The sequence below is a fragment of the Nicotiana tabacum genome, chromosome 23 (assembly GCF_000715075.1).
Source record: "Nicotiana tabacum cultivar K326 chromosome 23, ASM71507v2, whole genome shotgun sequence".
Lineage (NCBI taxonomy): Eukaryota > Viridiplantae > Streptophyta > Magnoliopsida > Solanales > Solanaceae > Nicotiana > Nicotiana tabacum.
In genome coordinates, this window is record NC_134102.1 from 138,507,567 (window position 1) to 138,579,655 (window position 72,089).

General features: G+C 38.4%; 2 protein-coding genes and 1 pseudogene across 3 annotated transcripts; 1 reads left to right on the plus strand and 2 right to left on the minus strand.

Annotated features, from left to right (window-relative positions):
• LOC107767972 (pre-mRNA-splicing factor clf1-like) overlaps positions 1-1,351 on the minus strand; it is a 1,514-nt pseudogene extending 163 nt beyond the window's left edge.
• A 26,303-nt stretch (positions 1,352-27,654) lies between these two features.
• LOC107767970 (uncharacterized) lies at positions 27,655-36,029 on the plus strand. Its single transcript, XM_016587073.2, has 3 exons — positions 27,655-27,866; positions 30,999-31,188; positions 31,670-36,029. The coding sequence occupies exons 2-3, from the start codon at positions 31,089-31,091 to the stop codon at positions 35,749-35,751; spliced, it is 4,182 nt and encodes a 1,393-aa protein (XP_016442559.1). The 5' UTR covers positions 27,655-27,866; positions 30,999-31,088; the 3' UTR covers positions 35,752-36,029.
• Positions 36,030-36,801: 772 nt separating this feature from the next.
• LOC107767971 (mitochondrial adenine nucleotide transporter ADNT1) lies at positions 36,802-45,749 on the minus strand. Of its 2 annotated transcripts, none has more exons than XM_016587074.2 (8): positions 45,413-45,749; positions 42,326-42,374; positions 41,543-41,706; positions 40,067-40,104; positions 39,650-39,762; positions 39,424-39,537; positions 37,468-37,806; positions 36,802-37,197 (listed from the first exon to the last, which is right to left on the minus strand). In XM_016587074.2, the coding sequence occupies exons 1-8, from the start codon at positions 45,577-45,579 to the stop codon at positions 37,114-37,116; spliced, it is 1,068 nt and encodes a 355-aa protein (XP_016442560.1). In that variant the 5' UTR covers positions 45,580-45,749; the 3' UTR covers positions 36,802-37,113. The 2 variants fall into 2 exon arrangements, with proteins under 2 accessions (XP_016442560.1, XP_075102446.1); XM_075246345.1 differs by having other exon boundaries at positions 37,346-37,806.
• Between the last annotated feature and the right edge of the window lie 26,340 nt (positions 45,750-72,089).

Sequence of the window (72,089 nt, forward strand, 5' to 3'; positions counted from 1 at the left end):
CTAAGTACTTCTCATATAGCTTTCGACAACGTTCTATATTGCCAAGTTGAAGTTTCATTTCAATATAATTCTTAAAAATCTTGTCTTTAGGAGCTTTTCCAATAGCTTGTCCAAGTATTAATCTTGCTTCCCTTTAGTCTTAATTGCCTAATTTCAAACTCTACAGCTAACAATCAGATTTTCGCGAACGAACATTTCTTATGTGGAATCAATTTAAGACATTCCCTGTAAATTTCTCTGGTCCTTTCTATGTCTAATGCCTCAATCTCTTCATATAATGCATAATTAATCCATAAGTAAATGTATCTCTTCCAATAATATTTCTCTTCAATTTTTTCTCACTTCATCTTCATATTCAAACCTCCTTTTCCAATTATAGCATCTTCAATACTTTCCCTATCACCATACCGCTTCTCAAAAGCAACAAATTTCTCGTACAAATCTTCACCTCGATCTTTATCTATATGATCAAGTGCAAATTTATAAATATACCTTGCCCTCCCAATTGTTGAGGTTTTATTTTTTAAGATAAAATAGTCTTAAAATGAGAGTGAATGGGAAATGGAGGGAAAATGAAATTTTTGAATAAAATTTTAAATTTTTCCCTCTTGACAATGAGACATTGTCCCATATTGGAAGAGGAAGAGATTTAACGTTACAATAACACTCTACCAATCTCTCGAAAATAGCACGTGCTCTTTCTACTTCATTGTACCTTAATTCGAACTTAATGTATGAAAACCAACTTTTTTCATCAGGCTGCCACGCCATCCATCATTCAAAAATTTCACGGCAGAGATTAACATTCCCTAGCATCTCTTCCATGTGAATGTATTTGTACCATAATTGATTAACTTTGGGCAATAGGGTTACTGCCCTGTCCCATATTGTATGGTCACGATAATTCAGTTCTATGGCACGTTCGTAAATTGAACGTGTTCGTTTGAAATCCTTTTGAGTTTCTTCCCATTTTGCGTATTTGACCAACGATTTTTTGTTGTTAATTTGGCCTTCGAATTCCTTGCGCTTGCGATTGCGGTAATCGGCGAGTTCAGTTGAGTCGGCGATTTTTTGCTTCGGCGGTGGTTGGATTTGTGATTTGTGAGTATCCCTTGCCTCGCGGAGGATTTGCTCGGCGGTGATTTGAATTGGTGCCGGAAATCTTACCTTTACTTTTATAGGTCTCGGGAATTTGACTCGGGTCGGGTCTGATTTGACTCTCATTGGAGAAATTACAATGGATATGGAAGCTCAAAAGCAGAGAAGAGAAATATAAAGCACAAGGGACAGGGAGTGGGATGGGTTTTATAGAGGTGAATTCACAATCCGAATGGAACTCGGATTTTTTATTCTTTTTTGGTTATTATAGTTTGAGTAGGATTTGGGATTAATTTCACATATATTCACTAAACTTAACCTATTATGACACTAAAGTTATCAATTTACTTTTTTAATACCAAAATGAGTAAACTGTACCCTATAAATCACAAAATTATTTTTTACATAAAAGAAACAATATTTTAACTACTACTATTAAAAAGGGTGCGATAGCACCCCACACCTGCTAATGTAAGATTCTAAAAATAAAAGACAGAGTTACAAAAAAATACACGTGACTTCACATCATAATAAAAGATGATCCATATTTTTAAGTTTTACCCGGCTTAGCCCATATTGTATATATTTTGAAAGTACTAGCAAAAGTATCAGATGATAACCCCTATTTCAAAATCTGTTTTCTTACATCGACTGTTTCTAAAAGCTATGGAGTTAAATGTAGGTGGTCAAGGTACCCATTTCGTTTGATGTTACGACAAGAAAAATTTACTGTAAAAACTAAGAATATTTTTGTTCTAGAGCCTCATGATTTTTTAGACCCTTCACGATTTAGTTTTTTAATTTCTCTTTTTTAATCTTTGAGTTAAATTTTAGATATGGGTTATTAGAGTTTGTTAGTTGTTTGGATTGGATGTCGCTCCAATTCATTGAAAATATCAAGAGGAGTTTAAAACTTAAATGTGAAGTGATTTGCAGTAGATTTAAGCTAGATTTGAATTAAATTTCAGAAGAGGCTCAAGGAAGAAGACGAAGTCGTTTTTGTATAATGGTGTATAATATTGTATGATAGTGTATAAACACCTCTTATACACTCTTATATACTTTTATACACCTTTATACAAACATGTGTAGAGGAACTTCTTTCATGATTTTCAGTTGCAATTCTTGTTCAAAACCAGTCCAAATCTCCATTAAATGACTTCAAATTTTATATACAACCTCCTTATACTATTTCTAACAAGTCTAACTAACACCAAACTCCAAATTTCTCACAAGACCAGATTCAAAATTTAAATCCATTTATTTAAGTTTGTTCAACAATGATGGACCAGTCTAAATCTTCATTAAATAACTTCAAATTTTGTATACAACCTCCTTATTATAATAGCCCATAAATTTCAAACAAGGACATATTGGTCATTTAACAAACTAAAAAAAAGGGATACACAAAAAAGGCCGAAGCCCACCAGATTTCAATTTGGCAAAAAGGAAAAACAAAGAAAGGGATTAAGGGAAGGGGGAAGAACTAACGGCAAACAATAAAAGAAAAAACAAAAGAGGGCTATGAGTAGTAGAAAAATTCAACACAGGGAAAACTCACAGACACCAATAAGTTAAGGAAAAATCTGGTGAAAAGCTTGATAGCCACTTTTGAGAATAAAAGAAAACGTTAGATTTGCACTTTTTCTTCCATTGAAAAGCACCAGAAAAATTCAACACAGAGAAACTAATTAAACAAAGGAGGAGGAGGAGGAGGAGGAGGAGAAGGAGGTAAATTTTTGGACTTAATTCATAGATTTGATTCATAAATTCCATGGCTATGGAGTCCATGAAATTTTTCATGAATTGGTGAATATACTATAGGTTTGGGGTTATAAATTTATATATTTCTGTATATATACCAATAAAAAAAGGATATTCCTTCAAAAACTTTTCCGTTTCGTTAGCAATTAGTAATCAAATATGATTGCTATTAATATTGGTGATATTGAAAAAAATTACAATGAAATTTTGATAGCAGCAAGTTGGGATACTGAAATGGATCTTGATATTTCAAGTAGAATAAGATGAATTTGTTGGGTTATTATAATTCGACGAATTAAGAGCCAAATATGAAACTCTGAGGGTTGGGCATTCTAAATTAGCTATGAATTAGCCTAAACAAGAAAATTAACATGAGATCGATATTGATGTGATTATAGATTGATTGAAGAAAGCCATACGGATCACTCGAGGTGACGTGTTTGGTATTTCGGCACGAGTACTGTGAGTAGTAACCCTTACGCAATTTGTGTTTTCATAATCTACATGGTTTATATATGATTTTGAAAATAAATGTGTTACTGATGCTTTGAAATTGCATGTGGGACAAGTCCTTTACTCGATATGATATCGGAATGGGACACTCAAGGCATTACGTGCTCTAAGATGTTCTAGTGAGAGGGCCGTGGAGCTCACATCATACAAACAAGAGGATATGGCCAATACATGGTAAGAAACTGTATTTCTAGGAAGGCCAGCAGGAGCAACACCACTGACATGGAACGAGTTCAGTAAGTTGTTCATGGATCATTTTCTTCCAGACAGCCTGAGGCAAAAATATGCTAGAGACTTTGAGATATTGATTCAGACTCCAGATATGGATGTGTCAACATATAACACCAAGTTTTGTAGTCTGTCTAGATATGTTCCTTACTTAGTGCCTACCCAAGAAGCTCGAGTTCAGAGGTTTGTTGATGGGCTGGTTGGTCATCTATACACTGCAGTAGACCCACAGATGAAGACTTTGTCCTGCTCTGATGCAGTCGATCTCGCTAGTAAGATTGAAAACAAGGGACATGATGAGCGTGCAACCACGTAAGAAGACCAAGACACAGGATCTTTCAGTGGCAGTTTTAGTGAAAATCGTATAGTAGAAAGTCAGGGACAACATCAACAGGGTTCTCAAACAGGGACACACTTGTCTTCACGGTCCGCATACAGACCACATTACAGACAGGGTACTAGGGGACCACCATCATCATCTGGACATCACAATTCTGGGAAGATATATACCACTACTCCAGTCTGCCAGACATGTGGTAGATCGCATTTGGGCCAGTGTCGTGTTCTGACTGGAGAGCTTTCGATGTGGCCAGTTGTGACATCACTTGAAGGATTGCCCTCGGTCTTCGAGGAATTTCAACCAAGCTTCTATTCAGTCAGCTACACCTACTCAGACTACTTGTAATACTTCAGGTGCTGCAGGTACAGGAAATAGAGGTCGAGGTGTCGAAGATCGTGCTACTGTGAATCAAGGGCAAGGAATGTTGGTAGAGGTCAGGCAAGAGTTTTTGCATTTACTATACAAGATGCTCAAGTCTTGAATGTTGTAGTTATAGGTATTCTTTCTGTCTGTACATTTGAAGCACTTGCATTGATTGATCCGAGATCTACCCACTCCTATGTGTCCTCGTACTTTGCTTTGAGGTTTAGTAGATAGCATGAGCTATTGAATGATCCTTTTCTAGTTGCTACTCCTCTTGGAGAGTCTCTATTAGCTGAATACGTGTATTGTGCTTATCAGATTCGGGTTGAGGGTAGAGATACTCTAGCTGACCTTATTGTACTCGTTATTATTGACTTTGACATGTTGATGGGAATGGATTAGTTATCTTCTTGCTATGCTATCATCGATTTCCATGCAAAGATAGTTAAATTTGAGATACCAAACGAGCCTAGCTTTGCCCTAAAAAGGGGTCAGGTTCTAGAGATTTGCAAAATTGTATCTTTTATGAAGGCTCAATAGCTTCTGAAGAAAGGTTGCTTGGGTCTCTTAGCTATTATAAATGACACAAGAAAGGAAATAACTAGTATAGAAAATAAACCAGTAGTAAGAGAATTTTCTAATGTATTTCCTGAGGATTACCAGGATTACCTCCAGTACGAGAAATAGACTTTGATATTGATTTGCCACCTAACACACAGCCCATATCGATACCCCCATATCGGATGGCACCAGCAGAGTTGAAGGAGCTAAAGCAACAATTGCAGGATTTGTTAGATAAGGGTTTTATCAGATCGAGTATATCTCTATGAGGTGTACCAATATTGTTCGTAAAGAAGAAAAACGGATCTCTGAGAATGTGCATTGACTACATGCAGTTGAACAAGATAACAATATGCAATAAATATCCTTTGCCTTGTATATATGACATGTTTGATCAGTTACAAGGAGCTGCTCACTTTTTAAAGATAGACCTTCTTATCATCAGCTTAGAATAAAAAAATGAAGATATTTCTAAAACTGCTTTAAGATCTCGATACGGGCATTATGAGTTTATTGTGATGCCTTTCGTACTGACTAATGCTCCAGCTGCATTCATGGATTTAATGAATAGAGTGTTCAAGCTGTTTCTGAATAGATTTTGTAATAGTATTTATTGATGATATCCTGATATATTCTTGTAGCCGGAAAGAACATGAGAATCATTTGAGGACTGTGTTACAGACATTGCGAGAACATCAGTTTTATGCTAAGTTCTCAAAGTGCGAATTTTGGCTAGACTCAGTAGGATTTCTGGGGCATGTTGTATCCAAATATGGAATTATGGTAGACCCTAAGAAGACTGAAGTTGTGCATAAATGGCCCAGACCTACTTCTCCTACAGAGATTCACAGCGTTTTAGGCTTAGCAGGCTATTACATGTATTTTGTGCAGGATTTCACCAGAATAACAGCTCCACTGTCTAAGCTAACACAGAAAAATGCAAAGTTTCAGTGGACGGAAGAATATGAGCAGAGCTTTCAAAAACTCAAAACGTGTCTAACAACCATACCCATATTAGCCTTACCATCGGGTTCTGGAGGATTTACGGTGTTCTGTGATGCATCAAGGGTGGGATTAAGATGTGTTCTCATGCAAAATAATCGCGTTATAGCTTATGCTTCGAGACAATTGAAAAAGCACGAGCAAAACTATCCTACACATGATTTGGAGATGGCTGCAGTGGTTTTTGCTTTAAAAATTTGGAGACATTACCTATACGGTGAAACTTGTAAGATTTATACTGACCATAAGAGTTTGAAGTATATTTTTTAGCAGAGAGATCTGAATCTTCGGTATCGGTGGATGGAACTACTCAAGGACTATGATTATTCTATTTTGTATCATCCTGGAAATGCCAATGTGGTGGCTGACGCATTGAGCAAACAATCTATGGGAAATTTGGCACATATAGTTCCTGCAAGAAGACCTTTTGTTGAAGATATGCATAAATTAGAGGGTACATGTGTCAGATTTAGTGTCGGAAATTCAGAGGCATTGTTGGCTTGTGTTCAAGCTAAGTCTTCATTAATTGAGCACATTAAGGTCACCCAATATGAAGATGAGCAGTTATGCAAATACAGAGATGAGGCCTTAGCTGGTAAAAGCAAGGATATGAGTGTTGGAAGTGATGGTTTTCTTCGAATGGATGACAAGCTATGTGTAGAAGACGTAGATGGGTTGAGACGGACTATTCTTGAAGAAGCCCACAACTCTAGATACACTATACATCCTGGATCCACAAAAATGTATCATGACCTAAAGCAATCTGATTCGTGGGAAGGTATGAAGAAAGATGTTGCTAACTTTGTGTCTAGTTTTTTGACTTGTCTGCAGGTCAAGGCTGAGCATCAGTGACCCGCAGGACTGTTACAACAAATTGAGATTCTAGAGTGGAAATGGGAAAGAATTACTATGGATTTTGTCACTGGGCTACCACGAACCCTTAGAGGTTATGACTCTGTATGGGTGATTGTAGATCGACTGACGAAATCAGCACACCTTTTGCCAGTGAATACTACATATGGTGGAGTAAGATATGCACATATATTTATGAATGAAATTGTCTGACTTCACAGAGTTTCAGTATCCATCATATCTGATAGAGGATCACAATTTACTTCACGCTTTTGGAAATCTTTTCAAGAAGCATTGGGTACACGAGTAAATCTTAGTACTGCACTTCATCCACAGACAGACGGGTAGTCTGAACATACTATACAGATCTTGGAGGATATGTTGAGAGCTTGCATTCTTGAGTTTGGAGGTAGTTGGGACGCTTATCTACCTTTAGCTGAATTTTCTTACAATAATAGCTTCTAGTCCATTATTCAAATGGCATCGTATGAAGCATTGTATGGTAGAAGAAGTTGTTCTCCTATCGGATGGTTTGAAGCTGGTGAGACTAACTTATTGGGACTTGACTTAGTACAAGAAGCTATTGACAAGATCCAATTAATTAGGCAGAGATTGCTCACAGCTCAAAGCAGACAAAAGTCTTATGCAGATAAGAGAAGAAGAGATTTAGTGTTCACAATTGGTGACAAAGTATTCCTATGAGTTTCCCCTATGAAAGGTGTGATGCGATTTGGGAAAAGAGGCATGTTAAGCCCCAGGTTTGTATGACCATATGAGATACTAGACCGAGTGAGAGTTGAGACTTATTGTTTGGCACTTCCTCCTGAGTTATCTTTTATTCATCCAGTGTTTCATGTCTCAATGCTAAGGAAATGTATATCAGACTCATCTCAGGTGCTTGAAGCACCTACTATACTATTTGATGAGAAGTTGTCTTATGAAGAGGAGACGATGGCTATTGTTGATAGACAAGTAAGAAAGCTACGGTCAAAAAGAATTGTGATCGTTAAAGTCTATGGAGAAATAATACCGTTGAAGAAGTTACTTGGGAAATAGAAAATGATATGCGCGTCAAATATCCTCATTTATTTCAATCTAAGGTACGTGCTTGAGTTAAATTTGGGGACCAAATTTTATAAGGTGCAAAGGATGTAATAGCCCATAAATTTTAAATAAGGACATATTGGTCATTTAACAAACTAAAAAAATAAAAGGGATACACCAAAAAGGGTCGAAACCCACCAGGTTTCAATCCGGCAAAAAGGAAAAACAAATAAAGGGATTAAGGGAAGGGGGAAGAACTCACGGCAAACAACAAAAGAAAAAAACAAAAGAGGGCTTTGGGTAGTAGAAGAATTCTAACACGGGGAAAACTCATAGGCAATAATAAGTTAAGGGAAAATCTGGTAAAAAGCTTGGCAGCCACTTTTGAGAACAAAAGAAAACGTGAGATTTGCACTTTTTCTTTCATTGAAAAGCACCAGGAAAATTCAACACAGAGAAACTAATTAAACAGAAGAATTAATATTAATGAAATAACGGAGTCCATAGAATTTTTCATGAATTGGTGAATATAATATAGGTTTGGGGTTATAAACTTATATATTTCTCTATATATACCAATAAAAAAAGGATATTCCTTCAAAAACTTTTCTGTTTCGTTAGCGATTGGTAATCAAATATGATTGCTATTAATATTGGTGATATTGGAAAAAATTACAATGGAATTTTGATAGCAGCGAGTTGGGATACTGAAATGGGTTTTGATATTTCAAGTAGAATAAGAGCGATTTATTGGGTTATTATAATTCGACGAATTAAGAGCCAAATATGAAACTATGAGGGTTGGGCATTCTAAACTAGTTATGAATTAGCTTAAACAAGAAAATTAACATGAAATTAATATTTATGTGATTATAGATTGATTGAAGAAAGTCGTACGGATCACTGGAGGTGATGTTTTTGGTATTTCGGCACGAGTACTGTGAGTAGTAACCCTTCCGCAATTTGTGTTTTCATAACCTGCATAGTTTATATATGATTTTGAAAATAAATGTGTTACCGATGCTTTGAAATTGCATGCGGGACAAGTCCTTTACTCGATATGATACCAGAATGATTATTTGATATGATTATTGTTGTTTTAAATATTCTCGTTGTTACTAAATATTTTTACAGTTACCGAAATAAAATTACATGATTTGATAAGAAATGATATGCCCTTTATTATTTTTAAAATGCTTTCTTACTAGTATTGACTATTACAAGAAAGAGTATTAATAGGAGGAGACTTTGAAGAATCCCGTAGCTACGTCAGGTTCGTTAGACCTGGTGCACCTTGTATTTACAGATTATCGATTACAGTTATAGCCCTCACTAGTGGGAAGGTAGAACTAGTATACAGTTACAGTTTTCCCTCGAGTAGGGACCTACAGTTATATTTTGACTCCTTTTACGAATGGGTCCACACAGTGATACAGATTACATGATCAACAACAACAACAACAATAACCCAGTATAATCCCACTAGTGAAATCTGGGAAGGGTAATGTGTACGCAGACCTTACCCCTACCCTGGGGTAGAGAGGCTGTTTCCAAATGACCCTCGGCATCCTTCTCTCCAAGTACTCCCCACCTTGCTCTTGGGGTGACTCGAACTCACAACCTCTTGGTTGGAAGTGGTGATCCTTTCTTGAAAATCTCCCAAACATAAAGATTTGCTATGAGACAGTGGTTACCAAGTTTATTACCGATTTGTTAAATTGATTTATGTCACATGAAGCACATGAATAAACTGATTATATTTACCGTTTTTGAGAGGGCATTTTATTTTTATGATAGTTCTGATTATTATTATACAAGCATATTTTGTGACTTGTCCCAATTAAAAACGGTTGTGGTTAAGTGTTATTACTCATTGAACTAGCGACTCACTCCCCGCTATTTATTTTTTCAGAGACAGCAGTTGACGCATGCAAGGATTTTGTTAATTAGAGCTGTAACACCCCAAAGTTTTAACTAATATTTGCATTTTCGATTGAGCATCTTTATAATGAAGATAGATTTTACGTCATACTTCCTAAACGTGAATTTGACAATATATAAAAATTTCTTACTTTAGGTTGTGTTAATATTGACAAAAAGTTCCATGGTGTTGCTATGTGTAACACTTTATATTATTTTGATGAATTGATATTAAATACATTAGATATTTAAGTTTTTGGGCTGGCACTCTTTTATATTTATCTAAAGATATTTAGTAGTTTGGGTAGCCAATTTTATTTCATACTCATCCGAAGTTCATAAATATTACTTATTTGACTTGCTTTTCCATAACCTCCTCTCATATTTCATTCTTTCATGTCAAAGAAAATCCCCACTCTCTCTACTTCTTATCACCTGAAATACATCACGATAACCATCAGAAATTTTCACTAAACCAACCAACAAAACTCGTTCTTGGTGAAGCTCAAGTTGCTCCTCTCTTTTGTGGTAAGTTACTAAACTCGTTTTTACACTAGACATCTATTAGTGTTTTCTTTGTATCTTCTTGTATAGGGATCTGTTTTAAGTGATCCAAGCTTTTCTAAAAAGATATTTCATAGATTTATAACTCTTATTCAGGCACCAAAACCTGGTTTGTCTTGTATTTACCCGAAAATAGGTGATGAAGTACAGGGCAGGTGCTATTGTTAATAATATTACAAACCTTCCCTATACTATTGTTAGCAATTTTAGCATAACTTTTTGTACAAAACTGATATGGGGTGATTCAAGATTTTCTGAAATGGTAAGACATATATCTACAGCTGTAATGAAGACCACACAATCTAGTTTATCCATTTTCATCTTCAAAACTGAGTCACAACACAAGACAATGATACTATCCAGAATTTCTGTTTAAAATGTTTTGGGTAATTTGCATCAATATCATGTTTAGTTTGACATGTTAAATCACTGAACTCTTTCTTCTTCGAAGGCAGCCAGACTGACGAACCGGTCCTCCCAGACCTCTTTCTTCTTCGACCTCTCAAGGCCGGCAACTGTAGTGTCTCCCCCTCGACCATCATCTGGAATGTCATCCACTATAGTCACTGGTGCCTCAGGGACAGGTGTAAAGGAGGGCTCGGAAGCCTGACTGGCACTCTCCGAACCCTCGGAGGTGCTATGTGATGTGGAAGGCTCGTCCCCGAGTTGATACCTTCCCGGTGGCTTTGATTGTACAACCTGCTGTTCTTGAACTAAGTTGCCCTCCGATGCTTCCCTAGATGGGGCATAAGAACTGGATTCGAAGGGCTCTACATTTCTTCCTCGGTCGGCTGTAGCCTTCTTTGTGATTATCTTTTGGAGGGCGAGGGGTAAAGTACTTTTTCCTCGGCCCCTGGAAGGTTCACCCCTCCTCTTTGAAGTATCATCTCTGCCTCGTGATCTAACCATTGTCTGTAACAAGCAAAAGTAAGTGTAAGTTGTAAGTCAAGTACAAACTTGCAAGAACACACCAATGAAACAGTGAACAACCTAGTGTAAAACATGCTTGCAGGATAAGGGAGTGCGGTCCGGAGAATAATCAGTGCGGCTGCAAGTTGGGCATTGTGGCCGCAGAGTTGAAAGTGCGGTCCGCATAATTGACAGTGCGGCCGCATAATTGGAGTGCGGTCTGCACATTTTCTATTGCGGCCGCACATCAGATACCATCAAAATGCCAACTCTCTGATGACAGAGAGTGGGCTGTTGTGCGACCGCAATCACTTTTCTGCAACCGCGATAGGATTTTTGCGGTCCGTACAATTTTCATCACGGCCGCAGAATCAGTCTTGACTAATGTACCCTAATCTCAACTTCTGCGGACCGCAGAATTTCTTGTGCGACCGTAGATTTCAAAACATTTACGAGCAGAGTTCTAGGGTTAACAATTTTTTTCACAAAATTGACATGGTGTTAATAATTAAGCATGAAAATCAATTTACCCATTCCCCTTAGAGCAATTACTAGTTGACTCACTACAGTTTAAAACCCACATAGTTGTAAAATTGAATTCTACTGACAAATGGCCTAAAACTAACTAACCAATTATAAATTAAACTAAAAATTAAAAAATTCTACAAGTAATTTAGGCATACTAGATATGAAGTAGTGCAAATGAGTGATCACGTATGTTGATTGTGTGTGGCAGTTGATTTAACAGACGATGTCAATATTTCAGATTTCTAAGTGCTCAAAGAGGGGAAAAAAATGAACAGTAGCCCTAAGTCTACTATTTATACTGGACGGTCTGACTAAGGGACAAAGGGATGAGTGCGGCCGCAGAATTTCTACTGCGGTCCACACTCTATTACCTGGGGATCAAAAGCCCTTGTTGATCTGCGGTCAGCGGAATTTGCAGTGTGACCGCAAATTTTTGTTGCAGACCGCCGATTTTGATGTGCGGCCGCACTTTGGCCATTTCTCTGACAAACCAACTTTAGAGAGTTTGCATTTTTCCCTTTCAATTTGTGCGGTCCGCACTGTAATTGTGCGACCGCAATTCCCTTTTTGCTGTAGCAATCACAATTGTGCGGTCCGCACAATGTACATGCGGTCCGTACTTCTTTCCATACTTAGCCAATTTTATGGACACAGTTTCTATAAAATACATTCATCCTTGCAACACACTTCAAATCTAGTTAGCACAAAACTAATGCCTATCTACAAAAGAAGAAAAGAAAAGGAAAAAAAACATGGGTTGCCTCCCAAGAAGCGCCTGATTTAACGTCGCGACACGATGCACATTACCATCATTTGAAATAAATAACTGCCACCACATGGCCATAATCAAACTTTCCCAAATAATGCTTTACCCGGTAACCATTGACTCGGAATACCTCATCATTTTCGTTTTTCAAGTCCAAAGCACCAAAAGGTGTCACATTCACAATTTCAAAGGGACCACTCCACTTAGATTTTAGCTTTTCGGGAAACATCTTTAATCGTGAGTTGAACAACAAAACAAGATCGCCTACCTTGAACTCCTTGTTCCGAATGTATTTGTCATGAAGGTACTTCATCTTCTCTTTGTACAAGGACGAACTTGCATATGCATGGTACCAGAACTCATCCAATTCATTTAAATGTGTAACCCGCAAGTTAGCGGCTGCATCCCAATTAAGATTCAACTTCTTTAAAGCCCACATGGCTTTGTGATCAAGTTCTACCGGAAGATGACAAGCTTTGCCAAACACCAACCGGTATGGAGACACCCCGATTGGAGTTTTGAAAGCAGTCCGATAAGCCCATAGTGCATCATCAAGCTTCTTTGACCAATTCGTCCGGTTAACATTCACTGTTTTGGACAAGATACTCTTTATCTCCCGGTTGGAAACTTCCACTTGACCGTTAGCTTATGGATGATAGGGAGTCCTAACTTTATGAGTGACACCATACTTTTCAAGCAAAGTGTCAAAAGTCTTGTTGCAAAAATGTGACCCCCCATCGCTTATGATAACCCGTGCAGTACCAAATTTTGTGAAAATATTCTTCTTCAAGAACGCCACCACACTTCTTGCTTCATTGTTGGGTAGAGCAATGGCCTCAACCTATTTAGACATATAATCAACCACGACCAAGATGTATGTGTTTTCACAAGAACTTACAAAAGGACCCATTAAGTCAATACCCCACACATCAAAGATATCAATCATCAAAATGGTAGTGAGAGGCATTTTATTCTTCTTCGAGATTCCACCGGCCCGTTGGCATTCATCACATCTTTTCACCATATCACTTGGCCGTCGTTCTTGCCCCGCCATGGTGACCATCATAAGACGAAGAATGGCAAGCCTCAAGAATAACATTTTACTCTTCGTCTGGTACATATCTTCTAATTACCCCATCCATACGAATCCGAAAAAGGTATGGCTCGTCCCAATAATAATCTTGACAATCACGTTTGAGCTTCTTCCTTTGATTTGAAGAGAAATCATCCGGGATGATTCCACACACAGGGAAGTTTGCTAGATCCGCAAACTATGGCACCTCCTTCATTGAAATAGCCAAGAGTTGCTCGTCGGGGAAGAAGTCATTGATTTCAAGGCCATCATGCGACCTCTCCTCCTCCTCCAAATGAGACAAGTGGTCCGCCACTTGATTTTCACTCTCTTTTCGATCTTGGATGTCAATATCAAACTCTTGCAACAATAGCACCCATCTCATCAACCGAGCTTTTGAATCTTTCTTGCTCATAAGATAGCGAAGTGTCGCATGATCCGTATGTACAATGACCTTTGCACCCATCAAGTATGAGTGAAACTTCTTAATTGCAAACACAATGGCAAGGAGCTCTTTCTCTGTAACGGTGTAATTGACTTGGGCATCATTCATGGTCTTACTAGCATAGTAGACCGGATGAAAAACGTTATTGATGCGTTGCCCCAAAACTGCTCCAACAGCTACATCACTAGCATCACACATGAGCTCAAAAGGAATACTCCAACTAGGAGTGGTGATAATGGGAGTGGTTGTCAACTTGAACTTTAGCAATTCAAAGGCTCTCATGCAATCATCATTTAAGTGAAACTTAGCATCTTTCTATAAGATCTTGCATAATGGGTTCACCACTTTAGAAAAATCCTTTATGAAGCGCCGGTAGAACCCCGCATGACCCAAGAAACTTCGCATGCCTTTCACCGAAGTTGGAGGTGGAAGTTTAGAAATCACCTCTATCTTTGCCTTGTCAACCTCTATGCCATTCTTTGAAATCTTGTGGACAAGGACAATGTCTTCCTCAACCATGAAATGATATTTCTCCCAATTCTGCCAAACAATCATCAAAGGAATCCCCAACTACCGAGAAGTCATCCATGAAGACTTCAAGGTAGTCCTATACCATATCCGTAAAGATCGCCATCATACACCTTTGAAAAGTCGTCGGTGCATTGCATAATCCAAATGGCATCCGCTTGAAAGCGAAAGTGCCATAGGGACACGTGAAAGTTGTTTTCTCTTGATCTTCCGGGGCAATACCGATTTGGTTGTAGCCCGAATATCCGTCTAGAAAGCAATAGAAAGCATGGCCGGCCAACTTATCAAGCATTTGGTCAAGGAAGGAAAGTGGAAAATGGTCTTTCCTCATGACTTTGTTTAGTTTGCGATAGTCCATACATACTCTCCACCCGGTCACCGTTCATGTGGGAATCAACTCGTTCTTGTCATTGGTGACCACTGTTATGCCCCCTTCTTTGGGACACATTGCACCGGAGAAGTCCACGAACTGTCGGAAATGGGGTAGACAACCCCGACATCTAACCACTTGATGATCTCCTTTTTTACCATGTCTTGCATGGTTTCATTGAGTCTCCTTTGATGTTCAATGGATGGTTTGGCATCTTCCTCCAAGTTAATCTTGTACATGCAAAATGCTGGGCTTATCCCCTGAATATCTGCCAAAGTCCACCCAATAGCTTTCTTCCTCTTGTGGAGCACTGTCAATGTAGAGTCAACCTACACGTTAGTCAAATAAGATGAAAGAATAACCGGTAAAGTAGAACAAGGGCCAAAAAATTCATACCTAAGATGTGGAGGCAATGGCTTCAACTCCAAGGTAGGAGGCTCTTCAATTGAAGGTTTTGTAAGAGGAGTTTTCCTATTTTCAAGATCCAAGAAAAGTTTTCGGGTTGTATAGTTGTATGACCCCATTCCTTGCAAAGAATTCACACATTCCATGAAGCCATCCATCTCGTCATCATCAAAGTTGAGCAAGACAGCCTCTAACATATCACCCACATTAATCGTGGCACTTGTCATCAATAATCACATCGGTCACCAAGTCCACGAAAGAACACACTTCATTGCTATTCGGTTGCTGCATAGATTTGCACACGTGGAACACCACCTTTTCATCACCCACCCGGAAAGTGAGTTCTCCAGCTTCCACATCAACAAGAGCCTTCCCCATAGCAAGGAAATGTCTTCCAAGAATAATCGGCACCTTATAGTCCTCTTCACAATCAAGAATAACAAAATACGCTGGGAGAATGAACTTATCAACATGAACCAATACATCTTCAATCACTCCCAACGGACTCTTCATTGTACGATCAGCCATTTGTAATCTCATAGATATGGGCCGTGGTTGCCCAATTCCTAAGGTCTTGAAAACTGAATAGGACATCAAATTGATACTCGCCCCAAGATCACAAAGAAGTTTGGCAAACTCGGCACTTCCAGTGGTACAAGGGATTGTGAAAGCACCGGGATCTTCCAATTTAGGAGCCATCGAATTTACAATTGCACTCACTTGATGAGTGACTTTTATAGTTTCAAATGACCGCTTCTTTCTCACCAAATCCTTCATAAACTTTGCATAACCGACATTTGCTCCAAGGCTTCAACTAATGGCACATTTATCGAGAGACTCTTCATCATGTTAATGAAAATTTTGAATTGGTTCTCATGATTTTGCTTGGCGAGCCTTTGAGGATATGGAGGAGGTGGCTTAGGCAATGGTGCCTTAGCCTTTTGCACTACCGGTTCCGATATGTCAATAACATGATCCCTAGGCGGGTTCACTTCCTCTTGAGTCTCTTCCACCGTGTCATCAATATCAATCCGCACTTCATCATTTGTTTGAACCACATTGTTCATGATCTCTTCTTCTTCTACCACTTGCTCATCATCCACAAGCTGCCTTTGACTTGAGGTGGGTGCATTCGCACCTCTTCCACTTTTTGTAGTAACGACCATGACATGTCCCGTATTATTTCCACCCTTTGGGTTTACCACCGTGTCACTTGGTAGTTCCCCCTTAGGACGAGAATTTAAAGCTTGAGAGATTTGTCCCATTTGCACTTCTAAGTTGCGGATCGATGTGTTGTTTGAAGCAAGTTGGGCATCGAAATCGGTATTCTTCTCCATCATTTGCTTGAACATGTTCTCAATATGGCCCATTTCATTGTTGGAATAGCTAGGACCATGGGAAGTATAATGAGGTGGGTTGCTCGGTTGTTGATACATCGGGGGCCTTTGAGAACCCGACCCCCAATTTCCTTGATTGTTATTCCACCCGCCTTGATTGTTGTTGTCACGACCCAAAATCCCACCACAGGCGTCGTGATGGCACTTAGTCTCTAAGACTAGGTAAGCCGATTACAATTACAATTCAAGCCATTTTCTTAATAATCGAAACCAACAATGGAACTAATTATAACACCTTCCCAAGACTGGTAATACTGAGTCAAGAACTCTAACTGAATACATGCAATGATCTCAAAGATCGAATATACAATACTGTTCGAATAAGAGTTGACAGTACAATAAAATGAAAAGACTCCAAGGGACTGGGACGACCAAGCAACTCTACCAAGAATCCTTGCGATCAACACACTAACTCTGCCTGAGTCTGATATCTCCAATACCTGGCTCTGCACAAAAATGTGCAAAAGTGTAGTATGAGTACACCACAGTTGGTACCCAGTAAGTATCAAGACTAACCTCGGTGAAGTAGTGACGAGGTACAGTCAAGATACTCACTAGTCAAATAACCTGTGCAATATAGCAGTATACAATAGTACTGGAAAATAACTAGCAATGATAATAACAAAATCAACCAGTGATATAACAGCAAGGCAACAAGAACATCATAATTATTGCTCAAACGAATAAGGAACACAAATACAACCAATTAATCAAGTCCTTCAAATATAAATCCTTCACATATTATTCTTTAAGATAAATATCTTTCGAATATACTTCTTTTGAATAAATATCTTTCGAATATACTTCTTTCAAATAAATATCTTTTCAAGTAAAAGTCACCATGTGACACCTCATTTCACAATCATAAAAATTACGGGTCTCAGCCCACTTTCATATTTTCCACGGCACCTCGTGCCCATATTTCTATCACAACCACACGGACAACTCACGTGTCAATAATAAAATCGTCATATTTTTTCCGGCACCTCATGCCCATATTTCTTTCATAACCGCATGGACAACTCACGTACCAAAATATCAATGTATATAAAATCCGTAGGATCAATTTATTTTCAATAAAGTAAGTTTATAATTTTTAAACCAAGTACGAAATCATCAAAGAAATGAGTTTATTTTTAAACTCGTTTGGGTAAAGAAAATGACATTTCAATTAAAATAAAGCATCCAATGACTACTAATTTGGATATAAAATTTATTAAATTAAAACATAATAGCAATTTCTTTTATTCGAAACAACTCAAATCTCGAAAATCAGTACAAACTATAAACACAAATCCTCAGAGTCTTGTACAAAGAGACAAAACCAACACAATACAACAAGGAATACAAAACACATAATAAAATCAAATAATACATCACGGAAGAATACAAGAATTTACATATCACGAAAAAATAAAATAACCAAAGGCAAGTGCAACCATAGAAAAATATCAACAAAGGGCACTCCCGAGGTACCGCCTAGTAGTCCCAAATCATAAATAAATTTCAACAAAGGGCGCTCCCGAAGTACCGCCTCGTAGTCCCAACACAAATATCAACAACAACAATGCCCCAGGCCATCACAAGTCATCACAAATCAATCCCCGATATAGCCCATCTTGTCTCGTCACGTGCGCAATAATAAAGTAAATGCCCGCCGTGTCTCGCCGCACGCGCATAATAATATTCTCGCCTTGTCTCGCCACATGCGCAAACCCACATATATAGCCCGCCTTGTCACGCCGCATGTGCATATATCAATAGTAATGCTAGCACGACAGAAACTTCATACAAACACCCGAACAAACCTCTCAACAATATCACGCGCCAATATCACAACATCTCATAATTGTACCTCAAGTGATAAATTATCACAACATATCACAAATTACATATCAAGTGCTCAAATATTACAACTTGCCATAGAAATTAACAATATATTATTTTCCACAATAAGAAGCCCATGGCTCAACCATAATGTGCACAAAATCTTAACAAAATATTCGAGAGTGAACAACTCAATAAAATAATATTTTATAATTTAATACTTTGCCTCGGTATGATTTACGGCCTTTATAACTCAATACTAATTTCAACAACATGAACTGAAAAGTAATTCATCAAGGAACAATGCCTTCTTTAATCCAAATTTTTGGCAAATAGATTAATGCCTCATTTTAAAATTATTTAATAAATTATTTACAAATGAATAATCCATAATGAAATTATCTCTAGAAAATATCAACTCAACAAAAATACGGGATTCACATAAAAATCAAGGTGGCAATCACACCAAATCATCATATAAAACAAATTCAACAAACAAAGATTTATGCATGACAAATAGAGAATTTAATAAGTGCCAATAATTTTCAATTTAGTACATAAGGGCGTCTAAAAATTTTTAGCCGATATAATTTACACATATAAACCAAGTACGTACTCGTCACCTCGCGTACATGGTTTTCAATTACACAGTTTTTCACATAAGACTCAATGCCTAAGGGGTAATTGCCCCACTCAATGTTACGCAAGATACTTACCTCGCTTCGCAATCAAATTCAAGATTCCAATAAACCTTTGCCCCCGCGAATTCGTGTCTGAACGCTTCATATCTAGTTACAAACAATTCAATATACTTAATACGAATCGTAGGAATTAATTCCACATGAAATTACTAATATTCCATATTAAAATCTGAAATTTATTTTAAAAATCGACAGTGGGACCCACATTTCGAATCCCAAAAAACTCATAAAACCCGAACACCCGTTCCGATACGAGTTCAACCATATAAAAATTATCGAATTCCGACATCAGATTGCCCTTCAAATCTTTAATTAAAGTTTTTGAAGATTTCTACCATTTTCAACCCAATCTTTACCCATTTGAACTCAACAATCTTCCCACAAACCTTATTGATACAAGCACGTATAACTAATACCCTCACATCCAATAATCATCTTACTAATTACCTATTTCTAGTTGGATTTCGAAAATGAAGAATTGGGGAAAGCAATTCTTACCTCTTTGAAGCCTTAGAAACCCTTTGATGCGATTTTAAGGTTTGATTCAAGGAAGAGTAGTGAAATCTTTAGTTCTCTCCTTTCCTCTCTCCAGAATCGCTCTCCCTTCTCTCTAAAGCACCAGAAATTGCCCCAAAAATGAACCCCAATCGAGTTAAATAAAATGGGGTTCGGGTCATAAAAACCCATTTTTGTACAGCCGCGGCGCGGGGCGGCTGTGTAAAAAGTGTCTGGAAATGAAATTTCGGAGCGTTCTGGTCATAACTTCTTGTAGGAGTGTCCAAATGATGAACGGCTTGAAGCGTTAGAAACTAGATTCGAAGATCTTTCATTTGATAGATTGTCCATCACATAACTCCTATATATATATATATATATATATATATATATATATATATATATGCTCGTCCAAAGTTTGGTCTTGTGCGTACTCATTTGGAACTTTAGTCTATTATAAAATTTTCTAACTTGGCTTAGACTTAGGACTTTATGTAGACCCCACATCACTTATAATATGCCTCGTACACTTGTTATCACATTCAATTGATATCCATCATATTATTAGTCCTCGTCTGCACATAAAATAATATAATTAGAACACATCAACTTTCTAATTTCACCAAAATACGCTGAATTGTTCTACGGGCTTCCAACTCCAATTCCGGACATATGCCTAAGTCCGTAATCACCATACGAAGTTATTAGAACCATCAAAGTTCCATTCCGGGGTCGTTTGTATAAAAGTCAAACTCCGGTCAACTCTTTTCTTTTAAGCTTCCAAAACAAGAATATATTGTTCTTTCAATTAAATCTCGAATCATCCGAAAATCAAACTCGATCGTGCGCGCCAGTCATAATACATATTACAAAGCTTGTCGAGGTTTTAAGCCGCTAAACGAGACGTTAATTCTTAAAACGACAAGTCGGGTCGTTACAGTTGCCTCCCCAATTGCCTTGGTTATTGTTGTTATGCCAATTCTCTTGATTATTGCCTCCACTCCAATTGCCTAGATTGTTGTTTTTATACCAATTGCTTTGATTGTTTCCACCACTCCAATTACCTTGATTGTGAGAATTCCAATTTCCTTGATTTTTCTGAGGTCTCCATTGTTGTTGGCTTGGGCCTTGGAAGTTGTTTCTTTGCCCTTGAAAGTTGTTCACATATTAGACTTCTTATTCTTGGTGATTGTAGGAATCCTCTTACTCAAACCCACTATCTTCTTGCACAAAATGTTTCACTCTTTGTTGCATTTGCAGACCCTTTGTTCTCCGTTTGTTCACCATCATGTTTACTCCCTCCATTGCATTGACTTGCCTCGAGTTTTGTACTTGTTGAAGTTGAGCATTTGCCAATTAGTTCATGGTGGTGGTCAATTCGGCTATGGCTTGCCCATGGTCATGCAATTATTTGTGAAGGTGAATCACATTGGGACTCCCTTATGGAACATTAGCCCGGGATTGCCACGCAGATGAAGTATCTACCATCTCATCCAAAATATCACACGCCTTCGCATAAGGCGTAGTCATAAAATTTCCACCGGCAAGTTAATTCACTACACATTGGTTGGTTGTATTGATCCCCCGATAGAAAGTTTGTTGAATCATATTTTCCGTCATATCGTTGTTGGTACACTCTTTCACCATTGTTCAATACCTCTCCCATATCTCGTGTAGTGGTTCATTGGGCTCTTGCTTGAATGCTAGAGCTTCATCCCGAAGAATAGCCATGTGCCCAGGAGAGAAGTACTTAGAAATAAATTTCTCCGCTAATTCATCCCAAGTATGAAATGTAATGATTTAGCAAATGTTCCAACCAATCTAAAGCTTTTCCCCGTAGAGAGAAGGGGAAAAGCCTTAACCTCAAAGTATCCTCAGAGACATTTGTTTGTTTACTCCCCCAACACGTATCTACGAACCTCTTCAAGTGTTTGTATGCATTTTGACCCGATGCACCGGTGAAGAACCCTCGTTGCTCGAGCAAAGTGAGCAGCACATTGGTTATTTGAAAGTTGCCTGCCCTAATACGGGGAGGGACTATAGCACTTGCATACCTTTCATTCGGCATCACCCGGTGTGGAGCCGCTCTTGGTGGAGATGAGGGTGGAGCGGGTACATTGTCATGAGGCGGTCGACCTCGTCTATTTGCTTGAGGTTCAAGAGGGACCTCATCCATTTGATCATCCTCAACGTCCACATCCCCCAAAGGTAAGTTTCCGAGCTCATTATTTTTCATGATTGCACCTACAATTTCTCAACACGTTAGTAACAAGGAAGGAAAAGAAGATATTCCCCAAAACACACCTAAATATATAGCTAACACCGTTTTTAGCTTTCCGACAACGGCGCCAAAAATTGATCTCGTCCAATTTCACACCTCAATTCAAGGTTATGAAGCGGTCGAATGCAATGATAGTACCCAACAAGAGTCAGGGTCGATTTCTATAGGGAGCTATATATGGGAGTTAAGAATATATATTATAGTATGTGACTTTGACTATCTCAATTTATACTTTCACAAATTTGAGTTATTTTTAAGTCTAATTTAAAACTAAGAGCGCAAGTTGAGAAATAAAACTAAGAAATTATTTTTGTTGTTTTTCAAGTTTTTGTAAAAAGCCTAGGGCTATGACCATCGCCTAGGTATTTGCCTAATGGGATATAAACCTTAATGCTTGTTTTATTGATCGGGGTATATTATAGCTATCAACATTCAATTACCCATTCAATACCTCTCGGTCAGAGAGTGATTTTGCCCAATTTGTCTTTCTCAAGTCCAAATGGGTATTGCACAAAACGGTTGATAAAAGCTCAAGTCGGGTTATTACTATCTCTAGGTTGAACCCTTTAATTGGGATTGTCAATCTGTCGATTGACCCAATTTCTTGTTAGTCAAGTTTTCCTAGACTAAATCTCTCTTTCTCAAGTAAAAACCAAGTCAAATAGGCATGAAATAATGTTTGCAACCATTAATTCCACAAATTAAAGTATGAACAAGGCTAAATAATAAACACTCAACCATAAACAAGCATTAAATTAAACACCCATAAGGTTTACACACTAGGGTTGGGTCATAACCCTAGTAAAAATCTGGGTACTCATGCTTGAAATTGAAGAAAAAGAAGAAGAAATGATAATAAAACTCATATTGCAAGATTAAAATAATAAAATCTATGTTAAAATAGCTCAAAATATGAAAAACTACTAAAAGAGGTAAAGAAAAACGGCTACTGTAGCTGCTGATGTTAAAAGTTGACCTAAAATTGTGAAACTCATCTATTTATACAAGGCTGAAAATTTCGGACAAAAATGCCTTTCAGGAGGTTCTGCGGCCGCACAATTCCATATGCGGTCTGCAGATTTCTTCAACTTGTAGGAACTAGAGATCTGCGGCCGCATAATTCTGATTTGCGGCCGCGAGGCCTTTTTTCTGCGGTTCTCAGAATTGTAACTGCGACCACATCTTGCTCTTCTGCGGTCCGCACAATTACATCTGTGGCCGCATAGTACTTCTTCAGCTGCCGCACAATTTCTGTACGGGCCGCACTTCTGGCAGACTTGGAATGCACATTCTCTATTTTGTTCTTAGCCATCTTCTGCGGCCGCACAATTCATGTGCTGACCGTACTTTGTGCAAAGATCTGCTGCCCTTTTCTTCATCATCTGTGGCCGCAGATGTTATTCTGCGGTCCGCACTGCTGAGCTTCTGTGTCTTTTAAGGCCTTAAGTTTAGATTACTCCTTTTTGAGTTGGATTTCATCTCGGGAATCCATCTTCCAATATTCTTGCAATTTAGCACATTTTATCAGTTTTTGGGAACACAATTAAATACTTTTGGGCTAAAATAAAAGCTAAAAGGCGCTAATAAGTAGTCAAAATTCTCACTTATCAACTCCCCCAAACTTAAGTTTAAGCTTGTCCTCAAGCAAATAAATTAGTTCCCACCTCCACAAGTTAAGGGTCATTCCAGCTAATCAAAGGTGAGTCATTCACACATCAATTGGGACCAACAATTACCCACACCACTTATGAATTATCAACAAGGCACCAAGTTAAACGTTTATGCACAAATAGGTCTAATGTGACACTTGAGCATCAAGAGTTGACTTTACTCATCAAGGAAGCTCGCTCTTTCAAGTAGGTCATTGTGGATCCCAAACTCCTCCTCCTCTACTCTCCGTTTGCCTATCCCGCTTAAGAATTTTAGTACTTAATCCAAAGAGTTTCGAAAGGTTCACTCATCTCTCTCAAAAGAAAAAAGAATGTCGGACATATAATTAGAATTTCGGATAGTTTTAAAATTCTTTTTTTAAAAAAAAGGTTTTGATGTTAAAATGGATAGTGATTGACGTCAAACTTTTGAAGGGCCAATTAATTTACCATGCTTCGTGCTCTTTACGTCGATTCACATGCTCAACTCATCAAGGCTTGTATTGGCATTTATCTCTCACAACAAGTGTTAGGTTTTTTTTTGGAATAATGCGAGCTCAATTAAAAAGAAGGTTTAAAGTTGAATAGTTTGATACATAATTAAAGGAAGTGATAACCTATTATACAAAAACTGAAAACTACAATTCCGATGAAAGTAACTTTTTTTTATACATTTTCTTAACTGAAAAAATAATTTCTCGCGACTTTATCATTTTCCCAAACAGTCAATCTTGCAAATTTTATCCTATGGGAAAATACAAGAAAATCTTTTGTACTTGATCTTTACAAGTTTTTGTTATTTCATGTTTATTTTTGGGTTTATATAGCACCTTCCACAGGCCATATATTGACTATGAAGATCTCAGATGTGGAGAAAATCTAAGAGGAAAGAAATTAAAGATCTTATACACAAGTCGAATTAGGAACATAAACAAATGTAGAGAGCTTAGGGTGTGTTTAGTACGAAGGAAAACATTTTCCGCATAATGTTTTCCAATTTTTTCATGTTTGGTTGGATTAAATATTTTGGAAAATATTTTCCTTATGAACTCATTTTACGAAAATGTTTTCCTTATCAAGAGAAGGGAAAACATTTTCCAAAACTCTTTCTCAACCTTCTCCACCCTCACTCACCCACCTAACCCCACCCCTCTCTCCAAAAAGTTTTTTTTTTTTTTTCAAATTTCAATTTTTTTTTCTGTCACCACCCACCCTACACCCCCCGCAAACTTTTTTTTTTTTTTTGTATTTTCAAATTTCTGGTTTTTCGTTTTTCTGCACCACCCACCCCACTCCCCCCACCCCGCACAAATTTTTTTTTTTTTGTAATTTTCAAATTTCTGTTTAACGTTTCAAAATTGTAGGACATAGGTGTGTTTGGTACGAAGTAAAATATTTTTTAATTTTTTCATGTTTTGTTGGTTTAAATGTTTTAGAAAATATTTTTCTTATGAACTCATTTTTCTCCAATTGAAGGAAAATGTTTTCTTCCACAGAAAAAAAATTAGTTTTTTATATATTTTCAGTTTTAGTTTTTTCATCTTTCGGTTTACAGGTTCGAAATTTTACAAGTTCCAAAGTTATGAGTTCGGAGGTTTATGTGTTTGGAAGTTTACGGGTTTAGAAATTATAAAGTTTACGGGTTCGAAATTTCGCGGTTTCGAAAGTTTAGCGATTCGTAAGTTTATGAAATTTGTGGGTTAGGAAGGTTGTTGGTTCGAAAGTGTATCTAAATTATTTATGAATACTCTTGAGAAGTTATTTTCCTTAATTTGCGTACCGAACACCGAAAAATGAATAAGATTACTACTTGTTTTCCAAGAAAATATTTTCTTGAAAAATATTTTCCGTTATACCAAACACATCCTAGATCTTAACATTTATAAGAGAGGGAAAATCTGTTTGGTTCGTATAGATTACCGAAGATTCATATAATTAATCCTAACTTGTACTTATGAATTAGGATATTATGTGGATAACATAGTATAAAAGATAAATTAATGAATTATTGAAATATTTGGATCCAAATGAATTTTTTTCTCCCAAATGAAATTGAATTGTACTAAACTTTATATAGCTAATTCTAACTAACTTAAAAATTATGCCGTGGTGTGTGGATGTTTGCATTTTTTCAAACAAGAATAAAGATGGCATTTTCACTAAACAGTAATTAGGCATTTGTCAAAGTTATAGTTAAGACAATTGCATCAGTATAGAGACAACTTGGTTATCCTCGTTGGCCAGCCTAAACTTTTGAATTATATAATCATTTCCATATGTCATGATTGTCTCTTATGCATGTGCAGGTGTACTTAAACCAATTTATTTTGGCCAATAATATTCTATTTTGATTTCTACGTATTGGCGTCGGGGTTCACTATTTCTTTGTCTTTCCCTTTTTTTTTGGAAAAAACAAAGTTTAAAGAATTTGCAGTAGGATAGTCAGTCTTTCTAACTTTTAGTTTAAATTTACACATTGATTTCTTAATTTTTTGAAGTTTACCTAATTAAATATTTCATTAAAAGTACTACAAATTTTAACCTTTTAAAATTAAATATATTTAATAATTATTTGAGATCAAAGAAAAAAAGTTTAACTGCCCAAGTGGAAATATTTCTTATAAGTTAACTAGAACGAAGAAAATATTACTAGTATTTTTTAAGAACTATTTAGAGACTTAGAAAGGAACCAGTGTATTAAACCGAGGCTAATAGGATTTTTTAACTAATAAAATGATACATGAACTACATTCTACGTAGCAATATAATGTAGCGTGTATTTAACAATTTTATAGATTTGTTCATTTATTTATTTATTAGGCGGGAAGAAGGAACTGACTCGAGATTAGGAACAATTAAATCTCGCAACTATAAATCTTGAGTCAAAGGTCTATCAGAAACAACTCTACCTTCACAAAGTATGGTTAAAATATGCGCACATATTATCCTCCTCAAATCTCTTTTGTGAAACTATATTGGCTTTGTTGTTGTTGTAAATCTCTCAACTATAAAATATGATGGAGGGGTTTTACCATTCAACGACCAGTCGATCATCTTTCATAAATTCTAATGATTAAAACAAGTTAATAATATATTTGGGTTTGATTTATTTTCTACAAAGCAACTTAAAGCTGATTAAAATCATATTGCAGAGTCCACAAGTGAACATGATCCATGTCGTCAAGTATTTGAGGAATTACACTTAAATCTGGAATACTGTTTTTAGTGTATTCATTTTTTTTAGCAAACCGGGACTAAAGAAATGGATTTTGAGTATTGAGGTGGATTCTGCGTTAAACTTGGATGTTGAACTTAGAAACCATTTAATAATTTACTAATTAAATGATAGAAGGATGGATTGGTAATCTATAAATGGTAAATAACTTGATTCAATTTGATTAAAAGTTTAACGATCATTAACGTTTCACGGTCATGTAAAAATTCTTAACACTATCAATATAAAATAATAACATAATGCTTCAATCTCAAGCAAGTTAGAATCGACTATAAATAATCCTTGACTATTATGTAGTTTAAGAATATTATAAATTGACTAATTTTAAATTAGTTGTCAATCTACTGAAATCCGCATCATTTATACATATCAACATATATTATCTAAATCTAAAAATGATAAGAATAGAGTTAACATTATCAACATATATTATCTAAATCTAAAAATGATAAAGTAATATACTCCTCATGAAATTACATTTATAACTTAAAATATGTGTAATAAAACCAAAGCAAATACATATATAGTAAGTACAGAAAAAAACTGTTAATAGGCAGAGTGACCTGTTCAAGCCGAATAAGCCCACCAGTCCACCACTTAAAATAATTTAAAAGAAAATCAAGCGATAAAAACAAAAATAATGGTGTTCTCGTAATATAACAAAAATCAAAAGGTAATTTAGATTCAATAAAACTCCAAAAATTCCATCTTCTTAAATTTGAAGTTAGAAATGCTGTACCAGTCGCTTTTAGCCTTTTAAGGGCTCCATATAACAGACAAATCCACTTTTTCCCCTCAACTTTTTCCTCCTTTCAAAACTGACCCGCTTTCTCTGTCTCATTTTCCGTATTTCATTTTTATCATTACAGTCTGTACTATAAAGTCCTCCGCTCTATTCTCATTTTCTCTCTCTATTTTTTTCACTCCTCAAATTTGAAAAACTGCTTTTTGATTTCATCATTCTTTCTCTTCTTCTTTTTTCAGTTTTGCTTCGAGCCGGAGTTTTCAGGTAATTTTATTTCTTTTTGTTAGTGTTTTGATCGTTAATCTGCTTAATTTTTATTGTTCTTCATGTGGAGATTATAAGAGCTTCAATTTTTTATATAAATATTCATTTTTGGTGATTTTTTTGATGTTTTTTGTAGCTTGATTGTTAATCTACTGAAATTTAATTTCTCTTTATATAGAGATTGTGATTGTATTAATCTGTTTCGGATTAATTTTGATGAGATTATGAAGTTAATGTTTGATCAGTTTGTTGATTAAGCTTTGACTTGATGAAATTGTTGATTTAAAAGCTTCTCGAAGCTTCGGTTTCAATGTTTTTTTTTGCTCGAACCGATGAGTTTTTAGTTTCTTCTAAATTTTGCTCTGCTTTGTGATTGAATTTTCAACTGTATGATTATGAATCTTCTCACTGTTTTCTGCCAAATATTTTTGATGAACTTTCTCTCTGTTCTTCTGTTAATTCTGTGATTAACTTTTTTTTCCTGTGTTTTGTTGATCTATCTGATGATTATGAGTTCAACAGATCGAAAATTGTTCTGAACGATTTGTTTCTTCATTCATATGAACTGAATTCAGATTAATTAGATGTAGATAAGCAAGGAAAGTTCCAAATTAGTTCAGAAAATTAAAAAGCAATTTCTTCAATTTTAGCTTTTGGAATCAATAAGGTTCTGATTTTTTGTATTCAGTGGAGAACTGAACAGACTAATCACTACACTTAGCTTTACTCTTTTTTTTTTCTTTTTCTTTTCTGGAATGTTGTTACTAATAGTTATTAGTGACATTTAAAAAGAAATAGTGAGATTTAGCTGGTTACTTGGGAATAAAAAGGAAAAGAAAAAAGAGAAACAAAAAATACTTGGAACGTAAAGAAGAACATGTCACGTCTGTTATAATCTAGCTGGCATTTTCAGTTTTCAAAGTTGTGCTGACCTTTGAATTACCTGGACCCCTGTCACAAACGGCCAAAAAATAAATCTGTCATTGCCCAACTAAAAAAATGGATCTGTCATTGCTCAACTTTCTCTCCTCTCGCTTGCAAAAATTACGATAGTACCAATTTAATAAAAAAATTACATGACATATACTTTTACATAAATTGTTATTATTAAATTATTAGTTAATTAATACTTATTTTTATCTTAATTTAATATATATTTTGATGTAAATACCGAATCGGATAAGTTTCATCAGTTATCCATCCTATTTCACATGACCCTAGTATTATTTGAGGCATAAAATTATTTTGTTGTAAAATCTTTCAAATATGTTTTGATTTTAACAAATATGATTTAGAATACTTCCTAGCCTTTTAAGTTTGTACATTTTATTTTAAAATTGAAGTTTCATTTCAGAACTAAAAAATGTAAATGCTTTGACTTATTCCAAAATACATTTGTTTTGAAGGAAGGAAAATTTGCCGTTTCCCTCCATTTTTACCTAAATGATTGACAAAAAGAGTTTGGTTAGCTGAGGATAGGTATTTTTTTTCTGTAGGTCCTATCGTCAGAAAGACACATGTTTGGCATTAGAAATTAAGTTTTTCCCTTTTTACCCTTAGACATTTCAATATTTTGCGTCAGCCAAAATCTATAAAAATAGGGAGTAATTAATAACACATGCGCACTTGTAAAGCATTTCAGAAAATTGGAAAATCTTTTAAAGTACATTCTGAATATTATGTGTGAGTCTAGATTTCTTTAATGTTTTATTTTACTCCACATTACTCTAGAGTCCAATTAGAATAATCCATCCAGTTCGAAAAGTATGTAGATCTGGACTCTGGAGTACATTGTTCAATACATTAATATTTTGTATGAATTTATGCACTGATCTTTTACTATTTTTTAAAATTAAAGTCATATGATAAAAGTAGTATGAAAAGTACTATGAAATCATAATTTTATTCCCGTATGCTTAATAAAAAATGTTCAATGTGCTCTCCACTTTCTAGATATATCGCTGTTAATGTATAGATGTTGGAGTAAACAATACTCCCTCCGATTTATAATAAGTGACTTTTTAGCCTTAGCATACTTCTTAAGAAAATTAAAAATCCTAGAGAAAAAAGAATGTAGTATTTATTAAATTGCTCTTAATTAATTGTTATCTTGACACATTGGGATATGTAAATAAGAGCAAATTTTGAAAAAATAAAATTAATTTCTTCATAATTATATAAAAGAACACTTATTTTAAACCAAAATAAAAAGGCGAACAGGTCGGTATCTTAATAATTCCAACAGCTCAGGCTGTCCCAGTATATTCATTTTGCTTTTGACCTCTCATACTGCCATATATAAGAAGCAAAGGGCCTTTTTGGCTAATGACTAACCACAAGGATATTGAGCTGATGATCCCAATTCTCATCCACATATTACGAGATGTTGGGTATTTATTGCCTATAAGTCCTAGTTATTGCTCTTTGTTAGTGAAGAGGCTGCTTAAAGTAGAGTAGCATATATTCTAGGACATCAAATTAATGCACTAGGCATTTAATACAAGAAAAAGAAGTACTTAAATAAGAACCAAGTAGAAGAATGAAAGCAGGACGTGGTAGAAATGATATTGAGTGTGCAGAATTTGGACACGTGACATGCCTTAAAATAAAACAACTATACATTTGCTGAAAAAACGAGATGATAAACATATGAACAATGCTATAGTATTTTATTCGTTTAACTTTCAGATTCATAGGACTGATTATCTTAGATTTTGGAATCTTGCAAAAGAGGCAGAGAGATCTTTTCTCTTTATCTCATTTGTGTTTGATTTGCTTTTTGCTCTTTTCGGCATGTTGATTAAAGTACTTGGTATTGGAAAAAAAGTACTTAATTGGTATTGATATTGAAGAATCTTTTATCAACATCCTTCTGTAAAGAGAAATCCAAATAGGCTAAAACTCGTTTAATAGTATAATTACCATCTTTTTTGCCTCTTTTCCCAATCGGTACCGCTTTCTCGTTTCATTTGTCATGTCTTTCTCATCTTTGGAACAATGTTAAGTATCTAGTCATTTTCTTTGTTTTTTCTCGCCATTTAGTATTGGAAGATAATCTCGCTATTCATGCATTGCTTGGTTGATTGATATTAAAGTTACTGTCTCAAATCCTGACACGTCAATTTTTTTCAGTGTTGAAATTTACACTAATTGAGATGGATACAGCCCTCTATTGCTGAAAAGAGAGAAAAAAAACTGACTAGTAACTATAAACTTGAAGAGATGACAAAGACAAAGCACCACTTCAGGGAAAGAATTAAATCCTTTTTTGGAAGTCATGTTGATCAAGAGAAAGATGAGGAGCTGAAAGGAACAAAAGCAGGTACATGCATTTATGGCATTAATGCTGCTGAATCTAACTTCCAAACTCTTTGTCAGTACACAGGTTTTACCAACTGCAACTTTAAGTTCAAAGTAATAGAACTTCAGTCGCTATAGTGAATATGTTCAGTGAATGTTCCTTCTTGGGAAAATGACACTGTACAGCCGCTCTCAAAATAATAGCCGGAAAAATATATATTTTTTTGTATATATATACATTCAGTACGTTATATACAAAATTATACACTTTTTTCGGCTACAAAATATAAATAGTTTCTGGCGCGGGTTAAAAATGATAATACCCCAATGTTCTTTGCATTATTTTACATAACTTCCATAGGCACCAATTCCCAGTCCCCACCCCTTCTGAAAAGAAAAAGAAAACAAAGAAGAAAAAGAACAGATTAAAATGGTTTATAAAATTCTTGGCGCCCAAGTGGAATCTTCAAGCAAAGTTAATATTTGGTCCTTTCATATTGCAGAAATTGAAGGCAAAATTCAGAGGATCTTGGCTCATCTTAAAGGAGAAGATGGCAGAGATCAGAAAGAACCACTGGTGGAGCTAGTTGAAGATTTTCAAAATCATTACCAATCACTGTATGCTCGTTACGATCATCTCACTGGAAAACTGAGGGAAAATGCACATGGAAAACATGAGAAAGATAGTTCTTCCTCCAGCTCAGACTCAGATTCAGATTACAGTACTAGGAAAAAAGGCAAGAAAAATGGTAAAATGGAATTCGCAGATGTAACAGATGGCGTCAAGGAAGAACTGGCAAGCGCAAATCTAGAAATAGTTGAATTGAAGGCTCAGTTAATGGCTGCGAAAGAAGAAAAGGAGGCCTTGCACTTGGAGCACCAGAGCGCTTTGAGCAAATTACAAGCAGCAGAAACAACAATCAGCAGTTTGAATAGTGAAGGTGAAAGGTTGAAGGAGGAAAATCTAAAGCTTCTTTTTGATAATGCGGAACTCAAAGAGAATTTGGAGAAATCTGCAAAATTAGAAGCTGGATTAATGCAGAAGCTGGACGAGATAATTAGAGAAAGAGAAAGCTTACTCTCGAAGAAAGAAGCCATGGGAAACAGCATATCAGAAGGCAATAGTACTATCGAAGAATTAAGAACCACTGTGGGGCAGTTGACGGAAGAGAAAGAAACCTTACAGGTAGAATTATACGCCCTAAAAACCGAACTTCCCTCAGTGAAGGAACAACTAGATTCTGCTGAAAAAGAAATAGCTCAGCTAAGTCAAATGCAAAAGGCCACAGAGGAAGACAATTCTTCACTATCCTCAAGGATTTTACAGCTCACGGAGGAGATAGGACAAGCTCAACAAAAGATCCAAGACCTTGTGACTGAATCTGACCAGCTAAAGGGGATGCTAGATGAGAAAGAAAATGAGCTCTCTACTTATAAGGAGATACACGAGGCTCACAAAAATGAATCATCAACTCGATTAAGAGGCATGGAGGTGGAGATTGATTCGTTGCAGTCTCAGAGATCAGAAATAGAGAAACAGAAGGAAGATGAGCTCTCCGTATTGCTGAAGAAACTTGAGGAAAAGGAGGAGGAATTCGCATCCCAGATGGAAGCTCTGACAACAAAGATAAACGATATGCAACTTGAAATTGAATCCTTACATGAACTGAAAGGCAAGCTGGAGGAGCAAATGGAGCAACAAAGAAACAAGACGTCAGCTGAACTTGAGGACTTAACAAACAAGGTGAATGAAAAGGACCAAGAATTGAAGTCCCTTTGTAGCCAGAAACTTGAATTGGAAGCAGAATTGGAGAAGAAAGCACAAGAAAATGCAGAATTCTCAAGTGAGATAGAGAGTCTCAAGCAGGATATGGCAAACAAATCTGCAGATTCACTGAAAATTCTGGAAGAGAAAGAAAGTTCTCTTTCACAACTGAAGGACCTAGAAGTGGAGCTAAAATCACTTCAAAATCTGAAATGTGAGTTGGAAGAGCAGCTGACAAGCAAAGATGAGCTGGTTGCTCAGATGAAAAGCGACAAGGAGATGATGCAAGATAAAATTTCTGAAATTGAGAGGGCATTAACCGAGAGAGAAAGTGAACTAGCAATTCTGAAGAAGAAATCTGAAGATGGAGAAACTGAATCATCCGCTCAGATTGCTGCCTTAACTTTGCAGGTGAGCAATCTGCAGGAGCAGTTGGAGAATTTGCAAATTCACAAGTCCGAAATAGAGTCTCAACTTGAGGCAAAAACTGGAGAAACATCAGAATACCTCATCCAGTTGGAAAATTTGAAGGGGGAATTAGCAGTGAAGGCATCAGATAGCCAGAGAATGCTGGAAGAGAAGGAAGGCCTAGTGGTACAGGTCAGGGAGGAAAACGGAAGTCTCCTAAGCAAAATATCAGAACTGGAGAATGCATTAGTTGAGAAAGTGGACAAGCATGGAACCTTGCAAAAGAAGCTAGAGGATGTGCAGAATGAAGCTTCTACTCAGACTGTTACCTTGACAGAAGAAGTTAATGAGTTAAGGCAGCAGATAGAATTACTGCAGACTGAGAAAAGCCAGCTGGAGTTGATAACTGAAAGAGGTAAACAAGAATCCACTGTAAGTTTGGCACAAGCAGAGAATCAGAACACAGAATTATCACAAAAGATTGTGGATCTGGAAATAAAGCTGAAAGAACAGGAGGAAGCATTTGGGAAGTTGGTAGAAGAGAAGGACGGTCTTGTGGTACAGGTCAATGATCTCCAGGCTGAAGTGAAGTCTCTTTGTGAACAGAAGAGTACATTGGAAGAAAACATAAGCAGTGCAAACAATGAGAACAATCTGCTGACAGAAGAAAAGGGAAGTTTCCTGAGCAAACTATCTGAACTGGAGAATACATTAGTAGAGAAAGTTGATGAGCATGGAGCCTTGCAACAGAAGCTGGAGGATGTGCAAAATGAAGCTTCTACTCAGATTCTTGCCTTGACAGAAGAAGTTAATGAGTTAAGGCAGCAGATAGAATTACTGCACACTGAGAAAAGCCAGCTGGAGTTGGTAACTGAAAGAGGTAAACAAGAATCCACTGAAAGTTTGGCACAAGCAGAGAACCAGAACATAGAATTATCACAAAAGATTGTGGATCTGGAAACAAAGCTGAAAGAGCAGGAAGAAGCGCACAGGCAGTTGGTGGAAGAGAAGGATGGACTAGTGGTACAGGTCAATGATCTCCAGGCTGAAGTGAAGTCTCTTTCTGAACAAAAGAGTACATTGGAAGAAAACATAAGCAGTAGAAACGATGAGAAAAATCTGCTGACGGAAGAAAAGGGAAGTTTCCTCCTTAAAATATCTGAACTGGAGAATGCATTAGCCGAGAAAGTGGAGGAGCATCAAGCATTGCAAAAGATACTAGAAGATATGCAAAATGATACTTCTGCACAAATTGTTGTCTTGACAGAAGAAGCGAACAAGTCAAGGCAGCAGATAGAATTACTGCAAACTGAGAAAGACCAGCTGGAATTGCTAATTGAAAGAGGTAAACAAGAGTCCACTCAAACTTTGGCACAAGCAGAGAATCAGCACACCGAATTATCACAAAAGATAGTGGATCGGGAAATGAAGCTGAAAGAGCATGAGGAAGCGTTTGGAAAGCTGGGCGAGGAGCAAAAACAGCTTGAAGGTTTGCTGCAGGAGTACAAGGAAAATCTTAAACTTGCAGAAAGGAAGATTGAAGAGATAACAGAAGAATACCAAAAGAATCTTGAAAGTAAAGATCAGAAAATAGACGAACTGGATGACAAGATTGAAGATCTGAAGAGGGATCTAGAAATGAAAGGAGATGAAATGAGCACACTATTGGAGAATGTCCGGAACGCTGAGGTTAAGCTACGATTAACCAACCAGAAGCTTCGGGTGACTGAGCAGTTGCTGACTGAGAAAGAAGAGGACCACAGGAAGAAAGAAGAGAAGTTAATGCAACATCAAAGGCTACTGGAAGAGAGGATTGCAACATTATCAGGAGTTGTTGCTGCTTACAAGGAAACTCAAGTGAAAATAATAGCAGACGTTTCAGATAAGGTGAATGACACTCTGAATGAAATGGACACATTCAATATGAAGTATGAGGAAGACACTGGTCACTTGGAGTCCCGCATTTATGAAATATTGAATGAGCTTAAGGTTGCTTTGAACTGGATAAAAGAAGCAGGTGAAGAAAAGAAGCAGCTGAAGAAGGAAATCGATACTCTAGTGCAGCAACTGAAAGACGAGAAAGAATGTACATCAGTGTTAAGAGAGAAGGTTGAAGAATTAGCAAAAGCAGAGCAAAGCGAGGTGAATCAAAGGGGGAGTTTGACAGAAACTGTTCACCAACTTGAAGAAAAGATAGCTACACTGCAGAAACTGACAGCAGATAAGGATGAAAAGATGGTAGAGTATGAAAAGAAGATGAATGACAAAGATAAGGGAATCTTAGACTTGAGTGAGGAAAAAAGGGAGGCGATACGACAGTTGTGTATATGGATTGATTACCACCAGAGTCGATATGATGGTCTTATAGAGATGATCTCAAAGACTAGGGGAAGAAGGCAAGTAACTGCTTGAAATTCCTTCTCAAATGGTACATCATTTTTGTTATGCTTTCCTGGTTACATTAGTTTTGTTCTTTTGGTTTTTGGAGTGATTGGTCGTTTCTTTCAGAAGGTAAATGATACTATTTCTGGTCGTTAGTTTTTGGATGCTGTCGTCTGTAAGCATCTTAGTTTCTTTAATATGCCCTTTTTAGGCTGTATAGGCAAGTAATGCTACCATTTTTTCAGTTGAACTTCATTCATTGAATATATCAATTAGCATAATCGTAATCTTGTGAGTATTCATTGGAATAGATCTTTCCCTTTCTAGACTTCATTCATTGGATATATCAATTAGCTGAAGCAATATTGTGAGTATTACATACACATTCCTAAGATTGTCTTTGGGGATGTAGCTTTACCTTTTTATAATCTTTTCCTTCGGGAGTACTTTTGCAGTTTCTACCTAAAATTGATACTGGATTCCTTGCCATGAAGATTTGATGGATACTTTATCTAAGCTAATTTCAGAAGCAAGGCGGAATCAATTATTTTCTAGAAAATTGAGATCGATGTTTCTAGTTCCTTTTTAGTCATCAACCACAATGCCCAGTCAAGGCGGATGTTGCATTCCCGCAGCGGCTGAGGTGCATCTGTTGCGTAAGCTTGATCTATACATATAGTTGAATTCTTTACGAAATACTATATATTTATACTCAAGCATTGTCACAAAAGAATAGAGAGTGAAATATACAAAGTCTGCACCCAATGGCTTAAATCCACGGTCCACCAGCATCACTCATTATCCAATATGCTAAATTGCTAATGACAGAAATAATGGGTATATTTGATTCGCCATAGGTTTCATGTAATAAAATAATCTCTCACATGCAAATCAACAATGAATTTCAACTTCTTGTAGAAAACTGCAAAATGTAATAATCCTAACGCATTTTTTGCAGGCACAAAAATATTTAGTTCAGCATGCAGCTACTCTTGCCTGTGCCAATGTGCCACAAAGTATGGCAGCAAACGCAAGTACTGATCAGATCAAACAAAAAATGGAACAGCATCAGAGCAAATATGAAACCAAAGACCCAGATATCTATTCAATAAGCGTTGTATAAAAATACTCGCAAAGTGAGTATTTTGATTTCTATAACATGAAGTGCACCTACTGCTACTTCTGGACCATTCTTTATTGCTAATTTCACCAATATACTAAAATCCTAGAGGACGCAAAGACAACTGGTGGATATGGGTAAAAATATTCGGGTGCTCAGGATCTCTCCTTTTCCAAGTCGACGAAATAACACTTTCCCATAAACACCTTCCTTGCTTCTCCAGGCAAATTAACATGTAGGTTCAGAATATAACCTGAACTTCTTCGAGTAATTCAATCAGATATCCTCATTTCCACACCAAGAATATCCTTTACCACCTCATATGTCACGAATGCAATTGCTATAGACGGCACCACCTGAAAAGAGAGGCACAATGTCATATAAGTACAACAGAGAACAATATAAGTAGAAACAAACCAAATAACTCTCTTTATAAGTACAACAGAGAACAATAATTTCCGAGGATAGGCACTAATTAGCCTTATTGGAATACCAGGAGAATACCTTGATATCAATTGAAGGGAATTGTAGAAAGCAACTGGTTGCTTTAGCACTCTGTTCACCTGGACATGGGGAAGTAGGGGGAGAGAACCACTTTTAAAGAACACGTAATGGGTTAGACTAACCTTGACTGAATTTGGGACTAAACCCTTATACAAAGCTCCAACTCCCTCATGACGAACTGTTTTCCTGAATGCATCGACCATGCCACTATACTCTAGAGGTGCCTTGCTCTCACCAGTAACAACTGAAGCAGCATTTTTCCAGCCACCCATCTGCATTCTTCGACGGATGACATCAAGAGGGTAAGCAACTGTCTGCCCAATAGTTCCAGCAACAGCACCACAGCCGAGCTTTGTCGTAACACTCAATTCAGAGTCTTGAGCTAGTCCAAATGGTCGGGTTTTGACCAGCCAATCTTTTAACGATTCATAAACAGCAAAGTTTAAACCTACATAAGGAATCTGCATTTGAACTTAGTATCAGCAATAGAAACATTTTGTTAATCATTGGGGCACCAAAACATGAAAAGACAGAAAACCGGACATGTGCTTAATACATTGGCCATATCATTTTTCTTTAAAAAGTATATTGCAATATCTTTTCACTCAATTGGTTTCCTCTTTCTACCTTGATAAACCAGTCCCCTCTTGATTTACAGCACCTTAATGCAATTTTCGGAGAAAATTAAGCAAATGGAGGGAAGAAGAGGGGGTTAAAAATAAGATGCTTAACTTTGCAATGACATGGAAAGGTGAGTCAACGCCGGCTGAAGGACAGAATACCAAGGTTTAATAATTTGGAGAATAAGAACGGGAAGCAACTAGTGTAGAATCTTAGGCTGCTTGAAGTTTGGATGAAAATCAAGTAAATCATGCTGACAGTTAACCATTACGAAAAAGGTGGAATATGTGTGGAGTCTGATAGGTTGCCAAATAAGACATTTGATGAAAGTATGAAAACACTAGGAGGGCCAATTTCTAGCACTATTCGACAAGATGGCTCAACCGTGGGACTTCCAAGCTAGCATCCAAAACACAATCTCTTATCGAGGTGTTAGATAACAACTGTCTTTCAGTTCAACGGAAAAAGTATTCTCTACTAGTATAACTTAATATCTCCAGCAGTATGCAGCTTAATGTACAAATTCTCTCCCAACAATCAGCATTTTCAACATCAATCCCGCTTTTGGAAGAACTGAAATATCCTCTACAGCAAAATTCTCTGGTTAAAACTCAATGATATAAAAGTGCTATGGCTACCAGCCGTTAAATCCCTGAATTTCTCTAATTTCTTGCTTTTTGCTGATCATGTAGTCACAATAAAGGATTTGCACTATTCTTTGTTGATACATCATACAGAGGAATTGCATCATTCTTTCCTTAATAGCAACACCTTTCCGAGCTTACAAGACTGTTGGTATCCAACTATGCAGATTGGTAGCTCCGGAGATTTAGAGTAATGCGAAAGAAACCCTCAGACATAAAATACACGATGGTAAACACAAACTTTGTTTTATGAGTATCGTTAAACGCAAATTATGGTGTTCATACATATACCAACATCAGCCTATACAAATTCATGGATCCAAATAAAATTAATGAACAATGTATTAGCATTAAATGAGATAGAGTAATCATGTCCATAAATATGTCTGGATAGGTATAACTATTACAACTCATAGTCGCCCTTTAGGATTCCGCCCAATCTCAATGAAAATTTATTTTCATGCAAGCATTACCAATATTCCAAAACTTCACATGCTGAAGTCAATGACTGATTACAGAACAAATATTTATATTACTCAAACACGAGGAAAATGTATTGGTCCCATCCCCAAAATCACTGAAAGAACCATAGGTACCTATTCCATAGAGAGAAGGTATCTTGTTTGGTTTAGTGCATTTTCATGACCTAAATTCCATAGAGAATAATCTATGCGTAACCAGATAAAACTTAGCACACAAAGTAAGATGGATAAGCAACAAAATGATCAAGAGGAGTATAATTTTAGGTCCAAACAGAAACCATGTGCTTCTGAATGTAATACTAAGAATGTCAAAATCAAAACCATCACTTACCACACCTATCACAGAAGGAAGCCATCCTTTGTACAGAGCACGCGGGCCTTCTTCAACAAAAACTGTTCTTAGAGCATGAAATATCCCTCTATACTGGGAAGGAGATTTATCTGTCTGCAAAGAGATGCAGAAGCATTACAAATTAACAAAATCCTGAGAAAAAATGATAGCCCATTTCCGTACACAATGTGTGCGCGCAAAATTGCAAAGTTCACAGATGCAATACCTGGACAGTAATCCGGCCTCGTACCAAGTCCATTGGATAAGTTGCTGACATGGCAATGATGCCTGCACATGCTCCAGCACCAAGGCGTAGAAGAGGAGTAAGTTCAGCATCCTCTGCAATGAGGTAAGATAAATACAGTTAATATCGCGGAGTAAGTTAATAAACAAGCATAAACTCATAAATCTCTAAAACTAGGTCCAGCCACAACAGAATGTCGCAAATTTGCTACTTTTTCAATGGAGAAGATGGATGAAACAAATTTCTTGGCAGACATGGAGGACGTATATTTCTTGACAGAGTTTTGCAGCATATAATCTGTTTCCAACACTGAAATATTTTAAAGTCTTACTAGTAAATGGTGGGCCGAGTAACAGAGATAGAATGAAGAAAAATAATTGGGTAGTCAGTTAATTGTACCATTTCCAGTTTGCTGCCGGTAAAACCATAAGATTCCCCTGCAAAATTATTAAATAATAAAGAGAGAAGATGTTAGAGTTCATAAGCCATAAAAAGCTACAGTAGACATAATATAAGAAAAATTATCCATTAATTTTAGTTTATAAGTTGAAGTAGAAATCAACTCAAATTCGAATTCTCTCAGTCAGGGTATCACAATAAACACTTGTACTAACTAAAAATATTTGGGATTTCATATGCCTTCCACAATCATTTTAATTCATTTTTTTTTTAATGAAATCATTTTCATTCTCAAACATGTTAACTGTCAGATAATCACAAAATAAGCATCCAAAAATACAAAGACAATCAGAAAGAAATCTAAACAAAGGTCCACTTATAAGAAGACTTGGAAATCCACTCAAGAGTCAGGAGTAACTACTAAATGCTCTCCAAGAAGAAATATAGTACACATATGTCTATATCACAAACATATCTAAGAGTCAGGAGTAACTACTAAATGCTCTCCAACAAGAAATATAGTACGCATATGTCCATCACAAACATATACCTTTAGGGCAAGTTAGAATATATCTAAGAGAATTTGGATTTAAACTACCAAGTCAAGTTAGAGTTTATTTCAACTTTATTTTGATTTCATTTCAAATGACAATTCTGAAACATGTCATTTGAAATTTTTTAATTTTGAAATGCTTTCCAAATATCTCCATCCAAGCAGGCCCTTTACTTTTTCTTCTTTGGTTGGTAACAGTATCCTTTTATAACTTTAACATTTCTACTTCCATTTATTATCAATAAGTCAAAAATTCTCTACTTACAATGTTCTTGTTATAGCTGAATATCAAAGAAGTAGAAGGAAAGAAAGCCAATGATCAGCTGTCTGTTAAAACCTTCCATCCATTGTGAAAGATTAAAAAATATTGGAAGAATTGTACTAAGACAGATTCATAACGCGTCAGAGGACATATTCTACAAAATTCTGACTCCTTCCTTCTAATTTTCCCCCACATCAAAGATTGAAGACTTCCCCACCACAATTCTCCAATTCAATTTTTTTAATCATGTCTTCACGGAGATGGTTGAGTGGTTGAAGCATAGGATGTTGGATGTGAGCCCATCTACTCCAACTTCAGGGTGCAGGTTTATTGCTGTTCCTAGTTATTCAACCTTTATTTTGTCGAGGTTCAAATTCCTGAATTCCCGAATCACTCCCCACATTGATAAACATATACTATGTTAAGAATCAATTTAGAAATCACGGAGAGCAAAATTTTCTTGCTAGTCCAAATATTAGAACCGTAGAGCATCTAATAATTCAACAAGTTACTATAAAGCTATTTAGAAATAATTATCTTAGAATCAACAAACTAAAATGGACAAGGGTAATGGCAACTCGAAAGAGAATTTTCTTAGTGCGATTAGTGGTACAGGGAGTGAACATTTAGCATTCTGAAAGAAAGAAGGGTCGTGGCATACCTGGACGCCTCCTCATAGCTGAAAAACTTGACGGCAGAGTTTGGAACAATGCGGGCACAATTAGTACCATTTCCTTTGAACAATCCCCGGAGTCCCTCAGTTCTCCATATATATTTCAACCCTTGAACTGTACCATTGTATTTTATACTGTGAGGGTTCTGAACCTGCACTTCAGCGAACAAAGGTAAATGTAAGATCCTTTTAAATTATGTTGTATGTTTAAAACTATTTGCAGGTTAATGCAGCTACATAAATTGTAATATATATGACCATACTCACTCTTACGTAAATACAAATATGCTATCACAATCAAAGTAAATACTTTTTTTAACAAGTACACAAATAAGTTAAATGCTCTGACTCCTTTTTTTTTTAATAAGGATGCTCTGATTCCTCAATACGAAATTATAGTTAACTGAAAATTCGTGTTTGATATCTAGTGGCATCACTTGTCAAATAAATATATATCAATTGATAACTACCACTTTTAGTTTAACTGATAGATTGGTTCATAGCGAAATTTGTTCAACACTTCAGGTGCAACTGAAGTCTAACTGATGCACTTGGTTTTAAGTACTCAATTGGGTTCTCAAACACCAATCTAAAGATGCTAAAAGATGCATATTTTTGGGTATACATCTCAATATAGATCATTCATAAACTTTGCAGGCACAATTTTTCATGTAGACCTCCAATCACTTCATTTCATGAGAAAATTTGCAAGGATATACAGAAGAAACATCTCACATCATAAAGCTTAAAAGAATCACTTGGAATATTTACCTGGAGCAGAATTTTAAGCCTTTCCAATGGAGCAACTGCAGTGCGTGACCTGTAACACAAGAATAGTGTTTAGTCTTAAATTTTTGAAAATAGGGAAAGAAAGGTAAAAAATGCATTTAACCTATTGCGATAAGTATGTCATGATCCATAAAATCAAGAAATAACTGCACAGGTAATGATAACTACACCATGCAACATATCTTTTTAAAGCAAATGATACACAATGTGAAAGAAACACCTCAGACGGTTACTTTTAAGAAGATTTCAGGATGTTAATGAGATAGTCAGAAATGCAACAAGTCAGAGTTCCCACTTCCTTTTGTTTTTTTGATGAAGTAAGAAATATTATAAAAAGCATCAATAAGATGCAAAAGAGCATTATCCAGGTACTAATACAAAAGAAGATATGTTAGCTCTGTACAAATCTATGTTGCTCGGACACTCCGAAAATGTTATCGGGTGCGTGTCGGATCCTCCAAAAAAAGTATCAAGAAGATGCAAAAGAGCACTGTCCAGGTGCTAATACAAAAGATGATATGTTAGCTCTGTACAGATGGTCCTATGCTAGTGTTAGGGAGCTAACAAAATCCAAAAATAATTCGGGGGAGCTAATAGGGGAGAGGGGTTACTCCAGCTATATAACAAAACTATAGCCTTCAAGGAGTAATTTGGAGTTGCTAAACCATCAAAACATCTTCTATTCCTTTCTATCCAAATAGCCCAACAAATACATCCAGGAATCATTTTCCAGATCTTGCTGATGGATTTGCCAACTTTCCATAGACTCCAGCTACTATAAGCATCTTTAATACTCTCTCTCTGGCATCACCCAGTTGAATCCTAAAACTGAAAGGAACATGTTCCAGATATCTGTAGAGCAACTGACAATGCAAAAATAGATGCCTGTTTGTTTCAAAATCCTGTTGGCACATGTAACATCTATTAACTATGGGAATATTCCTTTTGCAGAGATTATCTTGAGTGAGGCATGCTTCCTTCAATGCAGTCCAGCTGTGACATATAACTTTGGGGGGGGGGGGGGGTAATTCTCCATATGAGCTTCCAAGGCCAGTTGTCCACCATTTCATTTTGGCTAATATTGTATAGGTATCCTGCTTTCACTGTGTATATTCCATTAGTACTTGCTCCCCATATGAGTTTATCTGGAAGCTGCTCATTGACCATGCATTTCTCCAATTGTTCCAGAAGGCTAAGTAAATCACCCAATTCCCAGTCTTACACATTTCTTCTGAGGATTGGAAACCAAGAATTGCCTGCTCTATTCTGAGAGACAGTTGAATCAGGTCTGCTTGCTATTTGATAGAGGTTTGGAAAGTCATTTTGTAGAGTTGAATCCCCTAGCCACTTGTCTTTCCAAAACTTAACATTAGCCCCATTACCGATTTGAAATCTGCTGTTTTGGCTGAACTCCCCCCATTGTTTAATTATGTATTTCCAAGGTCCAACCCCATGTGACGCCCTAGAGACTTTTGTACACCAGTTACTCTGGACCAACGTGTTTAGCATTCACCACTTTCTTCCGGGTTGACTGTTCCTCTTGCACATATCTCCATAGCCATTTCATGAGTAGGCATCTGTTGTGTGTGGCAATGTTTTTGATGCCCAAGCCTCCCACTTCCTTCTACTCGTCTCCTTTCAGGCAACAACAAAAGGAGAAGATAGAAAAACCCTTTATCGCTTCAATTTCCATGAAAGCATATGTAGACATGCAAAACCACACAGCACACAGCCCTCTATTCATTTCATTTTCTTCCCTAAATCCACTACCTAAATGAGGCTCTAATTGTTCTGTTTATGCAGTTCAAATCCCTGTCTCCTATGTTGACAGTTTCTTCCTCTTTCCTTTTCTCCTATCTCCTTTCCTCCATCCGCGCAGGAGGTACCTTCAGCAGAATTTACTAGATAATGGAATTTTAGTTTATTCTTTTTTAACCTGCCAGCCTGTCAACAATGGTTATCTACATAGGTATAAACAAGTTTCCTAATTATCAGTGCATGCTTGCTTCTTAACTTCCATGGTGATATCACGCTATGCTGGCATCAACCGGCTCTCTACCTAACCATCACTAATGCTCTCTACATATGCCATGGACTTGACAAACCCATTTTAATTGGTAAAGTCAAGCATAGGTAACAGCAAATGGAATTTGCGTTTGTGTTACTGTCTATTCCCTTCCGAACCATATCAGACCAAAAATAAAAAAAGGAAAAGGAAAGAAAAGCTGACAGTAAACTAGTATAAACAAAAACTGCGAACGGAAATTACCTCTTCTTTTTTTTTGAAATATTTGTAAGAAATAAAATCAAACTAGGTAAGATCAAAATGAAATTTCACTACTGTCTATGGGCTCCCGAACCATATCAGAGGAAAAAAACAACAGGTAAAAAATGAATATACACTAGAAACAGCAGTCGAATTACTTCCTTTTTTAAGTTATTCATAAGAATTAAGATCAAGCCTAGGTATCAGCAAATTAAGTCATTGTTACTGTTTATCAGCTTTGGAACCATATGATAACTTTAAATAAACAAGTATAAACTAGAAAGAGCTAGTTGAAACTATTTTTTAAAACTATAAAATTAAAATCAAACCTAGGTAAGAGCAAATGAATTTTTAATTTCTATTTATCTAATTCATAACCTTAACAGCCAAAAAATACAAGTATAAACTAGAAACAGCAAATTGAAATTAGTCCACTATTTTTCTTTTGAGCTATCCGTAACAATTAAAATCAAGCCTATGTAACATCAAATGAAGTTTCATTTCAGTTTATTAAATTCCTAACTGTAGCAGTTAAAAAAAAAAGATTAATAACAAAGGAGCATAAACTAGAAACAGCAAATTGAAGTTAGTACTACTTTTTCTCTTTTGAATTATTCCTTTAACAGCAAATGACATTTTCATTTTCAGTTTATCGAATTCGTAACAAATGGAGATTACTTTGTTTTTTTAACTATTTGTAACAATTAAAATCAAGCCTGGGTAACAGAAAATGAAATTTTCATTTCTGTTTATTAGATTCGTAACCTTAACAGTAAAAAAAACAAAAAACAAAAAGAACTAACACTCCACCGGCGATGCCACCAGCTGCGAGAGACTTGGCGATACTGAAGATAGCAGCATGACTCGGAGCTTTAACTCCTTCGCTCGCAATCTTAGCTTCTTCAGCAAGATTAACGATTGTAGTAACAGCACTCTCGCTTCTCTTCCCTACCACGTCCTCCGACGCCATTTTAAACTCGCCGGAACCCTAGCTGGAGAAGTATTCACGGTGTGTTCGTCAGTGTTCGCCGGCGATCGAGAGAGAAGAGAGAGAAGGGGAGGGAAGGGAAGGCAGTGGGCACTGGGTTTTGGTTTGGTGCTTCCTTGAGAAATGGGCAATGACAAAATTGGAATTTGTTTTATTTTCTTTCTTTTTTACCAAGGTAAGAATTTAAATGATAGTAATACTCAGTATTGGGATCGTTTGGGTAATCTTAGCTGTATTATTAATTATTATTTAAGATACATAATATAGAGAAGTTTTAGATAGAGTTTATCTACTCTTTAGATGATTTTTTTTATAATTTAGATCAACTTGAGCACAGCTTGAATAATTCCAACTAATATTTGCACATACAACTTTTATTAAGTGAAATAATTTTTGTGCTATTTGAAATAAGATAATCATTTCTTCCGTTAAATTTTGGTCTACTTTTACTCCTGTTGGTAGAAAAAAATCTTATTTTTTCGCTTGGTCATGCAGCTCCAAACTAATGATAATTTAAATCATAGTCAAAACTTAATTTGTAAGTTTGGAACTTTTTTATTAAGATTATAAATACATGGAGTCTACCCATAACATGATATAGTTTTTTGTTAATGGCAAAGGTATAACAAATTGCAAACTTAAATAATTTTAGTATAGAAGCGAATTTTAAACTTTTACCTTATTGATTAAATAATTATTATCATCTCTTCCAAATTTATTTTGGATAGAAAGTGTATAGATTGATACACACCAGTAGAACAGTCATTTTTATGCACAAAGTATTAATACACACATTATCTTTCAAGTTATACAATTTATAATATAATATACATGAATTTTCAAATAAGATAGTATTGACTTAATTAATACCATCATAATAATTTTGCATTACTGTAAAGATTAATTTTTTAATGTAGTAAACCAAATTTGTTTTATTCTATGAAGATTTTTATGTGGGATTATCTTACTATTGCGGTCAATCACTATGTTGTTAGTTTGGGATATAGATAACGATAAAGTGTGGAAGTTAGGGTTAAGGTATGATGGGCCGGATCAATACTGAAAATGAATTTGGACAAAATATAAAATTGGCCGAGCGATTGTATTGTTTATCCAAAAAAATATATATAATATGTATAAATTTTTGTATATATATATTTTGACTATTACTTTTTCTAACAACCGCAAAAATATATCTTTCTCAAAGAATTCAGGTCTATCACGGGAAGTCGTTATCGGTTTAAATTTGGTTAGAAGTTAGGCTTATAGCCTATTGGCCATTGACTTTTATTTTATCACCAAATTGTTTAGATCACATAAATTCTTTCGTGTGTGTGATTTTGTATGTCAACCACACACACGAGTTTATGTTTAGTTTGAAATCTACTATTTGTAACTGTTTTAATTTAGTTTTAGGGGAAAGTTATAGAGATTTCTTTTTGTTTTTCTTTAATTAAAAAAATTATATAGTAATTTGAAGAAAACATTTAAAGGGTGTTTGGATTTATTTTTAAGCTGGTCAAATCAGCTTTAAGCCTTTTTTTACTTTTTTCAGTATTTGGCAAAGTTATAAAATGCTTAAAATAAGTTAAAAACTGCTTAAAACACGTCAAAAGTAATAAGTTGGATAACCCCAACTATTGTATTTTGGCTTAAAAGCTATTTCTGCTAGAAAGCCACTTTTTAAAAAATCAATCCAAACGGTCTTTTAGTTTCCAAAAGATACAAGCTCTAGTCGTGTTTATCTTTTAGGACTGCGCTGTAGCTTACAACAACAACAACAACAACAACAAACCAGTAAAATCCCACTAATGGGGTATGGGGAGGATAGTGTGTACGCAGACCTTACCCCTACCCGGAAGGAATAGAGAGGCTGTTTCCGAAAGACCCTCGGCTAAAAAAAAAAAAAGACAAAATGACAAAATGACAAAAAGGAAACAATATTAGTATCACAACAACAATCATAGGATAAATAGGAACACCATGAAATCCAGAAGAAAGATGCAAAGCAAAGGGAGACAATATTAGTATCACCACAACAATCATAAGAAAAATAGGAACACCATGAAATCTAGAAGAAAGATGCAAAGCAAAAGCGATAGCTAGTAAATAGGACATGCACTGAAAAGCAAAATAGTAAGCCACAACATTGCCAATAGCTATCTTAGACAAAAATCCTACATGGCTAGTCCCACAATGGTATTAAGGCACGACTCAACTACCTCCTAACCTACAACCCTAATACTCGACCTCTACATCTTCCTATCAAGTGTCATGTCCTCGAAAATCTGGAGCCTCGTCATATCCTGCCTGATCACCTCTCCCCAATACTTTTTAGGTCTCCCTCTACCTCTTCTCGTGCCCATCCACAACCAGCTGCTCACACCTCCGTACTGGAGCATCTGGGCTTCTCCTCTGAACATGTCCGAACCATCTAAGCCTCGCTTCCCGCATCTTGTCATCAATGGGAGCCACATGCACCTTCTCCCGAATATCATCATTCCTAATCTTATCTATCCTAGTGTGCCCGCACATCCACCGCAACATCCTCATTTCTGCTACTTTCATCTTCTGGATATGTGAGTTCTTAACGGGCCAACACTCAGCCCCATACATCATGGCCGGTCTAACCACCGCTTTATAAAACTTACCTTTGAGTATCAGTGGCACTTCTCTTGTCACACAGGACTCCAGATGCTAACCTCCACTTCATCCATCCTACCCCAATACGGTGTGTGACATCCTCATCGATCTCCCCTCCCCCCTGGATAACCGAACCAAGGTACTTGAAGCTGCCTCTACTCGGGATGACCTGCGAATCAAACCTCATATCCACATCCTCTTCCTCTGGCTCAGCGCTGAACTTACACTCCAGGTATTCCGTCTTCGTCCTGCTCAGCTTGAAACCCTTAGACTCAAGAGCCTGTCTCCAAACCTTCAGCCTCTCGTTAACACCGGCTCGCGACTCATCAATCAGAATTATGTCATCGGCGAATAGTATGCACCATGGCACATCCCCTTGAATATGGTGTGTTAACGCGTCCATCACCAGGGCGAATAAGAACAGACTGAGCGCAGAACCTTGGTGTAACCCCATTACAACCGAAAAATGCTCAGAGTCGCCTCCTACTATCCTAACCTGAGTCTTAGCCCCATTATACATGTCCTTAATCGCCATAATGTAGGGAACCGACACACCTTTTGCCTCCAGGCATCTCCAGAGAATTTCTCTAGGAACCTTGTCATACGCTTTGTCTAGGTCAATAAACACCATGTGCAAATCCTTCTTCCTCTCTCTGTATAGTTCCACCAACCTTCTAACAGGGTGTATAGCTTCTGTAGTCGAACGACCCGGCATGAACCTGAACTGGTTGTCGGATACAGATACTGTCATCCTCACCCTCGCTTCAACCACCCTCTCCCACACTTTCATGGTATGACTCAGCAATTTGATACCCCTATAATTATTACAACTCTGGATATCACCTTTGTTCTTATACAATGGAACCACCGTACTCCACCTCCACTCATCTGGCATCCTTTTCCCCTTAAAAATAATATTAAACAACCTAGTCAACCACTCCAAACCTGCTCTCCCCATACACTTCCAAAATTTCACCGGAATCTCGTCTGGCCCGGTCGCTCTGCCCCTACTCATCTTACGCATAGCTCCCACGACCTCCTCAACCTCGATATGCCTGCAGTACCCAAAGTCACGGTGACTCTCGGAATGCTCCAATTCGCCTAGCACAATATCCTGATCCCCTTCTTCATTTAGAAGTTTATGAAAGTAAGTCTGTCATCTCCTCTTAATCTGGATATCTTCCATCAATACTCTACCATCTTCGTCCTTGATGCGCTGTAGCTTATGCATAGGATAGATAATATTAACTTCTCTTTGGAGAATATTATAGCACCCTTTGGATCATAATATCGCTAGTTTAAATCGAATAATTTTTGTTATTGCTAACCGAGTTGTGTCCTTCCTTTTCTCCCTAAGATAAAATATGCCAATAAATTAAGTTTCGAATTATAACAGCATCACATTTAGGGATTTAACTTATATATAAGGATATTAAAAAATAATTTTGCATTATTAATATACGTAAAGATAACTACATGTAAATTGTAATTGTTGATAATAAGATTAGAAAATAAAAATAAAAATCATCATGTAGTAGTTTACTACAATTGGTTAAAATATCATGATAGTGCAAATCTATCTAATTATATAAGTTAAAAATAAATATCCATGGACATGTGTATTGCTTAAGCTAATGGCTGAAATGATGGTCCTCAACGACGAATGTTGCTGGTTTTTAATGCTTTTAGGTCCCCAACTTATTAATCTCGCCACTTTCTTTCTCTTTCTATTTATTGTGTTACTTATAAAAGTTAGTATAAAAGAATAATTTCTGATTTGACTCAACAAATGTTTCTTTGAAATTAAGACCGTTTATTCTTAAAAATAGATAACAATTGAATTTATACGTGGTATTAAGGATATATGGATTAATTCAATACAAGTGATTAAAGGCATTAGATTAAGCAAATGAAAGACGTAATAAATGGTCAAACCAATGATAAGAGTGATCCCGGGCTCGATTAATGGCTCAATGAGGAATCTGCCTTCGATTCCGAGCATACACTTATGAAGAACTTATGAACAAAAATAAGAACTTTGAATAACAGAGAGAATAGAAGTAAATCGCTTTTATATGGGTGTTACCATATGTCTTATGAATAATAAGCTTCCCTCTTTATATATTAGGAGAGTTTTACCCTAAGTACAATTCTAAGAAAGGTAAAAATCTTCTGTTTCGCTAATCACTGATTTTCTGCCGATACGGGCCGAGATTCACGCCGTGATATTCAGTTGGGCACGGACATCACGGCTCTTTGTTAGTCGTGTGCAGCAGTTTGATAATGCTCTCCGAAGTCTTGAGGCTCGAACTGGACCCAGAGGACGTGGTCTCGATGCTCCCGAGGGCAGGTGTTTTGCTCGAGCCTTGATAAGGACAAGGTCCCGATGCTCCCAATGTGTATAAGATTTTGCTACTCGTACTCTGTCAAATTCTAGTATAGTTTATGATATCGTCTCACAGAGATTGGAGAATCTAGTTATAAACTTATAATATTCTTACTACTATTTGAGATAATCAAATTGATAAAGTTTTGTTTGTTGAAAATTTAAATTGCTTAAGTTGAAACAAAATAACTTTCGGAAGATTTATATTTATAAAGAGTTGGGAATCATTGAATTCACTCGATAATGTGATAATAATAAAATCTTAGCTTCTACATGTATTTCTCTTAGGAATAACTGCTTATTGATAATACAATTATATTTTGCTCACTAACAAATAATTAATTAATAACACTCAACGAGGTTATGTAAATCAATTGATATATGACTCGTGACGATTAAACTGAAATAATTTTTCTGCCTGAATTGTGCTAAAAGATAGCAAAAACCTTCTGCGATTACTTTTTACTAAAAATCAATAATCTTGCCTACTACAACTCCTCCGTGAGAATTAGAATGGAAGTAAGCAAGATTACATACTTGGAATAATAGATTAACAAGAATTACTGTCACTCTATTATTTTACCCAATAGTTACCATATATTAATTTTGCTTCGTAAGAATTACAAAATTGACATACAACTAACTTTGGAGAAAAAATATATAGAAGTGATAATAATTAATTAAAACTAATATTCCAGCACAATATAAAAATATAAGTAGAAAGTTTCAGGTCAAGCATGTAGTAAAACTAAGATTAATATTACAACTATATCGAGCTTCATCAACTATCCCAACAAAAGAGATTACTCCATTATGGAGTATTTAAATCTCACAAAGAAAGAAATTCTTAAAATACTATCAATACTCTTAGAAAATTCAAAAACTACAAGAGGAAAGTGAAATAGATAAAGAAAGAAGCAAAGACAAAAGCTAGAGAAAAAGTTGCTAATTAGCACGCCTCAATCTCCTCCCTTCAACAAAAATATGGCATACTATTAATAGAAATCAAATCTCATAAGGTGCCATGTTGCCTCATGCTTCTTTTGCCATGTTGCCTCGTGCTCTTTGCCTTGATGCCTCGTGCTCTTTTGTTGTGATGCCTCGTGATCACTTTTTATTTCCTTTTTTTGCGTTATCATGATATTTTTATTTCCTCCAAAATACTATTAGAAAATACAGAGAATTGACATATATATATATATATATATATATATATATAATTTAAAATAATTTATTTTTAAGTATATAATATATGAATATTTTATAGTCATCATTAACCACGGGACGACCTAGGAACGAGCCGGAGGATGAATCTATTTTTGTTATCCCCGGGACGACCTATCCCGGGGACTTGGATACATCCGAGGGGGAAACTCGTGAGATCGACCCCCCCAGACTCAAAAGACCGACGCGGATACCGGGGGGTGAAACTTCCTAGGATGCCGGCTCTGCTTCAAAGGAAGCGCCCGGTGTAATTGAGATCTCGGGGATGCCCTCCTAGACTGAGTCCATGCTCGAGGAGGCCCAAGCGAGAAAGGAGAAGTCCAACGAGGGGGTCCATGGTGCGGAAGATCCCCTTCACTCCTTTTTTGACGGTGTGGATTCGTCTGCTTTGGAAGACTTCTCCGGGCTGGGCGACCTGAAAGTTCCGAAGAAGGACACATCCTCGGAAGCTGGCGGGCCGAGCTCGAGCCCGAAATTGATCAATTAGTTCCCTGCTCCAAGTGTGGACCCTAGTCACAAAATATCGATTATACTGACTGTCCCGGAGGATGCCCGGATTTTGTCCGCTCTTGTGGGGGTAGCTAGCTACCTCCGGTGCCTGGTGACCGAGGAGGATCAGGCAAAAATGAATGAGGTGAACGTGTCATGCCTCTTCAATGAGGTGCAATAGGCGCTGAACCAGGTAAGGCACCGTTTCTTTCCATCGATCTATTGTTATCTGTGTTTGGTATTTCTCACATTTTTCGCCCTTTTTGCAGGCCTCGGTACTTCACCATGAGATTTTCCTTCGGTACAGGGTTAAGGTCAATCAACTCAAGCTCGAGATCAAGGAGCTTAACCAAAAAAGGGACATGTACAAGCTCCTTAGCGAGCAGCAAGAGGGGGTCGCCAAGAACCTCCAGGCCAAGCTGGATGAAGCTCAGAAAGAAGCATCGGCCTTAAGGAAGGAGCACGCCGAATTGGTGGAAAAGGTAAAAGTTTTTGAAGTTAGAGACGAGGGTCCGGTCGCGGAGGCTAACAACAATACTTCACAGGTCCAGCAGAAGATCGACTAGATCGACCAACTCCGCAAGGAGATGGATGAGATCCAAGTAATGGCCGATGGGTGAAAAAACAAGATGGGCCTGTTGGCCTCGGAGAAGGAGACCGCCCAGGCCGAGCTGTCTTCGGTGGAAGTTCAGCTTCGGGTGGCGAAGGAGAAGGCTGATGCACAGGCTCAGCAAAATAAGGACCTCCAAGCACAATTGGACTCGGCCATCGCCGAGCGGGATGCCCTAGATAAGGAGCTCGAGATAACGAGGTCTGGTTTGGAAATAACCTCGGCTGATGCTGATGAGATGGTGGCCCAATACAAGGCCTATGTTGAAATAGCCGAGGCCCGCCTGAAGACCACTTGCGAGTACATGAGGTTATTATCCCGAAGGGAGACCCTCGAAGAAATCCATGCTCGATGCTTCGACCTATCTGCCAAGATAGAGGAGGCAAAAAGACTTGAGGTCGAGCCCAAGAAGCTGGCGGAACCCCGAGGTGAAGAGGGCTCCCAGGGCTCTGAAGAGTCCGAAGGCCCCGACAGTTCTGGTGATGAGTCAGGTTCTGGTGAAGATTAGGCGTAGATGCCATAGGATTCTTTTTCCTTTTGTATCCTGTATGTATATTTTGTTTAGGCCGTTTTTGTTGGGACTTTGTAAAGATATTCTGAAATATATAAAAGTTTTCCTTTTTGGCAATTTTCAAGTCTATTATCTTAGCATATTTTTCCAATTGCAAACATTTTTAATGCCTTAGCATAGAATCAAACGTAGTAATAAGTCATTTTTCGGAGGTCCGAAAAAAACCTGTCCTCGATGTAATCTTTGCTCGAAACTTGTGGAAATTCGGAGTGACTAGAAATTTTCCCAAGATGCTCCCTTAAATATTTTAGACTATATCTTTGCCGAGGGTAACCTTTGAACATGTTTAGAATTTTGTTGAAGGCCTTATGTTTTGATTACGAGCTTCGGACGTCTCCGAACCATTTTTAGGGTGGTCATAGCCTTTTAGGTTTAGGCACTGCCTAATAGGTTTTGTGCCTCCAGATTTTGATAACCCAAGCCGCACGAACTTATTTCGGACGACAGTCCCCGAGTGGGGGTAACCCTTTGGGCTCGGATAGTCCCCAGCTAGGAATAGCCCTTAGGCTCAATACTTTTAAGATGCGTATTAGCAAGGCAGAAACATTCTTTAATTTATGTGTGTAACATACAAGATTGTAAGCATGTAAAAGCTTGTTTTACGGCTAAGGTGGCCTACGCGGGCACAATTCACTTGACCGTTTGGCCCTTACAATAAATCCTAACCACCGAGCCTAGATTGTTCAAGCACAAAGTTTCCTTCCTTGCTAAAAATCTTGACTCGAGGGTGATGGCCCCTAGTATTCGAGGTCGATCTCGAGAAGGCTCAGATACTGTTGATGAGACCATTGACTCCGATTTAAAACCGGTCTTCGATTCTAGGTTAACATGATTTACTGTTGCCTCATTAAAAACCTTGCCGGAAAATACATTTGGGATAAAACCAGTTCAAGGGAAAAAGAGCACAATGCGTGCTTTCATACCTAACGGCCACATTCTCCTTCGGTTTGTTTCCTGCAAATGTTAGTCCGATTCGTAATATTTTAAAAAAGGTGAATGAGATCGTACCTTAGCAGTAGTACCGTTTTAAGTGCGTGATGTTCTAGTTGTTCGGGAGTTGTACACTGTTTCCTGCTTCGAGTTTGTCTGAACCTTTACCGGTAATTCCAATGACTCGATATGGTCCTTCCCAATTCGCTCCCAGCTTCCCTTCGTTCGAGTTTCGAGTGTTCAGTGTTACTTTTCTTAATACCAAGTCCCCGATATTGAAGTGTCGGAGGTTCGCTATTCGATTGTAATATCTTTCTATCTGTTATTTCTGGGCGGCCAGCTAGACTAGGGCGGACTCGCGCCTTTTATCCAATAGTTCCAGGCTCGTGTTCATGGCCTCACCGTGTGATTCCTCGGTCGCATATCGAAATGTGAGGCTCGGTTCTCCCACCTCAACTGGTATTATTACTTCGGCACTGTAGACCAACAAAAATGGAGTGGCCACGGTACTAGATTTTAAGGTCATACGGTATGCCCACAAGACTTCACACAGAATTTCCTTCCATTTCCCTTTGGCATCGGTCAACCTTTTCTTAAGGTTTTGAAGTATGGTCTTGTTCGTAGACTCTGCTTGTCCGTTCCCACTAGGGTGATAGGGTGTTGACAAGATCTTTTTGATCTTATGGTCATCAAAAAATTTGCTTACCTTGTTGCCGATGAACTGCTTCCCGTTACCACACACTATCTCGGCCGGTATACCGAACCAGCATATTATGTGGTCCCAAATGAAGTCGATGACTTCTTTTTCCCGGACCTTCTCGAACGCTTGAGCTTCGACCCACTTAAAGAAATAGTCAGTCATAAATAGTATAAATTGAGCCTTATCGGGTGCCCATGGCAGGGGACCGATGATGTCCATTCCCCATTTCATGAACGACCAAGGCGACAAGACCGGATGTAGTAAATCCCCGGATTGATGGATCATTGGTGCATGCCTCTGACAGCCGTTGCATCTCTGTACAAAGTCCTTCGCATCTTTCTCCATGTTGATCCAATAATATCCGGCTCTGATTATCTTACGAACCAAAGATTTTGCCCCCGAATGGTTTCCGCATATGCCTTCGTGAACTTCCCTCAAAACATATTCGGTGTCTCCCGGCCCCAAGCATATGGAGAGTGGGCCATCGAACATTCTTCTGAACAAAGTACCTTCGGATAGGCTAAACCTGGCCGCCTTCGTGCGCAGATCTCTCGATTCTTTACGATTCGAGGGAAGCTTCCCAGTCTTAAGGTAGTCTATATACTTGTTTCTCCAATCCCAAGTTAAACTTGTTGAGTTTATTTCGGCATGGCCTTCTTCCACTACCGATTTCATGAGCTGTACGACCGTTCCTGAGATTCATCGTCATCAACTGATGAACCCAAGTTAGCTAGAGCATCGTCTTCGCTATTTTGATCCAGGGGTACGTGTTGTAGGGTCCATTCCTTGAATCGATGCAATGTTACCTGTAATTTATGCAAGTTTCTTCGCATTCGTTCCTCTTTTACTTCGAATGTCCCATTGACCTGATTTACCATAATAAGGGAATCATACTTAGCTTTGACCACTTTGTCCCCCAGGCTTTTAGCCAATTCGAGACATGTAATTATGGCCTCATACTCGGCCTCATTGTTAGTCAATTTCACAGTTCTAATAGATTACCTAATTACGTTACCCATAGGTGGCTTCAACATGATGCCGAGTCCGTACCCCTTTGCGTTCGAGGCACCATCCATAAAGAGGATCCAAATTCCAGAGGAGGTCCCCGAGGTTAACAACAATTCCCTTTCGACTTTGGGTATTAAGGCCGGCGTGAAGTCGGCCACGAAGCCTTCCAGAATTTTAGATTTGATGGTAGTCCGGGGTCGATATTCGATATTGTACCCGCTAATTTCTACGGCCCATTTGGCCAATCGGCCCGAGAGCTCGGGTTTTTGCATTATATTCCCAGTGGGTAAGAAGTTACGACACATATGGCATGGCATTGAAAATATGGCTTTAACTTTATGGAGGTGCTTAGCAAAGCGAGCACCAATTTCTATAGGTGAGGGTACCTTGTTTCGGCCTTTCCTAGAGTCCTGCTAACTTAATAGATAGGAAATTACGTACCTTCCTCTTCCCGGACTAAGACTCCACTTACCGCAATCTCGGATACCGCTAAGTACAGGTATAACTGCTCATCTGCCTTCAGAGTATGAAGCAAGGGTGGACTTGAAAAGTACTGTTTGAGTTCTTCCAAAGCTTGCTGGCACTCCGGGGTCCACGAAAAATTATTCTTCTTCTTCAATAATGAGAAGAACCGATGACTCTTATCGGAGGACCTTGATATGAACCGACCCAAGGCATCTATGCACACGGTTAGCCTATGAACGACCTTAACATTGTCCATCACAGTGATGTCTTGTATAGCTTTGATTTTATCGGGATTGATCTCGATCCTCCGGTTGGACACCATAAATCCAAGGAACTTTCCAGACCCGACCCCGAATGCGCATTTCTCCGGGTTCAACTTCATATTGTATTTCTTCAGTATGTCAAAGGTTTCCTGCAAATGTTCCAAATGGTCCTCTGCTTGCAGGGACTTAACTAACATGTCGTCAATGTAAACCTCCATTGATTTTCTTATTTGTTCTTTGAACATCCAGTTTACTAAGCGTTGATAAGTGGCATCGACTTTTTTTAGTCCGAATGACATTATGTTGTAACAATAGGTTCCGAATTTAGTGATGGAGGAAGTTTTTTCTTGATCGCCCGAGTCCATCAGGATTTGGTTGTACTTGAAATAGGCGCCGAGAAAGTTGAGTATCTCTCCCGGCCGTTGTGTCAATCATGCGATCGATGTTAGGCAAAGGAAAAGAATCCTTAGGACACGCCTTGTTCAAGTCTTTATAATCTACGCAAGTTCTTAATTGTTTTCCCTTTTTAGGCACTACTACTATGTTAGCCAACCAATACAGGTACTTAACTTCCCTAATGGAACCTATTCTAAGGAGTTTGGATACCTCATCTTTGATGAATGCATGCTTGACTTCGGACTGAGGCCTCCTTTTCTGTTTAACCGAGTGGAACTTCAGGTCCAAACTTAGCTTAGGAGTGGTTACTTCTGGTGGGATCCATGTCATATCTATATGGGACCAAGCAAAACAATCTGCGTTAGCTATAAGTAATTTAATGAGTTTTTTCCTAAGCTTGGGAGTCAACCTCGTATCCAGGTATACCTTCCGATCGGGAAAGTGTTTGATCAATATGTCTTGCTCCAGCTCCTCGACTGTTGACTTGGTGGCATCGGAATCATCAGGGGCTATGAATGACCTAGGAACTTCGTAATCATCATCCTCGCCTACTTCTTGCTTCTTCGGTTCGGTCGAGGCCGGTGTCGGTGATTGCTATTTAGTTTCTTTCTTCCTAATCGACTCTGGATTCTTTGATGTCGAGAGTGCGGACATCGGGATCACCTCATCGGCCGCGAACATTTCTTTTGCGGCTGGCTGCTCTCCGTAAACTGTCTTGATCCCTCCCGGTGTGGGGAACTTCAATGCCTGGTGTAGTGTCAAGGGTATTGCCCTCATGTTGTGAATCCATGACCTTCTGAATAGAGCATTATATCTAATATCCCCTTCGATCACGTAGAGCTTCATTTCTTGAATGGTTCCGACGGTGTTCACTGGTAGGGTTATCTCCCCTTTAGTAGTTTCACATGCTATGTAGAATCCGTTTAAGACCCGGACTGCAGGCAGTATTTGGTCTTATAGACCCAACTGCTCTACGACCCTCAATCTGATGATATTGGCCGAGCTACCTGGATCAATTAACACACGCTTAACCCAAGATTTATTTATGAGTACAGAAATTATCAGTGCATCGTTATGTGGTTGCACGATGCCTTCAGCGTCTTTATCGTTGAAAGAGATAGTCCCCTTCGGTATGTAATCTCGAGTTCGCTTTTCCCTTGTAATGGACGCCTTAGTGCGCTTCAGCATTGGCCCATGGGGGATGTCGACTCCACCAATGATCATGTTGATGACGTGTTGTCACGACCCAAAATTCTAACCTGTCGTGATGGTGCCTATCATGGTACAAGGAAAGCCGACATTTAAAAATATTTCTAACACTTTTAACGGAAAACAAATTAAAGTAGTTTAAATAATAAAAGTTCTCATAAACGGGATAGAAACCCAAAATACAACGCGGAAGTTCCCAACCATCGAGGTGTCACAGAGTACATGAGCATCTATATATAACAAGTCTGGAAAATACTATCTATGATAATCTGAAATAAAATACAATAAGTGGAAAGATAGGGAAGGAGAAACAAGGTCTGCGAAATGCCAAGCAGCTACCTCGATAGTCTCCGAGAATCCGAACTCCACAACTCAGCAACCGCCGTGACAGGAAGCACCTGGGTCTACACACAAGGTGCAGGGTATAGCGTGAGTACAACCAACTCAGTAAGTAACAAGACTAAATAAAGAACTGAAAGTAGTGACGAGCTTCACAGTTATAGTTCAATTACATTGATTTCAACATAGGAAAGTAGGCATGCTCTCAAGTTCGATAAATTAGGTCAAACAATTACTCCATGGCAAGTTTAAGTGAAATAGAGTGTAATATCTTTCAGAAATTTCAAGACAGTGATACATGGCAGTGACGAGGCCAATGTGTATAGGAATTTCCTGCTCGTACTCTATCAAATTCTAGTATAGTTTAAGATATCGTCCCACAGAGGCTGGATAATCTATTCTACAGACTTGTAATATTCTAACTACTATTTGAGAGAATCAATTTGATGAAAAGTGAGTGAGTTTAAAACTTGTTAATTATTTAAACAAAACAAATAACTTTTGAAAGATTTATAATTTTTTTAAAAAGAGTTGGGAATCATTGAATTCACTTGATAATATTACTATAATAAAATCTCAATTTCTACATTTATTTCTTTAAAGAATAATTGCTTATTTCTAATACAATTATATTTTGCTCACTAAGAAATAACCAACTAATAACACTCCGTGAGAATTATGTTAATTAATCAACTTAAGACTAGTGACGTTTAAACCGAGATATTTTTCTTGCTTGAATTGTGCTAAAAGAAAGTAAAAATTTCATGAGAATATTTTTACTATGGATCAATAATCTTGCCTACAACAATTCCTCCGTGAGGATTAAAACCGAGGCAAGCAAGATTACTAATTTTAAATAATAGTTTACTGAAAAATTACTTTCACTCTACTATTTTATTCATCACTTATTATATATTAATTTTACTCCACGAGAATTACAAAATTAATATATGAATAAATTAGAGATAAAATATATAGAAGTAATAATAGAGTAATTAAAAACCATCATTTCAGCATAGTATGAAATGTAAATAAAAAGTTTCAAGCCAAGAATATATAAAAACTAAGATAGTATTATAAAATATATCAAGTTTCATTAACTATCCCAAAGAAAAGAGATTACTCCATTATGGAGTAAGAAAAGCTAAAAAAGATATTTAGAAGACTAGAAATATTTAAAAGACTAAAAAACATTTTTACTACAAAGAAAGAAGACCAAGACTAGTTATTGTCTTGCAAAAGATTGGATATCCTTATACAAAGAGAGCTTGCTATTTATAGGAAAAGATGAGTAGTTTTGTCGTGTTCCACTTTTGCGAATGTGAAATCCATGTTTGCGATGTGACCTTTGTGTACGTAGATTCCATATATGCAACTATGAGCTTCACTCTTGACTTCATGAGTTATACTTGCAAATGTAGGTTCCATGTATGCAAACGTGACCTTTGCAAATATAGATTCCACATATGCATCTATGACTCTTTTTCTTCCCTTCTTGACTTCATGAGTTAGACTTGCAAATGTAGGTTCCATGTATGCAAATATGACCTTTGTGTATATAGATTCCACATATGCATCTATAGCTCTTTTTCTTCCATTCTTGACTTCATGAGTTAGACTTGCAAATGTGGGTTCCATGTATGCAAATGTGACCTTTGCGTATATAGATTCCACATATACATCTATAGCTCTTTTGCTTTCATTCTTGACTTTATGGGTTACACTTGCAAATGTAGGTTCCATGTATGCGAATATGACCTTTACAAATATGGATTCCACATATGCATCTATGCTCCTTTTCATCTCTAATTATCTCTTTCCATAAGCCCATATGTATATTCCACATTTGCGAATATGAAGATGATGTGTGCCACTGTGGCTTTACTTCATTTTCTTGTCTTTTAGACTTTTTCCTTCTTTTTCATAATTTCTTCTTCCTACAAGGTTTGTTGGAAAATATGCGAGGATAGGATATCATTATTCATATTTTATTTTAAAAACTTATTTTTTTACATATGAAATTATATGAATAATTTATATCAATCAGGCAGCTAAGTGCAACAATAATGAAATCAAATGCATCCTCTCAGGGCCACAGTCACTCAGCCCTCCCATTCACTCGGCACTCTCACTCAGTAGGTACCTGCGCTCACTGGGGGGTGTGTACAGACTCCAGAGGGGTTCCTTCAGCCCAAGCGCTATAATCCGCACAGACAACTCACGTGCTGCACGGATAACTCACGTGCTATAGTATAATATCTGGATCTGCACGAACAACTCACGTGCTACACAGACAACTCACGTGCTGCACGGGCAACTCACGTGCTATAGTATCAATATCTCACAATCAGGCCCTCGGCCTCACTCAGTCATCAACCTCTCCAGCCTCTCGGGTGCTCAATAATCATGAAAATTAGCCCCAATAGAAATGATATAATGTATCAACAAGGAACAATAGAGACTGAGATAAAATAAACAGGTAAAACTGTGACTGAGTACAAAACAATAATTTAGCAGATAATTCAACATGTACACGACCTCTGTGGGTCCCTACAGTGCCAACACATAGTTTAAACATGATTTATGGTTCAATTTCTCTACTACATGGAGAATGTACAGATAACAGCAGATTATTTGACTACATGGTTCCATGGAATTGATCAAGTCTCAATTCCTACAGTGCACGCCCACACGCCCGTCACCTAGCATGTGCGTCACCTCAAAACTAAATACATGACACGTAATACGGGATTTCGTACCCTCAAAACCAAATTTATAACTGTTACTTACCTCAATCCGAGCAAATCTCTACTCCAACACACCCTTGCCTCGCGAAACGGCCTCTAAATGCCTCGAATCTAGCCATAAATAATGCGATATAATCAATATGGGCTAAAGGAATCGACTCCATAAGAAAATGCTAAGCTATTAATCAAAATCAAAAATTGGCTCAAAAACCGGCCCCCGGGCCTACGTCTCGAAATTTGATAAATGTCACAAAACCCGAAAGCCCACTCAACCACGAGTTTAACCATACCAAATTTATCAAAATCCGACACCAAATCGTCACCCAAATCCCCAAATCAAACTCTCCAAATCCCAGCCTCAAAAGCCCAATTTACACCTTAAATACACACCAACTAGGTGGGAAAATGAACGGGGAGGCAAGATTATTGATCAAAAATGAGCACAAGGGACTTACCTCAAGAATCCCCTCAAAAATCCTCTCAAGAATCGCCTAAACCGTGCTTGAAATGTTTGAAATGAAGCCAAAATCGCGAACCCTTGTTTAATAATCTGCCCAGGCTTTCCACTTCCGCGGACACTTAACCGCTTCTGCGGCGTCACAGAAGCGACATCACCCACGCATCTGCGGCCCATTCTGCTCCTGCGGTCCCTCATTCCGCTTCTGCAGACTCGGTTCTGCGAGCATCCAAGCCGTTTATGCGGTCCTAGCTCATCTACCCACTTTCGCTTCTGCAGTCCTCCTGCCGCATCTGTGGTCACGCAGATGCGAAACTCTCTATCGCACTTGCGCGCCTTCTGGTTCTGCGCACCTCTCACCGTACTTGCGGCCACGCATGTGCGAAAAAGTCTTTGCACCTGCGACCACCTGCCGCTCCCCTTCAAATCTCGCATATGTGCAAGCCAGCCCGTACCTGCGAGCTCACACATGCGATCAAAGCTCCGCATGTGCGGTTACACCAGCAGAGGTCCATCTTCAACAATTACTCAACTTCAATTTTTGATCCGTTAACTATCCGGAATCAACCTGAGGCCCCCTGGGACTTCAACCAAACATACCAACAAGTCCTAAAACCTCATATGAACTTAGTCGAGCCCTCAAATCACATCAAACAACTTCAAAAACACGAACCGCACCCCGATTCAAGCCTATTGAAACTAAGGAAATTCAACTTCTAGAAACGACGCCGAAACTTATCAAAACACGTCTGATTGACCTCAAATTTTTCACACAAGTCACATTTGACATTACAGACCTACTTTAACTTTCGGAATCGAAATCCGACCCCGATATCAAAAAGTCCACTCCCGGTCAAACTTTCAAAAAATTCAACTTCCGCCATTCCAAGCCTAATTCCACTACGAACCTCCAAATCATAATCTATACTTGCTCCTAAGTCCAAAATCACCCAACGGAGCTAACGGAAGCATCAAAACTCTATTCCGAAGTCGTATACTCATAGATCGACATCCGGTCAATTATTTCAACTTAAGCTTTCAACCTTGAGACTAAATGTCTCATTTCATTCTAAATTTACTCCGGACCCGAACCGACTACACCAGCAAGTCACATAACAACTATAAAGTACAAAATGAGCGGTAAATGGGGGAACGAGTGTGATGACCCAAAAGGTCATCTTATATTTTAGAACTCAAATCTGCTCTCTTAAGCATTAAAAAATCTTATTTTACCTCTCTCGATTTGCGTGCACAGTCCGGGCAGGTTTCCGAAAAGCTTTTACGTTAAAAACTAATGAAAATAAGAATTTTTGCCTTAAAAGTTAATTTTAGTTGACTTTGGTCAACATTTTTGGTAAACGGACCCGAATCCATAATTTGACGGTCTCGGTTGGTCCGTATTGAATTATGGGACTTGGGCGTATGCCCGGAATCAAATTCGGAGGTCCCTAGCTCAAGTTATGAATTTCTGATGAAAATTAAAAGTTTGAAAATTAATTATTTTTAAGAATTGATTGATGTTTGGCATTGTTAGTATCGGGTCTGTATTTTGGTTTTGGATCTCGGTACAGGTTTATTATGATATTTAAGACCTGTCTGAGAAATTTGGTGAGAAACGGAGTTGATTTGACGTGATTCGGACCTTCGGTTGAGAAAATAGTAATTTTAAAGTGCTCTTGAGAATTTTATTTGATTTGGTACTAAATTCGGAGTTCTAGGTGTTATTTTGGCGATTTGATCATACGAGTAAGTTCGTATGATATTTTTAGACTTGCGTGCATGTTTGATTTGGAGCCCCGAGGGCTCGGGTGAGTTTCGGATAGGCCACATATGTTTTGGACTTTGGAAATCTGGTTTTTCTGCAGAGTCTGTGTTCTGGCATGTCCTTCTTCACGTTTGTGAAGGTACTCTCATGAACGCGAAGAGTAAACTGGGCAGTTGAAGTTTTCTTCTTCGCGAACGTGAAGGCCTGGTCGCGAACGCAAAGCATATGGGGTCCGGAGGGGGGGGGGTTGGTAGTTGCTTCATCGCGAACGCGAGCCATGTCTCGTGAACGCGAAGGCCAGAGGGGAGTAATCATCGCGAATGCGAGCTGGGTATCGCGAATGCGAAGGCTTGGCAGCCAGTACCCTTCGCGAACACGACAGTACTCTCGCGAACGCGATGAACACTATCGCCCAACACTTAACAGAATCCAAAAACGAGATTTTAGCCACAAACTCATTTTTCTCAAAAACCAAACGCTGAGAGGCGATTTTTCAAGAGACATTTCTTCCCCAAATTGTTGGTAAGTGATTCTAAACCATTTTCTTTCAATTACCCATTATATTTCTTTAATTTTGAACCAAAAACTAGAGTTTTCATGGTAGAATTAGGGGTTAGGGTAGAAACTAGGGATTTCGGAAATTTGGGGATTTAAAATTCAATTTGGGATCGGATTCCAAAACCAATTATATATTCGGGCTTGGGGATGAATGGGTAAAAGGATTTTGGTCCGAACCTCGGGTTTTGACCAAGCGAGCCCGGGGTCGATTTTTCGAATTTTTGGAGAAAAATTTGGGAAATTTAATTTATGAAATATAATTGATTTCTTTAGCAATATTTGATATTATTGAGTCATTTTTGAATAGATACAAGTGGTTTGGAGGTGAATTTCAAAGGAAAAGCTGTGATTAAGAATTAAGTGTCCTGTGGAACAAGGTAAGTGTTGTGTCTTATTTTGGCTTGAGGGAATAGGTATTGTGTGAGTATTTGCTACGCGTTTTGTTGTTGAATACGATATATAGTTGAGGTGACGAGCATCTATGCATTGTGGTCGAGTCATAGCTTGCGAGTGAAATTCCATTCTTGCAAATCTCTAGTCTTAAATCTTGTTATCCATGCTTATTGTTGTTGTTGAAATGTTGGGAGACTTGTATCCGGTTCCACCAAGGTTGATAAAAATTGTGAATAATTGATTCGAGGTTGAGATGTTTAATTGTGAAAGTAATCATTGATGAAATATTGATTTCTTCGTGAAACTTCTCTCTATCCGTTGTTATTGATTTATTTATATTGTGAGAAGAGTGTAAAGCACGAAGAGTGATGTCGTGCATGATTTATTTATATTGTAAGGAAGAGTGTAAAGCACGAAGGGTGATGCCGTGCGTGATTTATTTATATGGTGAGGAAGAATGTAAAGCACGAAGGGTGATGCCGTGCATGAATTATTTATATTGTGAGGAAGAGAGTAAAAGCACGAAGGGTGATGCCGTGCATGAATTATTTATATTGTGAGGAAGAGAGTAAAAGCACGAAGGGTGATGCCGTGCAGTCTTATTCATTGTTTGGTGAGGTTGAGAGTAAAAGCACGAAGGATGATGTCGTGCAATTTTCCTTTGCTGTTTTAATTGCTCGATTCATTTAAGGATTTTCTGTTTAATTTTGTCTTTTCATTATTCTCACTCTCTATGTTGTATTCCCCCACTGTATGTCCCCTTTCCCATTATTTTTGCGTTATTGCTTTATTTACTGTTGTTGCCACGAGCATGATTATACTGTTCAGGTTATATGTGGGTGTCTTGTCCTAGCCTCGTCACTACTTCGCCGAGGTTAGGCTCGACACTTACCAGTACATGGGGTCGGTTGTACTGATGCTGCACTCTACACTTTCTATGCAGATTTTGATACCGGCTCAGGTTGATCGAGATTTGCTACTGGTCCGCTGTCCGGAGACTCAAGGTAGATCTGTCAGCGTTCACAGGCCTTGAAGTCCCCGTCTATCTTTTATGTCCTACTATTTTCTTTCATTCAGACAGTTGTATTTCTTTCGAACTATTACTTGTCGTAAATTCTAGAATGCTCGTGAATGGTGACTCCAGATCCGGATGGTAGTAGTTAATTACTTTTAATTATTGAATGGAAATAAGGAATTGGTTAATGATTCTCTAACGTTGGCTTGCCTAGTAAGTAAAATGTTAGGCGCCATCACAGTCCCGCCGGTGGGAAATTTTGGGTCATGACAGTTGGTATCAGCCCCAGGTTTCTTAGGTCTCATGATTCTCGAGCAAGCTTAGTAGAGTCTGGAGGATCGGTACAGAGATGTCTGTGCTTATCTTCCAGAGGCTATGAAGTTTAGGAACAAGTTTAACTTCTTTTCTTCTCTGTCGTGCGATTTTGCTTTCTCAATGTTGATTGAACTCTTCTACTCTTATTCTCTCGCAGATGGCGAGAACACGTACCGCTTTCTCAGCTGAGCAGGCAGACAGAGCCTCCAGTGGCAGCTCCTACGCGGGGCAGAGGTCGAGGCCGAGGCCATGCCAGAGGCCGAGGCAGGGGCAAGGATCAGCCTAGATCCCGAGCAGCAGCCCCAACGTGGAGCCTCAGATAGAGCCTGAGGAGGAGGTTTCAGTCCAGACTGTTCCTGCCGGACCAGCTCAGGTTCCGGAGGGGTTCATTGCCACCCCAGTACTTCAGGACGCTTTGGTCCGTTTGGTGGGTCTTATGGAGAGTGTGGCCCAGACTGGCGCATTTCCCATGGAACCAATAGTCTCTCAGGCTGGAGAAGGAGCCCAGACTCCTACCACTCCTGCTCCAGAGCAGATAGCTCCCCGGTATCAGGCTCCAGGAGCTCAGCCAGTCGGATTAGTTCAGCCGATTATTGCGGCACAGGTCGGAAATGGGCCAGCTTTGTCTTCTGAGGCCTTATGTAGAGTAGACAGGTTTATCAAGCTCTTTCCTGTTCACTTCAGTGGTGCTCCTTCAGAGGATCCCTAGAAGTATCTTGACAGCTGTCACGAGGTTCTATGGAACATGGGTATAGTGGACACCAATTGGGTCAATTTTGCTGCATTTCAGATGACTGGTTCCGCCAAGAAATGGTGGAGAGATTACTTGTTGACCAGGACCAGCTGGGTCGCCTTCTCTTACTTGGAACCAGTTCTCTCAGCTCTTCATAGAGAAATTTCTGCCTATCACATTGAGAGAGGAATGTCACCGTCAGTTTGAGCGTCTCGAGCAGGGCAGTATGACTATTACTCAGTATAAGACCCGTTTTGTGGATTTGGCCCATCATGCTATTCTTCTACTTCCCACCGAGAGAGAGAGAGGGTGAGGAGGTTTATTGATGGACTTGCTCAGCCTATCAGATTGCAGATGGCTAAGGAGACTGGGAGTGAGATTTCTTTTCAGGCGGCTGCTAATGTCGCCAGACGAGTCGAACTGGTTCTTACTCAGGGAGGTCAGGGGTCTGACAAAAGACCTCACCATTCCGGTGAGTTCAGCGGTGCCTCATCTAAAGGCAGGGGTACTTTTGGTAGAGCCATCCTCCCAGGCCATTTCATTCAGCGCTCCATGCATCCCACAGTGCCTCAGGTGGTTGTGGCCCTCAGATGCATTATTCCGACCAGCTAGTCTACAGTGCACCACCAGCTCCTTTTAGTGCACCTCCACTCCAGAGTCATCAGGGTGGTTATTCAGGTCGACAGGGTCAGTTTCAGGGTCAGCAGTCATACCCTTCGCGAATGCGACCGGCTCACGCGAACGCGAAGCATGTGGGGACCTGGGGGGGGGGGGTTGGTCGTTCCTTCAGCACGAACGCGAGCCATTCCTCGCGAAGCATGTGGGAGGGGGGAGTAATCTTTGTGAACGCGAGCTGGGTCTCGCGAACACGAAGGCTTGGCAGCCAGTACCCTTCGCGAATGCGACAGAGCTCTCGCGAACGCGATGAACACTGTCGCCCATCACTTAACAGAATCCAAAAACGGGATTTTAGCCAAAAACTCATTTTTCTCAAAAACCAAACGGTGAGAGGCGATTTTTCAAGAGTCATTTCTTCCCCAAATTATTGGTAAGTGATTCTAAACCATTTTCTTTCAATTACCCATTACATTTCTTTAATTTTCAACCAAAAATCTAGAGTTTTCATGGTAGAATTAAGGGTTAGGGTAGAAACTAGGAATTTTGAGAATTTGGGGATTTAGACCTCAATTTGGGGTCGGATTCCAAAAGCTATTATATATTCGGGCTCGGGGATGAATGGGTAAAAGGATTTTGGTCCGAACCTTGGGTTTTGACCAAGCGGGCCCGGGGTCGATTTTTTAACTTTTTGGAGAAAAATTTGAGAAATTTAATTTATGAAATATAATTGATTCCTTTAGCAATATTTGATATTATTGAGTCATTTTTGAATAGATACGAGTGGTTTGGAGGTGAATTCCAAAGAAAAAGTTGTGATTGAGAATTAAGTGGCCTTCGGAGCAAGGTAAGTGTTGTGTCTAACTTTGGCTTGAGGGAATAGGTATTGAGTGAGTATTTGCTACGTGTTTTGTTGTTGAATACGATGTATAGTTGAGGTGACAAGCATCTATGCGTTGTGGTCGAGTCATAGCTTGCGAGTGAAATTCAATTCTTGCAAATCTCTAGTCTTAAATCTTGTTATCCATGCTTATTGTTGTTGTTGAAATGTTGAGAGACTTGTATCCAGTTCCACCAATGTTGATCAAAATTGTGAATAATTGATTCGAGGTTGAGATATTTAATTATGAAAGAAATCATTGATGAAATATTGATTTGTTCGTGAAACTTCTCTCTATCCATTGTTATTGATTTATTTATATTGTGAGGAAGAGTGTAAAGCACAAAGGGTGATGCCGTGCATGATTTATTTATATTGTGAGGAAGAGTGTAAAGCACGAAGCTTGATGCCATGCGTGATTTATTTATATGGTGAGGAAGAGTGTAAAGCACGAAGGGTGATGCCGTGCATGAATTATTTATATTGTGAGGTTTAGAGTAAAATCACGAAGGGTGTTGTCGTGCAGTTTTCCTTTGCTGTTTTAATTGCTCGATTCATTTAAGGATTTTCTGTTTAATTCTGTCTTTTCATTATTCTCACTCTGTATGTTGTATTCCCCCACTGTATGTCCCCTTCTCATTATTTCTGCGTTATTGCTTTATTTACTGTTGTTGCCACGAGCATGATTATACTGTTCAGGTTATATGTGGGTGTCTTTTCCTAGCCTCGTCACTACTTCGCCGAGGTTAGGCTCGACACTTACCAGTACATGGGGTCAGTTGTACTGATGCTGCACTCTACACTTTCTGTGAAGATTTTGATACCGGCTCAGGTTGATCGAGATTTTCTACTGGTCCGCTGTCCGGAGACTCAAGGTAGATCTGTCGGCGTTCACAGACCTTCAAGTCCCCGTCTATCTTTTATGTCCTACTGTTTTCTTTCATTCAGACAGTTGTATTTCTTTTAGACTATTACTTGTCGTAAATTCTATAATGCTCGTGAATGGTGACTCCAGATCTGGGTGGTAGTAGTTAATTACTTTTAATTACTGATTGGAAATAAGTAATTGGTTAATGATTCTCTAACGTTGGCTTGCCTAGCAAGTGAAACATTAGGCGCCATCACGGTCCCGTCGGTGGGAAATTTTGGGTCGTGACAGTTGGTATCAGCCCCAGGTTACTTAGGTCTCACGATTCACGAGCAAGCTTAGTAGAGTCTGGAGGATCAGTATGGAGACGTCTGTGCTTATCTTCCATAGGCTATGAAGTTTAGGAACAAGTTTCACTTCTTTTCTTCTCTATCGTGTGATTTTGCTTTCTCAATGCTGATTGAACTCTTCTACTCTTATTCTCTCGCAGATAGCGAGAACACGTACCGCTTCCTCAGCTAAGCAGTAGCCAGAGCCTCCAGTGGCAGCTCCTACGCGGGGCAGAGATTGAGGCTGAGGCCATGCCAGAGGCCGAGGCAGGGGCAGGGCTCAATCTAGAGCCCGAGCAGCAGCCCCAGCAGTGGAGCCTCAGATAGAGCTTGAGGAGGAGGTTCCAGTCCAAACAGTTCCTTCCGGACCAGCTCAGGTTCCGGAGGGGTTCATTGCCACCCCAGTACTTCAGGACGCTTTGGTCCGTTTGGTGGGCCTTATGGAGAGTGTGGCCCAGACTGGCACATTTCCCATGGCACCAACAGTCTCTCAGGCTGGAGGAGGAGCCCAGACTCCTACCACTCCCGCTCCAGAGCAGATAGCTCCCCAGTATCAGGCTCCAGGAGCTCAGCCAGTCGGATTAGTTTAGCTGGTTATTGCGGCACAGGTCGAAAATGGGCCAACTATGTCTTCTGAGGCCTTATAGAGATTAGACAGGTTTATCAAGCTCTTTCCTGTTCACTTTAGTAGTGCTCCTTTAGAGGATCCCTAGGAGTATCTTGACAGCTGTCATGAGGTTCTATGGAACTTGGGTATAGTGGAGACCAATGGGGTCAATTTTGCTGCATTTCAGATGACTGGTTCCGCCAAGAAATGGTGGAGAGATTACTTGTTGACCAGGCCAGCTGTGTCGCCTGCTCTTACTTGGGACCAGTTCTCTCAGATCTTTATAGAGAAGTTTCTGCCTATCACATTGAGAGAGGAGCGTCGCCGTCAGTTTGAGCGTCTCCAGCAGGGCAGTATGACTGTTACTCAGTATGAGACCCGTTTTGTGGACTTGGCCCGTCATGCTATTCTTCTGCTTCCCACCGAGAGAGAGGGTGAGGAGGTTTATTGATGGACTTGCTCAGCCTATCAGATTGCAGATGGCTAAGGAGACTGGGAGTGAGATTTCTTTTCAGGCGGCTGCTAATGTCGCTAGACGAGTCGAACTAGTTCTTACTCAGGGAGGTCAGGGGTCTGACAAGAGACCTCGTCATTTCGGTGAGTTCAGTGGTGCCTCATTTAGAGGCAGGGGTACTTTTGGTAGAGGCCATCCTCCCAGGCCGTTTCATTCAGCGCTCCAGGCATCCCTCGGTGCCTCAGGTGGTCGTGGCCTTCAAATGCATTATTCCGACCAGCTTGTCTACGGTGCACCACGAGCTCCTTTTAGTGCACCTCTATTCCAGAGTCATCAGGGTAGTTATTCAGGTCGAGAAGGTCAGTTTCAGGGTCAGCAGTCACAGCAGCCGAAGTTATGTTATACTTGTGGTGATCCGAGGCACATTGCTAGATTTTGCCCTCGGGCAACGGGCAGCTCATAGCATCAGAGTTCTCGTGTCGTGGTTCCGGCACCAGTTGCTGCACCACCTGCTCAGCCAGCGAGAGGCAGGGGTCAGGCAGCCAGGGGTAGAGGCCAGACTGTTAGAGGTGGAGGTTAGGCCGTTAGAGGTGGAGACCAACCAGCTAGAGGTCATCCCAGGGATGTAGTTCAGGGTGGTGGGGCCCAACCCCAGTATTATGCTTTCCCAGCCAGGCCTGAGGCTGAGTCATCTGACGTTGTTATCACAAGTACTGTTTCAGTTTATAGTAGAGATGCTTTTGTCCTATTTTATCCGGGATCTACTTACTCCTATGTGTCATCCTATTTTGCTTCCTATTTGGTTGTGCCCCGTGATTCTTTGAGTGCTCCTGTGTATGTGTCCACACCAGTGGGAGATGCTATTATTATAGATCGTATTTATCGTTCGTGTGTGGTCACCATTGGGAGTCTTGAGACTCGTGTAGATCTTCTACTTCTCGACATGGTTGATTTTGATGTCATACTGGGTATGGATTGGCTGTCACCTTATCATGCTATATTAGATTGTCATGCCAAGACGGTGACCTTAGCCTTGCAGGGGTTGCCTCGATTAGAGTGGAGAGGGAAATCTTGGCCATTCTGCCAACGGGGTTTTCTCTTATGTGAAGGCTTGACATATGGTCGAGAAGGGGTGTCTAGCTTATTTGGCTTATGGCCGCGATTCTAGTGGAGATGTTCCTTCCATAGATTCGTTGTCGGTTGTTCGTGAGTTTCCAGAGGTGTTTCCTATAGACCTACCGGGGATGCCACCCGACAGGGATATTGATTTCTACATTGATTTGGCTCTGGGCACTCAGCCTATTTCCATTCCGCCATATCGCATGGCCCCGCCAGAGTTGAAAGAATTGAAGGAGCAGTTGCAAGATTTACTTAATAAGGGCTTCATTAGACCTAGTGTCTCGCCCTGGGGTGCACCTGTGTTGTTTGTGAAGAAGAAAGATGGATCGATGAGGATGTGTATAGATTATCGGTAGTTGAACAAAGTCACCATCAAGAACAAGTATCCATTGCCGAGGATTGAT

What these genes read in the sequence shown, in the direction of transcription:
- LOC107767970 (XM_016587073.2), top strand. Translation starts at nt 31,089, where the DNA reads ATGACAAAGACAAAGCACCACTTCAGGGAAAGAATTAAATCCTTTTTT. An exon ending in GCTGAAAGGAACAAAAGCAG is followed by an intron (nt 31,189 to 31,669) that starts GTACATGCATTT and finishes TTCATATTGCAG; the next exon opens with AAATTGAAGGCAAAATTCAG.
- LOC107767971 (XM_075246345.1), bottom strand. Translation starts at nt 45,579, where the DNA reads ATGGCGTCGGAGGACGTGGTAGGGAAGAGAAGCGAGAGTGCTGTTACT. An exon ending in GGCTTAAAATTCTGCTCCAG is followed by an intron (nt 41,707 to 42,325) that starts GTAAATATTCCA and finishes GCTGAAGTGCAG; the next exon opens with GTTCAGAACCCTCACAGTAT. An exon ending in GAGGCCGGATTACTGTCCAG is followed by an intron (nt 39,538 to 39,649) that starts GTATTGCATCTG and finishes ATCTCTTTGCAG; the next exon opens with ACAGATAAATCTCCTTCCCA.